General features: G+C 46.9%; 1 protein-coding gene across 1 annotated transcript; it reads left to right on the top strand.

Moving 5' to 3' along the window:
* Positions 1 to 5,889: 5,889 nt before the first annotated feature.
* LOC120877824 (protein cordon-bleu-like) lies at positions 5,890 to 39,536 on the top strand. The gene is made up of 6 exons (XM_040260218.1): positions 5,890 to 6,410; positions 21,830 to 21,927; positions 23,139 to 24,973; positions 25,985 to 26,104; positions 26,768 to 27,022; positions 38,271 to 39,536. The coding sequence occupies exons 1-6, from the start codon at positions 6,232 to 6,234 to the stop codon at positions 38,286 to 38,288; spliced, it is 2,505 nt and encodes an 834-aa protein (XP_040116152.1). The 5' UTR covers positions 5,890 to 6,231; the 3' UTR covers positions 38,289 to 39,536.
* Positions 39,537 to 71,894: the final 32,358 nt, after the last annotated feature.

The following is a 71,894-nucleotide window of genomic DNA, read 5'->3' on the forward strand; positions in this document are numbered from 1 at the left end:
GGGCCAGCCGGCCGCCGCTCCTCCTGCTGACATCTGCATGCGCGTGCTGACGCAGCTGCACAAGCCACGTAAGACACAGCGCACAGCCCAGCCACCCAGCACACACCGCCTCCCACTCCGCCTGTGTGTCTGACTCTGCTCATCCTCTAGTCTCACTGTCCTCCTCCGCCTGCCCCTACTCTGCTTGTCTCAAGACCCAGGGGCTGGCCCCTTTCCGTCTCCTCCGGGTAGAAGAATGCGCCCCGTCTGTCGTCCCGTGAGAGGTTCCATATGTTCCCCTCCTGCCCATAAACTGACTCACCTCTTCTGTGTGTGTTGGCGGATTTGACCTGGAAATGTGTTCTCCTGGGAGACCATAAGGCTTTCCAAGGGAATCTATATCCAGATGCTATGTGTCCACAGGCATTCTTTCCTAGAACTGAGGTATCTGAGAGCTCACAGCAGGCAGCCTCTGGGCAGAGGTCCTCCCAGCTCCGCTTTGCTGAATGCCCTTCTCCCCCACCACGAAAGACATGCCAGGCTGTCATCCACCAGGAATCCCACTTGCATGTGGCTCCCTGAGGAGGGCCGACCTTACCTGTTGCCCGGCCAAAGCACACACAGCCTTCCTGCTGGAGGGCCGAGCAGGTGGATGGTCCTGTTGAACGTCAGGTGGTTTCCCAGTTTTCTTTCCAACCAAATGGACAGAGGATCTGAGCAAACTGTCGATTAACATGTCATTGAACATCAAGCAATGTGTAAGAGAGTCAACGTTTTAAACACTGAGCAGAGGGATGTCACTATAGCAAAACTTAATTCGCCTCAACTTACTGGTGTGAACAAGGTTTTTCAGTTTTTTAAGTCATTATTGACCCGGGGCATTTTTGCAGAAACTAATACCTGAGGTCAGCAATTTGTTACATCAGTGATATTGACACATGTCTAGTTAATAACATTTGGATAACAAAATATCTAAAATACATCTCTGATTTATAACATGTTAATAGCGATAAGAATGAAAAATGTGAACTGCATCAATAGCAAACCCTGCCTGGCACCCCACTCCAGTACTCTTGCCTGGAAAATCCCATGGACGGAGGAGCCTGGTAGGCTGCAGACCATGGGGTCGCACAGAGTTGGACACGACTGAAGCGACTTAGCAGCTGCCTTGCTCTACTTTGCCTTTTTGTTTAAAAAATGTCAACATTTCTGAAATACTCAGGTAATTTTTATTGGCTCACTCCTGTTCATGATTGCAATGATCACTTCCTGGTACAGGAAAAAAATCACTACCTTCTGTTGAGAGAGGAAATAAAAGTTGCATTTTAATTTATATACATATTTTATTTAATCAGTAGGAAAGCTCTCAAGCACAAAGTACATTCATTGAGGATGAGGTGAGATTCTTGTGGTGCGGGAGAGGGGAGTAAATTTCAGAAAGAAGAGCTGTGCTCTAGAATGCTACCTCTTAAAGGGAGAACTGCTCATCCAATTTACATGCCAGGTTCTGGATATCAAGACACTATCATGTTCAGATGCCTTTTATTATATTTTGTAAAATAATGAAACAGATTTAAATAATAACTACAATGAAGTTACATCTGTTGTAACTAGTTGAACTCATGTTGTGTATTTTCAAATGTCGGTTAAAGTGTAGGTGGGAATACATGGTTCAAAATTAGTTTGGGGTGTATATGACCAAAATTACTGACACACACCACGTCAGTTTGACCCCAGTAGTTCTGAAGCCGGAGAAGGCAATGGCACCCCACTCCAGTACTCTTGCCTGGGAAATCCCATGGGTAGAGGAGCCTGGTAGGCTGCAGTCCATGGGGTCACTAAGATTCGGACATGACTGAGTGACTTCACTTTCACTTTTCACTTTCATGCATTGGAGAAGAAAATGGCAACCCACTCCAGTGTTCTTGCCTGGAGAATCCCAGGGACAGAGGAGCCTGGTGGGCTTCTGTCTATGGGGTCGCACAGAGTCGGACACGACTGACGCGACTTAGCAGCAGCAGCAGCAGCAGCAGTTCTGAAGCACCCACGTTGTAACTACTTTATTTTTCCCCTTTATTGCCAATGCATGGACCAAAGGGAACTAAATCAAGATGGGTTGAGACAGGAGATGGGAGCATGGCTTGTCGGCTTGTGAAAGGGAGTCATAGGTGTCATGCTGAGATGAGGAAGAGATTAGTCTTTTGTTGAGACTATTTTTTAGGCAGATAAAGCTGATGAAACAGACTCTTGACCAATTTCCTTTCATAATGACCAGGAAATAAGCAACATCATAAGACACAAGATATTTGATTTAATAAAGTAATAAAAATGAACCATAACAAAAATACCTGAAAGATATTTACATTTGGTGTTTGAAACTTTCTTGGGTGACTTTATGAAAGAAAAACTCAGTGGGACTCATGCCAGACTGAAATGATTGTGTTCAGCTTAAGGAATTAGTAGCTTTAAGTTGAGCTTCCCATGTGGCGCAGTGGTAACATGCCAGTGTGGGAGACACAGGAAACTCAGGTTTGATCCCTGAGTCAGAAGATCCTCTGGAAGGAAATGGCAGCCCATTCCAGCATTCTTGCCTGGGAAATCCCATGGACAGAGCAGCCTGATGGGCTACAGACCATGGGGTCACAAAGAGCTTGGATACAACTGAGTAGACACGCATGCAATCTTAAGTTAGCACCTTCTGCCTTACGCTCAAGCTTGAGAATTTCCCAAAGCTTGCATTTAGCTATAATGGCATTTGAGCTATGGGATTATATAATTCAGGTGGAGGACAATGGAAACATTAAATTTCCTGAACTGGGCTCTGTGGCTATTTATTTGGAAGATAATTTAATGATGAATGTGTATTTGGCATCGGCTAAAAATAAATTGTGCCGTTCCACATTTGCAAAAATTCTGCAGTAATAACTTTTTAGTTCAAAAAAAGGTTTATTTTTTTAGTTAAAAAAAAAGCTCCTCCAAAAGTAGTTCACAGGAGTCTTGAGCCTTTGCAAGAGCTGATCTCACTTTCTGACTGGAAGACCCACCCTGTGCTCTGAGCGTCCTCCCATCCTCGCTCTCCCCACCTTGCTGGTGCTTATGACACCTGCAGGCTGCAGGTGCTGCCACCCCTCTTCCTTCCCCCTCGGGCGTCTAGGCAGCTGCCCTTCCGACCCTATGTGACCGTCCCCACCACACACCACAGGCTCCCTGAGAGCAGGTCTCCTCGCCTGCCACCCAGCACGGGCTCCGCGTCCTGGAGCAGGCATACGCATGGGCCCGCACCGACACCTGTCCATCAGGTTCAAGGACAGAGAACCCTGGGCCCTGGGGAAGGTCATCCTCCAGAATTAGAGGACTCGCTTGGGAAGGGGCGTGCAGGCACTCATACCCTTCACAGTGAGTTTCAGTGGTTTAACACATCCGGCTGGGAAGAGGCTGCTCACCTCTTGCTGAGTAAGCATTTGCCACTGGCTGGATTGAGTTCAGGGATTCACAACTATTTTCACCTCAGAACTTCTGAGGGATATAAAATAAGCCCAGACAGGCATCCTCAATCTTATAACCAGATCAAAAGGGGCAGACAAAGTCCTCCCTTACCACAAACGCCTTCTGAGTTTCCAGGCCATGAGAGTGCCTGGAAGCCTGCTCGCAGCACGTCATTCTAGTGTTACCCCAAGGTGGGGGGCTGCCCCAGTGTTTCCTCAGGTCACAGGCTCTCGAGGTCCCTTTACACTTGAGTGGTGCCCGCTGGAGCACTGGGGGGCAGGGCTGGACTGCACACTTATCCAGGACCTGCTCTGTGCTGAGACCTCCCTCTGACCAGCCCAGCGCCTCCACCTGTGCAGACACTCCCAGTGTTGGTCTCAGCACGTGGCATTGCCAGTCTTGGTGTCCTTGTCTGTCCCCCATAAACTGCGAGTCACCAGAGAGCTGAGACTCTTGGACCTGTTTCCCCAAGTCCAATCAGGGGGCTTTCCGAACCTGGCGTGCATTCTGCTCTGGAGACATGCCAGGGGCACCAGGCAGTGGGCTGGCTTCACACCTGGTCCTCATCTCAGTCCATGCCCATGGGAGGATCACCGCATCCTCTCCTAGGAGAAACTGAGGCAGAGGGTCCAGGGACCTGCCCCCAGGCAACCAGTCAACCGCCCTCCTTGGGTTTGAATCCAGGTCTCTGTGGCCAGAAACCTGTATGCTCCATCACTGTGCTCTTTTTACACTGCAGAGAAAAAGTGTTAGTTTGATTGACCTACTTGTTCAGTGATGGTGACAAAGAGAAAGCAGGAAACCAGAGTCTGCGCAGCCGTCGGGGCTGCCATTGACGGCCGGGCAAGGGAGCAGCTTTGAGTGGGGTTGGCAGGAGGGTCCAGGAGTGACATGTCAGGTAGAGTTGCCAGCTGTGTGGACAAAGCAGCTGGTGTGCAGCATCTGAGGTGTGACCGCGTCTCAGCAGACCCCTGGCAGGAAAGGCTTGGTGGTATTAATCTGCAGGCAATGTTTCTTCTCTATATTTGCCCTCTAATTAAGAGCCTTGCAACAAAAGACAGGAAGAGGAGAGCTAAGAGAAAGAGGTTCTTGTTCAGAAGCGTTCACTGCGTTCAGATACACTGCCTTGCGCACTCGCTTCTCTAAACAATCCCTCCCTTATGTTTCTGATCTTTCTTTGTGAGCTCTTTTGTTAACTATCTGACAGTTTTTTATTCGCATTCTTTTGTTTATTTGCGGGATCTCAAAGAAAGCAACACCTCAAGGGATTTTCTCCTTGGTGTTCTTTTGGTTTTCTTCATTCTCTGTCTCTTGTCTGCTGTCTGGTTAAAAATATCCACTGTCTTGAGTGTGACGATTGTGTCACTTGTCTGTCGTTGTCCAAGTCTGTGGAGTTTACACTCAGCATGTGTGTGGTCTTGATCCATTTTAGGCTTCCAACAACTTAACTTACCAAAGGAACGATTTTCAAAAAAAAAAAGCACACTGAAACCACAGCACAACACAATCGCTATTTCCTGGATGATCATAAGCAGCATGTAGGTCATATGTCTTGAGGTTTAAAAGCTATGTCTGTATTCAGTGAAAACACACAGCTCTGGTCTGCAGTTGGGCCAGAGTTCTAGACACCTGTCCTCCCACCTCAATATTAGGGGTCTTCCTCTCCAAGTGTGGAGCTTTCAGGGAATAGTCTTAGACCACCACAACGCTCAGTATCAGAAAACTAGATCCCTCACTTTCGTTACGCCTACTGTCCCTCATAATGGCTGGACATATGTGCCTCCAGCATCTCAACTCGAATTGGGTGGAATGAATTCAGGCCTCCATAGTGAGTTACAACTCTGTGCATGGATTCCTTCTGCTCCCCTACGTTGTGCATATTCAGTGCTCTGTAGCCAGTCACTGCAACCAAGGATGCTTTTGTCTTGTTCTTTTAAATTTTACTTGAGGGTTCTCTTCAAAGAACATCTCTTATTTAAACGATATCTTACTGTCTCACGTATAAAAATAAAGGGAGAGCCAGACACTGATAGAAAAGGGTCATTAATACAGTAAGACAGATTGCACATGTTCCTGAGGAATATTTGTTAGAAGTTCCTGAACAAGATTATTTTGAACTTTGTTTCCATTCTGAAAACCTTAATTTAAAAGAAAACATATTCATGTTCAAACAACTTCTGTTAAACCAAGGATCAGACTAGAAACAATTACATTCATCATGTCATTCGTCTGAATTTTTTTAATGTGTTTACCCATAGTCAGGCTTCTCCGCTGGCTCAGACGATAAAGAATCTGCCTGCAACGCAGGAGACCTGGGTTCAATCCCTGGGTCGGGAAGATCCCCTAGAGAAGAAAATGGCAACCCACTCCAGTATTCTTGCCTGGAGAAATCCATGGACAGAGGAGCCTGAAGGGCTACAGTCCATGGGGTCCTAAAGAGTCAGACACAACTGAGCAACTAACACACACGCACTTATGTATAGTCATGTACAGGATAAAAATCTCAAAGGTTAATTAAAAATATGCTGATTTTTGAGGGAAAACATTGCTCCCATCACAGACGCAGTTTCAGGCGAGTCGGGCCGGGGGAGCTCACTGGCGTGGTGGCTGACCTCCCCTTGTGTGTCTCGTCCAGTGAGCCTGTCCGTGGGGCCCGGCGGCCCCTGCAGTGTGGACGGGGTCCCCCCAGTGCCATCGGAGGCCGAGGAGACCGTGTCTGTCGGCAGCTGCTTCGCCTCGGAGGACACCACCGAGGACTCAGGTGTGATGAGCTCCCCCTCGGACATCGTGTCCCTGGATTCCCAGCACGACAGCACGAAGTCCAAAGACAAGTGGGGCACAGACCAGGAGGACTGCAGTGACCAGGACGTGGCTGGGACGCCGGAGCCGGGCCCCCCGAGGAGCCCCTTGTGGGAGAGGAGCAGCTCCGAGGACCAGCGACTGAGGTAAGGCGTGGGCCAGCTGGGACGGGAGGTCCACTCCAGCCTCAAGGATGGAGGTCTCTGTCCCGGTGAGCCAGCCAGGGCTCAGTAGGGATCCCCTGTGTGCCAGGCGCCCTCAGAGGTCACCACACCCTGACTGGGGTTGTGTTGCACCTGGTGCTGTCTTCGTGCTATTTCTAGCTACTCAGGTATTTATAAATAATACTTAGTATCAGCTTTCACTTTTTCCTTTCATATAAACGGTACCATAATCTGTTTCCACTCAGTATCATGTGTTTAAGATTTATCCCTGGTGACGTGTGTGTCATTAGTTCACTCATTTATCCATTTCTTCATGAATGGACACTTGAGTCATTCTGGTTTTTCACCCCTGGAGTCAATGAGCAAGTTATACATATGTATAGATATAGTTTTTTAGAAGAGGAATGATTAGACCCTCAGAGAAAATTCAGCTTTTTGGAATGTTGGCAAATTGCTCTCGGAAATGATGAGCTGGTGGCCACACCCTCCAGCTGTCTGTAGAGCCCTGCCCGCCAACATTCACACCAGTGTGTGGACCGGCGGGCGTCTGAACCACTGCGCTCCTGTAGGCGCCAAGGGGCATCTCTGTGGCTTTAAGATACACGACTCTGATTGTAAGGATGAGCATCTTGTCATATGTATGCTAGAAAGTCAGTTTCCTCTTCTATGAATTGTCTTTTCACAGCCTTTTTTCGAACAAAATTTGGGGATGTTACTTTTTTCTTAATTATTAATGTCTCCTTAGTTATATATACACAAAGAGTCTCTAACACTGCGGCTTGAATTTAGCTTTGTTTTATTGTATTGTATAAAAATGCTTTTTGATTCGAATATTGTTGAATTTGTCCTCCTTCTCTGGAATGTATATGGTATTTGAATATTTGAGAGATCCTTCTCATACCGCGGAGGACTAAAGATTGTCAGAATTTCTTGTAAAAGCTGCAGTGTTGCTTTCTCGCCTTTGGGCTGCTCGTTCACCTGGAGTTTATTTTCAGGTGTGACGTGAAGAAGGAATCTATTTTCCCCACTGATTCCTAGTCCATGTCAGTCCTCTATCAAGCTTCCATATACACATAGGTCTGTTCCTTGTGCCCTTTCCATGGACTGGTTAATATGTCTCTGCATCAGCGCCCTGTTACAATTCCTTGCTTCATTCGTAATTAGAAAGGCAGGTTAATCCTCAGCATCATATCCTTCTTTTTCATTATTGAAGTACACCACATTAGCTTCAGGTATACAGTGATCCATTTACGTATATACACACATATATTTTATATATGTATACACACATATTTTATATATGTATACACACATATATTTTATATATATATACACACATATATAGTATATGTATATACACACATATTTTATATATGTATACATGCATACATAGTCTATATATATATACACACACATATATTTTATATATGTATACAGGCATACATAGTATATGTATATACACACATATATTTTATATATGTGAAGTGAAGTGAAGTGAAGTGGCTCAGTCATGTCCGACTCTTTGCGACCCCATGGACTGTAGCCCATCAAGCTCCTCCGTCCATGGGATTCTCCAGGCAAGAATACTGGAGTGGGTTGCCATTTCCTTCTCCAGGGGATCTTCCCAACCCAGGGATCAAACCCAGATCTCCCGCATTGCAGGCAGACGCTTTAACCTCTGAGCCACATTTATATATGTATACACACATATATATTATATGTATATACACGCATATATGTGTATGTCAGTTCAGTTCAGTTCAGTCGCTCAGTCATGTCCGACTCTTTGTGACCCCATGAACCGCAGCACGCCAGGCCTCCCTGTCCATCACCAACTCCCAGAGTCCACCCAAGCCCATGTCCATTGAGTAACTGATGCCATCAAGCCATCTCATCCTCTGTCGTCCCCTTCTCCTCCTGCCCCTAATCCCTCCCAGCATCAGGGTCTTTTCCAACGAATCAGTTCTTCACATCAGGTGGCCAAAGTATTGGAGTTTCAGCTTCAACATCAGTTCTTCCAATGAACACCCAGGACTGATCTCCTTTAGGATGGACTGGTTGGATCTCCTTGCAGTCCAAGGGACTCTCAATAGTCTTCTCCAACACCACAGTTCAAAAGCATCAGTTTTTCTGCACTCAGCTTTCTTTATAGTCCAACTCTCACATCCATACATGACCACTGGGAAAACGATCGCCTTGACTAGATGGACCTTTGTTGACAAAATCACATCTCTGCTTTTAATATGCTGTCTAGGTTGGTCATAACTTTCCTTCCAAGGAGTAAGTGTCTTTTAATTTCATGGCTGCACTCACCATCTGCAGTGATTTTGGAGCCCAAAAAATGCATGTGAAAGTGAAAGTGTTCATCACTCAGTCATGTCTGACTGTTTGTGACCCCATGGACTATAGCCCACCAGGCTCCTCTGTCCATGGAATTATCTACACAAGAATACTGGGGTGGGTTGCCATTCCCTTCTCCAAGGGATATTCCCAACCCAGGGATCAAACCCAGGTCTCCTGCATTCCGGGCAGATTCTTTACTGTGTGAGCCACCAGGGAAGCCCATATATGCACACACACACACACACACACACACACACACACATTCTTTTTCAGATTCTTTCCCCTTATAGGTTATTGTGAAATATTGAGTAGAATTCGCTGTACTATATACACAGTAGGTCCTTGCTGTTTATCTGTTTTATACATTGTAGTGTGTATGTGTTAATCCCAATATCCTAACTTATCCCCCACCCCCTTACCTCTTTCATAATCATAAGTTTGTTTTCTATGTCTGTAAGTCTCTTGCCATTTTGGAAATAAGTTTATTTGTATCATTTTTTTCTTCTTTTAGATTCTACATATAAGCGACAGCATATGATACCTGTCTTTCTCTGTCTGGCTTACTTCACTTAATATGATAATCTATTTTTTCACCTTTAAGATCATTTTTAGAACCAATCACACAAGGTTTTGAAACATTAATAGAAGTAAAATAGGATTTTTTAAGTGTAAGTTGATCACCAAAATGAGTGAGTGCCCTTATATTTTTTGTTTTGTTTCTGCTGTGTCCAAATGAATACTCAAGTCTCTGTGTGGTTAATCTAGCTGTATTGTCAATACTCTTTTATTTTGGTTTACTTTTAGCTATTGGTTTATCACAAGCATTCCCCTGGGTGGTTGTATACACACTCTCATAGTAAACCTTTCTAATCTTAAGGAAAATTCCAAGATCGTATTTTATTAGACAGGAAATGAGAAGGTGGCAATTGGTCCCTTTTGCCTCTGGCCCATATTGGATACCTTGAACTGAGATTGGGCTGTTTGCAGAGGGAAATTATTTCATTTCCTTCATCATCCACTTAAATGTAAAGGAGAATAGCTTTCTGCTGCTGCTGCTGCTGCTGCTGCTGCTGCTGCTAAGTCGCTTCAGTCGTGTCCAACTCTGTGCGACCCCATAGACAGCAGCCCACCAGGCTCCCCTGTCGCTGGGATTCTCCAGGCAAGAACACTGGAGTGGGTTGCCATTGCCTTCTCCAATGCATGAAAGTGGAAAGTGAAAGTGAAGTCGCTCAGTCGTGTCTGACTCTTAGCAACCCCATGGACTGCAGCCTACCAGGCTCCTCTAGTAATCTTCAAAAGTGTCTGGTTGTTTTGCATGGGGCTGGTACACCTTGAGCTCTATATCTGACACTAATCAGATATGTTACTTCAGTACTGAGGGATGCTCGTGCAAGAGTCCTGGTGGATTTCCTGGCATTAACCCAGAGGTAGAATCTTGCTGACTTCAAATATGATCATGTTGTCTGCTGCCACAGCCAGAATAATCACAGGGTCTTTGGAACCTGATGTTTTATTCAAACAGGGAGCAGGTCATGTTTATCTGTCCTCTTCTCTGGGGTGCTGCTGAATTTGAGAGTAATGTGGAGGGGAAGAAGGGGGTTCTGGACCCTCACATACCCACATGGAATCCCACCACCACGGACTAGTTGCCTGGCCTTTGTGGGTCCACTTAACTTTGCTGAGCCTCGATTTTGCTTATACCTGTGCAGATAACGCCTTCTACCTCTCACAGGTGAGGCAGCTGCTGGGTGCCTGTGCATATGTTCAGTGCCTGCTGAATGACCATTGAGGGAAATAGTCACTGTTGGTTTAGGAACCGGAGCGCCGTGAATTTTCATGGCACACCAACCTGCCGCTTTTAGGCTTCAGTGTCGAATGAAGATGACAGCGATCTCTGAGGCCCACTGCCCTGTCTGTGCTGCTCCCTTTGTTTGCTCAGAGCTGGGATCAACTCTCTGCCCATTATTTTCCATAGAATGTCTGTAGTTTTTCTTTTTAAAAACAAGAGTTATCTCCATTGACAAACTAGGTGTACTTCAGCAGGGTGTATCACATTTTTCTGTCCAAATGCATAACTTTATTTATTGATGTCAAGATTACTTAAAATCGGTGGCAACGATGTTAAGCAGGAGTTACAGACTCAGAGGTCACAGGGTGCAGGGAAAAGCACAAGTTTTCTCTAAAGAGTGCAAGCCCGTGGCTTCCTTCACTTATCACCTTGAGAGATTATAGAGCCGCTGTGGCTGGCTTTTGAAGAGAAGCCAGAAATCTAGATTTTTTTCTGTGAGGTCTCCCAAATTTTAAATCTTGGAAACCATTTCAAACATTCAGGGCCAAAAAAAAAACACACATCTGTGTGCTGGGCGGGCAGGTCCCAGATGTGGGCTTCACGGAGTGCTCAACACCTCAGCACGTCCTGCTCTGCTCACTCATCTACCAACTGCAGAGTCACTGTGATGGTCTGGGTGTCTCCTGGGATCTATCTCTTAAAAAATAATTCTTCAGAATAAATTTTAGAACTTCTGTATTCTCCCCTTGAAATACAAGAGTATCAAGTTTCTTACAAATTCTGCAGCAAAGCAACCTATCTGAATCCTACCTCTGCTCAGCCTCTAATGTCTTATAGAATGAGTTCCACTGAGCACTGTTTGAGAGATGCTGTCCTATGTCATACTTTACACTGTCATGCAGCATTTACACATATGCACCTCAGACAGAGAGGCTAGAGAAGGAATGCACTGCTCCTGATCAGTGGTGCCTCCAGGCATGTGCTGTTTGGTCCTGTCCACAGACTAGGGCATTGAGAGCCTGGCCAGCAAAAAGGCACCGAAGGCTGAAGGCAGAGGGGAGGGTTGGCCAGACTGTTGCAGGGGCTGACCAGTCCTGGGCCAGAGAGCATGTCAGGACAGCGTGTGTGATTCACAATGGAGCAGATGATTTCAGGTGTCCAGACTAGCCAGGGGTCCAGTTCAATGAGAAGAGAACCTATGCTCGGGGGTTGACAGCTCAGAATCAAGCTGAAATAGTCAGAGAGCAGAGCCCACTGCTGTTCACAGAGGTGTGCTCTTGACCTTGCCCACCTAGAAAGGGCCCTGTGTTGGAACTCTGCCCAGGAGCACACATGTTCAATGATTGGGAGATGCAGTAATAACAAAGAACATGATTTCCCACACTTGTGCTCCCAGAAGAAGATAGACAGGGCAACAGAGACAGACGTGTATTTGCTCAAGCTGCCAGCTCCTCCCTTCCTGTGCTGGATGCCCCTGGGCCGCCTGTAGAGAGAGTGGCCACTGGAAGGAGATGGTACTCTGATCTCAGTGCCTGCTGACGCTCCCTGAATCCGCCTCCTGGCTCCACCCTGCATGATTCTAACACCTGGCTACTACAGCTCATCCTAACATGCCATTTGTGTCTGGGGACATGTTCTTCCTGCGATGGTCTAAAGCCTGGCTGTGATAGTGAGGCCTCTCGATCCTTGGAGTGCCAGGCCTCAGAGGCTCAGGAAACAGAAGTTACCCTGTGCTGTGACAGGCACAGCTGGGCCTCTCCAGGTGGGCTGTGGGTTCTGATGGGTGGTGAAGCCATCCCCAACAGACTCAGGCCCCCCAGCTTATAGAACCTCTGGCATGGGACCTGTCCCTAAGGGGAAATAAGGAGTGTTTGTGGTTTTCAACTTTGCTAGGGTGCCCTTTAATACTGTCACCCCTCTGATACACAGGGATTCATTGAGTATTGGAAGGAATGGTGGAATATCCTTTGTGACCTGCAAGGACCCCAGTTTGTAAGGTCTATAAAGCTCTGGTTGCTGGGCTGTTTCTCCATCCTCTACTGTCTGCTTTCTGCAGATAGCCCAGTCATGCACTTTTTTGGCTGGGGGTCCCACTTTGACAAATTGGAGGCAAGGACTGTTTGCTGCAGAGCTGCCGCTGTCTGTCCAAGGAGAGCCTGTGGTGTTGGCCTCAACTGAGAGCATTTTTCTTGAGCTGTTCAGTCCAGTGACAAAGTACACGGCGCCTGCTCATGCACTTGAATTTGAAGTCTCCGCTCCTTGCAGTCATGGCTACCCCTCCCCCAAGGGTAGCATCAGCTGGCCTCCAATTAATGCTGTGGCAGCGAAGATTTTGAATTGGAAAGTCTTGAGAATAAACACCAGTCTTCTAAAGAGAGCAAACATGAAGACTTGGGAATGACTAGAGTACGCTTTGTGTACTGTGATCTGAAAATGATATGTTTTGCATCAAGTCCAATTATAATTTGCATTGCAAAATAAATCTATGCTCAGTTCAAATTTGACTCAGCAAGTGGGACGTCAGATTTCCAGAGTCTGCCTCTAAATGTATAACAGACACCAAATAACCTCCTTCAGGAAGAATTCAGCCCATGTGGTGATGGCCCATCATCCTGAGGGCACCTAGGAGTGACCTCTTCACAGTCCTGCCCTGAGTAGGAGGCGTGATGCCCATAGATGCTCTCCTTCCCAACGCATCTTTCCTTCATGTATGACACAGGCCAACTCTCCTCATACTTACAGAGCAACTCAACATGAAGACTAGAAAGTCCGTGGTCAGACTGCCTGGCATCATATCTGCCCTGAGTCAGTGCCTTGACCTCTCGCTTCTTGGAAGAAGAGCTATGACCAACCCAGAGAGTGTATTAAAAAGCAGAGACATCACTTTGCCAGCAAAGGTCTGTCTAATCAAAGCTATGGTTTTTCCAGTGGTCATGTGTGAATGTGAGAATTGGACTATAAAGAAAGCTGAGCACTGAAGAATTGATGCTTTTGAACTGTGGTGTTGGAGAAGACTCATGAGAGCCCCTTGGACAGCATGGAGATCAAACCAGTCAATCCTTAAGAAAATCAACCATGAATATTCACTGGAAGGACTGATGCTAAAGCTAAAGCTCCAATACTTTGGCCACCTGATGCGAAGACCTGACTCATCGGAAAAGACTGATGCTGGGAAAGATTGAGGGAAAGAAGAGAAGGGGGCAACAGAGGATGAGATGGTTGGATGGCATCACTGGCTCATTGGAAATGGGTTTGAGCAAACTCAAGGAGATGGTGAAAGACAGGGAAGCCCGACGTGCTGCAGTTCATGGGGTTGCAAAGAGTTGGACGTGACTCAGCGACTGAACAACATAGTTGGTTTACCGTGTTGTGTTAGTTTCCGGTGACAGCAAAGTGATTCAGCCATACATATAATCTATTCTTTTTCATACTCTTTCCCCTTGTTTTTTCCATATTTTTCCCTCATAGGTTATTACAAAACATTAAGGGTAGTTCCCTGTGCTATACAGTAGGCCCTTGTTGGTTATCTATTTTATATATAGTGGTGTGTGTATGTCAAGCCCAAGCTCCTAATGTATCCCTCCTCTTCTTTCCCCACTTGGTAACTACATGTTTGTTTTCTATGTCTGTGGGTCTTTTTCTGTTTTGTATATGAGTTCATTTATATCGCCTTTTATTTTTAGATTCCACACAGAAGTGATATCATGTGATAATTAAATTTGTCTAATTTTTGTCACTTAATATGATAATCTCTAGGTGCATCCATGTTGCTGCAAAAGGCATTATTTCATTCTTTCTTAGGTCTCTCTCTCTCTATATATATATATATATATATGTGTGTGTGTGTGTGTGTATATATATATATAGACACCAAATCTTCATTATCCATTCCTCTGTTGATGGACATCTAAGTTGTTTCCATATTGTGGTTATTGTAAATAGTGCTGTAATAGTACACGCATCTTCTTGAATTATTATTTTCTCTGGGTATATGCCCAGAAGGGGGATTACTGGGTCATATATTAACTCTGTTTCTCTATTTCAAAGAACCTCCATGTTGTTCTCCATAGTGGCTGCAACCAGTTTACATCCCCACCAACAGTGGAGGAGGGTTCCCTTTTCTCCACATCCTCTCCAGCATTTATTGTTTGTAGAGTTTTTGATGATGGCCCTTCTGGCCTGTGTGAGGTGATACCTAACTGTGGTTTGGGGACTTGACCTCTCACTTCAGTTTTCTTGTCAGTACAGTGGAGATCTGCAGTACCACCCACTTAGAATGGTGCCTGACATATTGCTAGCCTTCAGAAATTGATGGCTGGTTTTATCGTTATTATCGTTAATGTTGTTTATTTAAAACTGCCTGAGGAAGGACAGAAACTTGATTTGCTGAAAAATCCTTATAACTGTGTCTACCTCTGACCATCTGCCTGAGTGAACTATTTATAACATCTTTGTCTGAAAAGAAACCATGCGTACACACGTGTGCGTGCATACATTGGTGTGTAGCTAGATGGGGAGATGGAGGAGGCAATGGTAACCCACTCCCGTGTTCTTGCCTGCAGAATCCCATGGACAGAGCCTGGTAGGCTGCCGTCTGTGGGGTCACACAGAGTCAGACACGACTGACACGACTTAGCAGCAGCAGATGGGGAGATGGAGAAGGCAATGGCAACCTGCTCCCATGTTCTTGCCTGCAGAATCCCATGGACAGAGGAGCCTGGAGAGCTATACAGTCTATGGGGTCACAAAATGCCAGACACTACTGAGCTACTGAACAATAACAAGATGTTGAGAGACAGAGGGCTGTCACCTCCTACCTGCTTACAGGGATGCTAGTGGAACTAGCATTATCTCTAAACTCTCATGTCCTAAAGGCAGTCTTGCTGGAATCAGGCAGTTCATCTCTTGGTGTATCAATATTGTGAAACTCTCACTCCTGGGGTCTGTTTTGGGAACATTAGTTCCACAGGTATGCTATAAGGAGTAAATGAGAGAGATTGATTAAATGGGTATAGGCTCTGTTTTTCAACAGTAGACCACACTGAAATCATGTTCAGAGCCTCAAAAGACAGAAACTATAGCTTCTCTGGGGGAAGCATGTCTCCCTTAAATGTCCACTGACCGCCCACCCTCCACCTAGCAATCGCTAAGCTCCTTCTCAGCCCCCACCTCTTTGTGAGTGGTGGGCATGAGGGCTGTGGAAGAGAGAAACCATGCCAGTGTCTGCAGGGCTGATGGTTTCAAGACATTTATGGAACTGAGCCTGTGCAGGTTGTGGGTGGAGGGACTATAAAATGGCTCTGCTCCTGGCTTTGCAGCCCTAGAACTTTGTAACTACAGGAGCACTCTGACCCAGCAGCATTTAGAGATAATTTCTAGAACTCTGCAACTTCCTAGCTCTAGGAAGGAACTTTGTGACTCTAGCAGCATTTAGAAACATTCTATATATTCTAGATCCTAAAATGGAGCATTTAGAAACATTTTATCCATTCTAGACCGTGAAACTTCCTTAACTGTGAGAACTCTGTGACCACAGAAATATTTAGATATATTGTACACCTTCTAGAACACTGAAGTTTTGTAACTAAAGGATCTTTGTGCCAGCAAGAGCATTTAGAATCATTTAAGCATCTGGTCCCATCACTTCTTGGGAAATAGATGGGGAAACAGTGGAAACAGTGTCCGACGTTATTTTTGGGGGCTCCAAAATCACTGCAGATGGTGATTGCAGCCATGAAATTAAAAGGCGCTTACTTCTTGGAAGGAAAGTTATGACCAACCTAGATAGCATATTGAAAAGCAGAGGCATTACTTTGTCAACAAAGGTCCGTCTAGTCAAGGTTTTTCCAGTGGTCATGTATGGATGTGAGAGTTGGACTATGAAGAAAGCTGGGCACCGAAGAATTGATGCTTTTGAACTGTGGTGTTGGAGAAGACTCTTGAGAGTCCCATGGACTGTAAGGAGATCCAACCAATCCATTCTAAAGGAGATCAGCCCTGGGTGTTCTTTAAAAGGAGTGATGCTGAAGCTGAAACTCCAGTACTTTGGCCACGTCATGAGAAGAGTTGACTCACTGGAAAAGACTGATGCTGGGAGGAACTGGAGGCAGGAAGAGAAGGGGACGACCGAGGATGAGATGGCTGGATGGCATCACTGACTCGATGGATGCTAATCTGAGTGAACTCCAGGAGTTGGTGTTGGACAGGGAGGCCTGGCGCGCTGGAATTCATGGGGTCGCAAAGGGTCTGACAGGACTGAGCAACTGAATACCTTTCAGAATGCTAAAACTTTGTAACTATACTAACAAAGGAACATTTAAAAACATTTAAGATGAGGGCAGGGAAGGGACTATGCTGTGGGTACAGTGGCTACCATACTAATTAAAAAATTAATGTTAAAGTATTTAATGAAAAGTAATCTTGCTTATTATTTTTCACCTTTTTAATGTGATTACAAGAAGATTTCAAATTACACATGTAGCTCATATCACATTTCTACTGGACACCATTGTTTTAGAACTCTGAAGCTTTGTAAATAGAAGGCCATTTGTAAATGGAACGCGGAAGTTAAGCATATATGACTGTCATCAACTGTATATTTTCCCAGGCTTCTTGCCTTTAGTTTATCAAGTGATTGTTTTGAATTCCCATGGGTGTTTTGGTTGTCGTCAACAATTGAATTGCTAGCTGAAAAGGACATCTTTTTCCTCTCAGACCTTTTTTTTCTGTGACTGGATAAATTATTTAAAGAAACTTTCCTAGCCACATCAAAAAGAAAATGATTTAATGTGCTGGAGTGGGGAAGGTCTGCGCACACTCCGTTTTCTCTCTGATATAAACAGGGAAAGAAGGAAAGGCGCCTGTTCGCCTGGGCCCTGTTGGCTCTCCTGCGGGAGGGGGTGCCGAGCCCATCACTGGCCCCGCCCACCAAGGGGGGGCGGCTGCTGCCCCAGCCCCCGCCCCCGAGGCTGCTCCGCTTCCCGGGAGAGCTTCCGCTGGAAGCTGCGTCACCGTCCTCCGTCCCCTTATGTTCGGCGGCGGCTTGTCCGCGGCGGTGTTCTCTATGCAGTCACCTTCCGTGGGAGGAAAGGCTGCTGGTGATGTTCATTCAACACTCGCAGCTGGTATCAGAACGTCTGCACTGCGTGTTTGCCCTGACTTTCTTGGTCTCAAGCCAAAACAAACTGTCAATAAGAAACCTATATTAGAAACCGGAGTGTGTGCTGGGCATGAGGAACGATGCCCGGGAGAAAAACACCTGTGCAGCTGACTTTCAGCTAAAAAGAGGCCGTGGTGTTTCTGGCCAGCTGTGCCTCTTTGGGACACATCCTAGGGCTCTCCTGCTAAGCCCGCAGAATCTGCCCTCCAAGCCCAGGGACCCGGTGCTTCTAGCTTGTTGTTACAGGAAGAGAGGAAGGGTTATAATCAATTAGAAGTGGACGGGGTCGGGGAGGAAAGAAAATCACGTTCTGCTAAATCTCTCCTCGCTGAAGCTGTATGTTTGACAGCAAAATAGATACATCACCACTGGTATCTTTGGACCAGAAAATCCATTCATGCAGAAGCCCAAAATCCAGGGAGTGGTGGCCCCCCCCTGCCTTGCATTGGGAGTGGCACCAGGGGCAGAAGTGAAGTGGCCACAGGCCTCGCCTTGCCCACCCCAGAGCTGCTTGGCACCAGTCAAGGAGCTGGGTTCCCTCCCTCCTGAGCACTCCCAAGGCCAGCGGCTTATGTCGGTGTCCAGCTTCTCCTCCTGGACGAGCAGTGCCCCGGGGAATCAGGTCCACGCTGGGGTGTCAGGAGCCAGGGTGGGCCAGAGGTGGATGGCGGTGTCAGCACAGTGTAGAGGGGGGCGTCTGGGGAAGACCTCTGATTGTGCAAGAGGCAGATGGAAGAAAGGGGTGGGCAAGACCGCTGAGCTAAGTGGAGGGCAGAGGCCTGGATGTAGGGACCCCAGACTTCACAAGAGGGCCTGGATGGGAGGTGAGATGGGCAGGCAGAGCGTGGATCTGAAGTGCTGAGCCTGGGGCTTGGCCACTGATGGTTAGATGAGGCGGCTCAGGCCCGCGTCTGGGTGGGCGGAGCGTGGTGAAGGGCTGGCTCAGGCCCTGCTGTAGTGCCTCCTTTAGGGTTTACGGCTGTCACACAGCGGTTTAGGATCGTCACTGGGATTGCTAGGCTCTCAACAGCAAAATAAAATGATAAACACAACATACTATGTGTATTGGGTATGGTATAACAAAAATGTAAACTGCTTTTCATAAAATAATTAGTGATCATTAGAGGGCTTCCCCGGGGCGCTAGTGGTAAAGAACCCACCTGCCCAGAGCAGGAGCTGCAGGGCACCTGGGTTCGATCCCTGCGTCAGGAAGATCCCCTGGAGGAGGGCATGGCAACCCACTCCAGTATTCTTGCCTGGAGAATCCCATGGACAGAGGAGCCTGGTGGGCTACAGTCCATGGGGTTGCAGAGAGTCAGACACGAAGAGGACCAAAGAGTCATTTTAAATGTCTGTCTGAAAAAAATCACCTCACCACTCAAGCTGCCTTGTACCAAAATGAGCATACTTCAAGGACAGAGGATAAAATATTTGCCGTAATCCATCCGTTTCAACAAATCACCCTGGCTGGTAGTGGTGTCTAGATTTCTGAGTCACCCTTGTCTTCAGACACAGATTCCTTTTAGATCATCGTGACCCTCCTGGATGGAGCTGTATGTCTTGATTTCTTCACATAACACGTGGGCTTCATCTGTGACCTGTGTTTTCACCCCCACATCATAATCACATATCGACACAGCAGTGGAGGGAACTCCCTGCTGCCAGAAGCTGGAGATGTCGCCCCATGAATACGATGAACATGGTGGCTCATATTTTCCTTCCACGGGATTATTAAGGCAAATTATCAAAAGAGAGGCTAAAGAACCAAAGGTCCTACAAAGTTAAACCTATGTTTTTGTGTCTTGATGTACCTGTTTGCATTGCTTTCCAGTTTAAACTAGGAGCAACAAGTGTAAGAGTCTCCGATTTCTTGCATTTTCATCAGTTCAAGATGATTTTCATTCTCTAGTTTACCTTTTATAAAATAATATCATCAGTGGAACTTTTCTCTTAAATTATTTTTTTAATTCATCTTCTTCTAAGAGTACATTATTTTTATTGAAGTATAGCTGATTTTGTTTAGTCACTAAGTCTTGTCTGACTCTTTTCGACCCCATGGACTGCAGCACTCCAGGCTTCCCTGTCCTTCACTATCTCCTGGAGTTTGCTCAGACTCATGTCCATTGAGTCAGAGATTCTATCCAACCATCTCATCCTCTGTCACCCCCTTCTCCTCCTGCTCTCAGTCTTTCCCTACATCAGGGTCTTTTCCAGTGAGTTGGCTCTTTGCATCAGGTAGCCAAAGAATTGGAGCTTCAGCTTCAGCATCAGTCCTTCCAGTGAATATTCAGGGTTGATTTCCTTTAGGATTGACTGGTTTGATCTCTGTCATGACTTATTAGATGCAGATGTACAGTTAAGTAAATATGCATATACATTTACTTATATATGTATAATATGCATATGAATGTATACATGTATAGAACTTAAACTTAGTCACTCAGTCATGTCTGACTCTTTGCAACCCCATGGACTGTAGCTTGCCAGGCTCTTCTGTCCATGAGATTCTCCAGGCAAGAATAGTGCAGTGAGTTGCCATTCCCTTCTCCAAGGGATCTTCCTGACCCAGGGATTGAACAGTTGAGCCTGGGTCCTCCCGCATTGTAGGCAGATTCTTGACTGTCTGAACCACCAGGAAAGCCATCACACATACATACACATGTACATATACATTCTTTTTGAGATTCTTTTCCCTTGTAGGTTATTATAAAATATTGAGTGTAATTCCATATGCTATAGTTTTTAATTCTTATTGATATCATTCTATTCCCATAGAACAATGTGATTTTGCATACTTTGAAGGGAAGGCAAATACTCTGAAGGAAAAGTGTAGATATAATTTTGTCTGATTAGGCTTTAAGCATTCTAAACTGGGAACCAACCTTTGAAAAACACTGTTTTCCATTTCAAATACTACTTTAGAGAGCCCTTACCATTTTTTTCTGCCATATACTTGATTGAATATATAAATTAAATTTTTCTAAACCATCAAATTCTGTGGAAGAGAAAGACACAAGTTTAGTAAATGCATCCAATTAAGTCTTATGGCAAAAGCAACAGGAAAGACAAGTCTTGTGCCTCTGTGGTCGTTGTTAATTGGTCCATAGCCGCACACATCTCGGCCAGCGCCCTTTGTCTGCCGTGTCAGAGGACATTAGCTGAGTTGGATCTGGAAGCCACTTCCTGGCTCCCAAAGGGACACAGTCACCAAGTAAGAAAGACTCATTTACCAGAGCACAAACTCTGCTATGTAAGTGAGGATGGTACAAAGCACTTTTCATGCATCATTATCTCGGCCTGATTAGTAACAATGGAAACTGGTCCTTGATTCTAACGATCAGCGGGAAAGACCTTCCGCTTTTGCAGAAGAGGGACAATCACCCTGTACGTGTCTCTGTTCTTGGCACCACGAGACAAAAGAGACCAGAGCCTCTGCAAGGGCTGCTCTCAAATCGCTTTGGCAGCTGTTGTCTCACAGATGCTTCTGTCCAGAGCTAAAGAGAAGGAAAGCCCAGCTCTCCCCAGCAGGTAGGGACATCTCCCTGGACACCCGGGTGGCAGGGCTGTGAGGCACCTGTGGACACAGACGTGGCAGCCCTCCCAGGCTCAGGAGCCCCTGTGAGCAGGGACAGCTGCACTGTCAGCCTCTCAGCACACGGACACTTCTCTGGGAAGCGGCGATCATGACCTTGCCTGCCTCCTAACTGCTTGTGAGGCTTCCCATGGGATGATCGGGGCCAAAGAACCCACGTGGGAAGGCTCACAGCATGCAGGGGTTGCTTTCCTGGCCACCCTCCGTGCTCCAGTCACTGCCGTGTGGGCATGGGGAGGGGGCACGGCCGGAGGGGCAGGCACTGCTGCGCTGAAGTTGACTGTTGGGGTGGTCGTCGCTGTGCACCACACACACGTATGTCCATACACACAGCACATACACACACACACACACACACACACACACACTGCATCTGTGTCTCAGGCGTTCCAAGGACAGCAGTGCCTATGGAATGGCCTGACCTTAAGTTGTACCTGCCTCAGGTATTTCCAGAAAAGAGTCAGTTACATAAATAATGAGCTAAATGAATGCTCCCTTTTCTTCTTGGTTTTCCCTAGAAACGGAAAAGCTGCCCCAGCCTCACACGAGGAGGAGGAAATATTCATGACTGGACAGTTCCAGAAAAGCCTTGCAGAACTGGACGCGGACCTGGAAGGTAAGCACCACCCCTCCTGCCTGGACGTCTCCGCCGGGGCCAGGCACCCTGAGGGCTGTCAGGGTTGCTGACTGCACCGCGTGTGACCACCTGTGGAAGATGTGTGCAGAGGAGATGTGGCTCCGAGAGAGGAAGGCCCAGGCTGGGGGCCAAGCACACAGGGAGCTCAGCTCCCGGAGGGGCCGTGCAGCTGGGCGGCCAAACAGTGCCGAGGAAATGTCCGAGCAGGCGCTTACAGCCTGCTCTGAGTAATACTGATTCTGCACGTTAAAAGTCTGCACACATGAACCAAAGAAGAAGTTCTCAGCCCTCAGATGAGTTAGGGAAACACTGGGTGCCACTCTGGCGAACAGGCCTCTGTACTGAACCTCCCTCCCCCCAATGACCTGCTAACATGTAGTCTGACTTTCAATGAGGAACACAGCACACAGCATCTCACCAGGGACCCCTGTTCCCGGGGGCATCCCAGGGACTGCAATTCTGTGTGTGTATCGGACAGAATAGTGTAAGGTCTGAGCAGATACAAACCAGCTCAGTAAACAACCGGAAATCTTTCCAACAAAGGCACACAGTCTAGAAAGTAGATATAGGTCTTGCCTGACAACCAAATAAAACAAGAAGGAGGCAGATTCCAGAGCTGACCCAGCCTTTTGTCTGACTCACTTTTCCATTTTCTGTCCTCAAATGGGGTTGACAGAGCTAAGAAACCTTTATCAACCTTGGTCTGTCCCTCAGACTCTGTCTGCAGGCCCACTATGTCCTTTAGGGCTAATTATTGGGAGCTCAAGGCATTGTCACCTGCCTCTTAGGAAGCAGAACAGGAGCAACTTGACCCATAGATTCTGTGGTGCTCCTTGTGAACCAGATCAAAAGGAAAGTAAAAATCCCAAATCCACCTTCCCATCCTGCTCTGAGGTGGTGTTTACTAAGGGCTTGGGCTTCAACATCAATTTGTAAGTAAAGATACCGGCAAAATGTGGTACCTCAGTGCCTGCCCCCAAGGCATCATGAATCTGCAGACAGGTCTTTGATTGGGTCCTGTGCACTGAGACTGGCTCTGGGCATGTGTAGATAACAACCCAAATGACACTAAATAACTTACACCAAAGGACCTGCAGGAGATGGAAATCAGGGTGGGATTTCACTGGTTAAGGGGCATCAGAATCATCCACGTGGGCTCTGCCTGTGACCTGAGTTGTGCTTCTTTGCAGAAATGGAAGAAAGCTACGAAGCTGACACAGGCCCCCTCGCCAACTCCGTACATGGCATGTCCGCCCCCCATGGTGACGCTGAGGCAATCCCGGTGACGTTCATAGGCGAGGTTCTCGATGACCCCGTAGACTCAGGCGTGTTTTCCAATAGAAACAACAACGCCGGCTCCTTCGACTTGGGGAGCACGGCCGACAGTAAGGCTCAGCCACCACCATGCCAGGCCGAGTGCCCCGAGCAGCACAGGCAGAGGTGGGCAGCAGGGCCCAGCTCACCAGCTCCTTCCCAGGAGCCCGAGAGAGAGGTCAGGTCAGCTTTGACCAACACCTGGAAGGAGGTGGATCCCAGGAAGATCGAGCCCACGGCGAGTTCTGCTTCAGCACTTCACACTCACCACTTGAATGGGAAGGAGGAAGGCAGAGTGCCTGGCTCTGCTCACAGCGGGGGGACCCCAGCCCCCGGGAGGGTGATCCCGCAGCTGGGGAAGGGAAAGGCAAGCGATGGTAAAGGTGATGTCTCAACACTACCGCCATGGCATCAACGAGGCCAACACCCAGCGGGGAGTTATGGCCTTAAATATGGCCTCACAACTTATAAAATTGTCCCTCCGAAGTCAGAGATGAAATGCTACGACCGGGGGGCATCCCTCTCTGTGGGTGCCATTAAGATCGATGAGCTGGGGAACCTAGTGAGCCCTCACGCGCATGCCGGCAGGACCGTAGTCCCCTCATCGCCCACTCTGGAGGCAGAAACCCCACCCATTGGAAAAGTCAAAGAATTCTGGAGATCCAATTCTGTAGAGAAGCACTCTGGCCGGCCCACAGAGGGGCCCAAGAGGACCCCTGCCCCCACCACCCCCACGAATCCGCAGCCTCGGGAAAGCAGACTGAGAGGCGAGCCCACCTCACCAGACCCCCAGGGAGCACTGCCCAGGCCCCAGCACCCCCACTCAGAGAACGGAAGCACTCTGGGGCAGGGGAGAAGCTGGCCACCCCCAGCAGCCACTCGCCCCCTCCAGGTGCCAGCAGCTAACGCTGCGGAAGTCCTGTTTCTCAGACCTCAGAGGAGAACGTCCAGTCAGTACATGGCCTCTGCCATTGCCAAGCGGATAGGGACCCCGAAAGTCCACAGTGACGTGGGGAGGGGACAGGATGGCACCCAAAGGGCCTGTGAAGGCACAGCACCAGAGCCAGCGGTAGCGCCTCCTGCGGTGAAGGACAGTACCACCCCCAGCCCAAACCCAGGGACGGGCGTTCGTCGTGATGGGGAGGAATCGACGGCAGGACCCCATGCTGGATGGCAAGTCAGCTGCCCTTACGGGAAGCTGTCTGCTCAAGACTACCCATCTGGCATCCACAGAAATTCCCGTGGCTCACTAGTCACAGCTGCCCAAAGGGACCAGGCTTCTGTGGCACAGAGCTGTGGTCTCAGTGGGGAGCAAAGCACAAGGACACACAGGACCAACTCGGCATCCGACCCCGAGTGCACGTCTGACGGCTCGAGTCCCTCACGCCTTCGCTCAGGAGATGATCAGACTTCAGGCAGCACCCTGGTGAATGGCTCCCGGTGGGTCCCCATCCACAGCGAGCCTCCTTGTTCTCCAAGAGTGTCAGATACAAACGGCCAGGCTGGACAGGAGCCCCCACAATGGGAGGAAAAGCCCAGTTCGTTAAGCACAGGTGTACTTGACGCTGATGGTACACTGCCAGCCAGCATCTTTGGGCCAAAGAAGAAATTCAGGCCTGTGGTCCAGAGGCCGGCTCCGAAAGATACATCCCTGCACAGCGCCTTGATGGAGGCCATCCACTCAGCAGGAGGCAAGGACAGGCTCCGCAAGGTGAAGTTCTTGGTGGGCTTCTGCCTCAGGGACGGCCTCTCCCCAACACCCACTCACAGATCTGGGGTGACATCAGAGGAGGGGGACCAGGCGAGGGACACGGCGGACTGCACGGGCTTAATTTTACCTGGATTTCCGTCTCCCTGCCTGTGGAGTGGTTTAAATAGAACCACTAAGGAGACAAAGCTGATGACTTTGGTTTGCCCACACTGCCTTTAAGGCTCTTGACTGCCCTGGGGAAAGGTGTCAGCAATACATAGTCCTCGTGTGGTCATGGAGGAGCGGAGGCGTGGGGTGGGGTGCCAGCTTGGGGAGGAATCATCCGTATCTGGTCCTTGAGCCTGGACGGGGAGATGGAGAGTCCGGCTGAGGCCCTGCCGTCTATCACCCTGTGTTTTCAGCAGTGGTGGGCTGAAGCCTTGGGGAAAATTTTATGACACCTGCCCCCTGTGTAGGAATTTATCACCTTGCAAATGTTATTTAACAGCTACCCTGACACTGAGGATTAGCAACTGTTTCCTTCACTTTGCCACTGAGGAAAGAGGGAGATGACATTTGGGGAGGGTGCCCACCCTGTGCCTCCCCAGACACACAGCTTTCGATTTCTGCATTTTGTTGCTGTCGTTTAGTCGCTCAGTCATGTCTGATTCTTTGTGACCCCATGGACTCTAGCCCACCAGGCTCCTCTGTCCATGGGATTTCCCAGGCAAGAATACTGGAATGGGTATTCCCTTCTCCAGGGCATCTTCCCCACCCAGGGATCAAACCTGCATCTCCCGCATTGCCAGGCAGATTCTAGCTGAGCCACCAGGGAAGCCCCTTAATTTTTATATAGTGTGAGGTCAATCCAGAACTGCACCTTGATACTTCTACCTCCTAACAGACAGAGATGGTAAAACTGACCCTGCAGGCCTGACCTGATAACTATGGGCTTTCTTGTGTACTGCCTTATAGTCATCATTTCCCCATCACCTAAGTGACAGGAGTTGACATCATTAATAAATATTCTAGATTCCAGATCCCGGCTCAAAGGGAGGGTCAAAGAAACCGTCCTACACTGAGGCAGACTGCGAGCGCTCAGCCCTCCTGGCGGCCATACGCAGCCACAGCGGGACCTGCAGCCTGAGGAAGGTGAGAGGGGGCCACACACACACACACACACACCCCGCAGTGACCCCCGGAAAACCGCACAAGCCAGGGTGACCCTGCGATTCCCTAAGAGACGCTAAGTCATCACTGGAGTGGCCAGCCCGGCCACGGGAGAGGCCCTGAGGGCCAGCCTCTCCTGAAGGTGTGAGTGTTTCCTGTACACTCGTGCCTGCACCTCCCCACACTCCCAGGACACTGAGCAGGCTGCAGGGCTGGGTCACCCAGCAGCAGAGGCGCTGGCCACTCAGCTCCTGGGTGGAGCTGCTACCTGCTAGGGCTGGTCTGACACAGTCGCAGGACCCCCCGGACTTGAGCTCGGGGACAGAGGGTCATGCACCTTCTGCAGCCAGAATCTGAGGAAAAACCGGGTGGGCACCTTCTTCTCCGTGTTTGGAGGAGGGGTGCTTCCCACGGATTGACTGTTGCTGTGTGAATGTGGCCTCAGGGTCTGTCCAGGCAGGCCCAGGTGAGGTAGGAGGGCAGGGGTCTCAGGAGGGCAGCCCTGCTCCCTGCCAGCATCACTGACCTGACGGAGAGCCCCAGGATGGGGAGCAGACACAGCCCCGGGGTTTTTTCAGGGTCTGATAAGCACTGCCTCTTGGAAAGGATGTTTGGGACCCTGTCATTTCACCGTCTCATTGCTAGGTGACGTCCTCCGCCTCTGAGGAGCTCCAGAGCCTCCGCGATGCCGCCCTGTCTGCACATGGGCCGGACCCCTTGTGGGCAGAAGACCCTGGGGTCCAGTCCCAGCCACCCCCACCCGCTCCGGTTGCCCAGGCGCCCACCTCATCCCAGTCAGCGTCGAGGTCCAGCTCGGGCCCCCTCGGCAACCCGGTGGACGCCAGACAGGCCTTGATGGACGCCATCCGCTCCGGCACCGGAGCCGCGAGGCTGAGAAAGGTGAGGGTGTGAGATGCGGCGTGCGCGCTCCCTCGGGCTGCGGGGAGGTCCGGGTCACCCCAACCCCCTCCGCTCCCCCTCCGTCCATCTGGGATGCATCCTGCAGGGCCCAGGCGACAGCATTCGTTTGGAAAATTATTGTTTTTGCAGCCCCTTGGGCGGAGCACACGTTTCTGGCTTTTTTGCAGTTTCTGCTCTGTCCTGTCTTCTGTTTTCTGTACATATCGCCTACCTGGTCCCTGAAAGCAGTGGATTTTGTGGGATCCAAAGTAGGGTTCCCAAATTTTAAGGACTTTGATTAGGTAGGTTTTGAGATCTGCTTTAACTCCAAAACGATTCTGTGAATGGACTGGTATTCTTTCCCTGCCCATTTCTAGCAGGTGGGAAGTTACGCTAATCATAGGGAGGTGATGACAGATATTACTTTCTGAGAGATCATTTCCAGATCCTAAGCTTAAGTCCTCACATGTCCCTGAAGAGGTCAGTACTATGATTATTCTCATTTTGCATAAAAAGTGACTGAGGCTCAGAAAAGCTGAGTGACATGGCCTTGGTCACATAGGGCTGGACCCGGTGGGCACAGAAGGCCCTCAGAATGAAGGAGAGCAGCTGGCCCACGAGATGGGTGAGCCACTTCCACGGAGGGGGCCAGGCACTGTTGAAAACTTTCCCGCCAGGAGCCTAGGGCAGCAAGGAGGGCAGGGGAGGCTCCCACAGGCAGCACAGCGGAAGGCAGTCCCCACTGAGGCCAGGGATGCTGTGGCAGCCTCCACACTGGCTGGAGCCTCCCTGGGGCCACAGGCACAACTCTCGGGTAGGCCCCAGAGTGTGTCCCTGTGCTGGAGAGATGTCCCCAGCTGTGCTCCGTGGCCCTAACAGGGACCCAAGACATCAGGTAGGGAGAATGCTAAGGGCACTCCATTTACCAAAAGCTCAGCCCTGCCTCAGGATGCCGGGAGAAGAAACTGCACTTAACCCCGTGGCCTTGGATGCCAGACTGTCCTCCGGATGGCGGGGCCGGCCCCCCCCCCCCCCAGTTAAAATTGTTGAGGGCTTTCAGTTTGTTTTTACTTGTTTCCATTTCTCCATAATTTATATTTTGATGAGCTTAGTGCTTTATTACATGAAATAAGGGAAAGTGAAGACATCGGGGTGAATGGCTAAGTAAGCGTCCTAACAGTTAGACCTTGTGGAAGCTGATGAAGACAGCTCTGTAATTCAAACCTGAGACAACCTCTCTCCTCCATCCATGTCTCAACATCAAATTGAAAATAAGGGCCAGTCATGGGTCAGAATGGCCAACATCAAAATGTCTACAAAAAACAAATGCTGGCGAGGGCGTGGAGAAAAAGGAGCCCTCTTACGCTGTTGGTGAGAATGGAAATCAGTGTAGCCGCTGTGGAGAAGAGTATAGAGCTCCCTTAAAAAATGTTTTTTTAAGTTTTTTTCAAAAAAACAGAAATACCAGATGATTCAGCATTGCCACTCCTGAGTATATATCTGGAAAAGACAAAAACTCTAATTCAGAAAGAAATATGCACCCACATGTTTGCAGCAGTGCTATTTATAGTTACCAAGACATGGAAGCAACTTAAGTGTCCATCGACAGACTGAATGGATAAAGAAGATGTGGTACATATATGCACTGGAATGCTATTCAGCCACGAAAGAGAATGAAATAATGCCAATTGCACAACATGAATGGACCTTCACTTATCATGCTAACTAATTCAGATGGAGAAAGACAAATATTACATATGCATATCACATATGCAAAATCTAAAAAAAAAAAAGGACACGGACTTATTTACAAAACATAAGCAGATACACAGACATAGAAAACAAACTTACGGGTACAAAGGGAAAAGTGGGGGATGGGAGTTTGAGACTAACATATACACACTACTGTATATAAAATACGTAATCAGCAAGGACTTATTGTACAGCACAGGGAACTATATTCATTATCTTGTCAGAGCATATAGTCAAACATAATCTGAAAAAGTAGCCGTGGTGGGAGGCCCTGGTGACTCAGTGGTAAAGAACCCACCCACAATGCAGGAGATGTGGGTGTGATCCCTGGGTCAGGAAGATGCCCTGGAGGAGGAAATGGCCACACACTTCAGTATTCTTGCCTGGAGAATCCCATGGACAGAGGAGCCCGGTGGGCTACAGTCCATAGAGTCACAAAAGAGTTGGAAACGGCTGAAGTGACTGAGAATGCACACATTTATTTCTATATCTATCCATCTATATATTCCTGAGTCACTTTGCTGTACACCTGAAGCTAACATAATGTTGTTAATCAACTATGGTTCAAAGAAAGAAAGAAAAGTGCCAGTGATTCCCAGAGAATCCAAAGCAACACAGCCGGTTATCAACCCTGATGGTTCAGCTGGTCCCTGGGAACACTTTAGTTTCTGAAAACATTGTTTTCAAAGTGAAATCCACAAGACATCTGCATGCTGTGGTTGTAGATTTTTCAGAGGTTTGAGCCTACAAATCTGCAATTTTACCAAATCACTTTCCACTGAGGTTTGAGATCATGATCTGTGTCATTTGAGCTTTTGATACAGTCTGAATACCGCTGAATATGAAGGCTGTACTCATTTCTCCTGTACTCATATTCTCATTGACTGATTTTGGATGGTTTCAGATAGCTATTCCTCTCCCCGCATCTGGCAGGAGTGCTCAGGAATAGGGGTACCCACGCCACCTTGAACGTCAGGCTTTCTCTCTCTTAGAGTGTGCGCAAGGGCCTTCCAGAAAGGAAGGGAGGAAAATCAAGTTTGGGAGTTGTCTGAAAAAGCAGAGGAAGCTATTTGTGCTATAGGAAAGAAAGTGCGGGGAAATGCAAGGGCAGTGGTAGAAAGGGCTGTGACCAGGTGGGGCCTGCTGGGTGGTAGGTAGGGATGCAGGGAGGGTGTGTACCCACACAGCAAGCAACACAGCCTGGGGGGCTGGCAGAAAGAGTCATGGGAGGCCCAGGCCTGGCCGTTGCTCATCACCATCTCAGCTTCCTAGCAGCTGCTTAAGATGGCAGTCAGAAGCCCGCACTTTATTTGTTTCTTGGATTAATCTAAGTGTTGGGACCTGCCTTATCCATACTGGAAGGGTTGAGGCAGTGAGTCTGGTGCATCTGAGATTTTGATGCCCAGAGCAGTTTAAGAGATGCCCCTAGGCTGACAGCCAGGCCCCAGATGAGAGGGTGAAGATGACCTGGGAGACCCTGACCATTTGTCTGCCCAGTGCCCCACACCTTACCTGGAGGCCACATAGCTGAGTGATAGGACTGTGTAGGTCACTGCTCTACACAGTGACCCAGAGCTCTCACTGGCAGTCTGCATCTCCCGTTCCTGTAAGCCCTGAAGGACACATGACTTAGGAAGTCAGGACTGTCCATCCACCCCGCAGCCTTGGCTCAGCCTCCATCAGGGACCCCCGCAGCCTTGACTCAGCCTCCATCAGGGATGCACAGGGCAGCTAAGACAGTCTGGCCTCGCCTAGAGCCAGTGGTTGTCCTCCCAGAGGCACACACCTGACCTCCTTTTCCAGCAGCTTCCCCACACACACACACCGTTGGTGTGGCGCCGCAGACCCGTGACACCAGGGGACACGCATGCAGTTCAGCTGGCCAGGGCCAGCTGGGCCTCCGAGGAGCCTGGCGAGGTGGCGCTTCTCTGCGGGTGTGGGCCATGGAGGTCTTTGTGGCTTTGCATCAGATGCACTTTCGTATATGTTCTGACACTTGCTCCTCAAGTCATTTGAGCGTTGCCTCTTCAGCCTTCTTTCACCTTTTGGGCTTTTAAAGTTGCATTACCTTGAGGAAAAGATGCAAAGTGCCAGGCTCCGGGATTCATGCCATGTGGGCTGTGCTGTCCGTGGGTTCTCGGTATGAGCAGATGCTCCTTTGTCCTGGGTGTTCAGTGATGCTTCAGGATGCATGTAGCAAGGAGAGCATCCTGGACTGAGGATGCTCCCTACTCTGCTGGGTAGTGTGAGGGGCTGCAGTGCCTGAGGCCACCTCCTCCAGTACAAGCAGGGCATCTGACCCTGCTGGGAGGGTTCTCGGGGACCAGACTCACTGCTAAACACAGGCACAGTGACTCACCCTCCTGGAACACGCTTTGTGCTGGCAATGATGCTGCTTATGATAGAAGGCAAAAGGGTAGCTTTGATGTAGGAGGAAGTGAGTTGGCCAATTTTCAAGGCGAGTGGAAGTCCATTTGCCTCTGTCCAGTATGTAGTGAACACCTCTGCCTCTGTGTCTGTGAGTGTCAAAGCCACACCTGCTTTGTCTTTCCTCCAGCCCCAGGTGACAGCATGCTTGGCTTTGCTCAGGCTGCTGTCCCACCCGCAGGAGACATGGCTCTCCTATCTTGAGTGCAAGGCTCAGACCCTGGGCCACGCCCCACCCCCACCCCGCCCCGCTCCACTTCTGCCTTCTACTCCATCCTGAATTCATATTCATGGTGAAACTGTGCCCATCCGGTCGGACAGCCTTTGTCGGTCTGTTTTGAATGCATCCTTTCAGAGGTTCTGGGATGGACAGCAAGTGCCCTTTTAATCCGTGTTTATATTTAAAACATTCACACATCCAGCTATTCATCCACAAGCATTTCCTGAGAACCCACCAGAGTCCAGGATCGCAGTAGCTGCTCACGATAGAGACATGAATGAAGCATTGTCTGTGCCCTTGGGGGTTATCAACCAGGAGCAGAGAAAGACAGGAGTTGTCCTTGGCCTTAGCTTTAGGGACATCTCCTAAAGTGGGGACCTGGTGAGAGCCCCAAGGCCTTTCCTTTGTGTATCCCAGCAGTCCTCCACGGAGGGCCAAGAGTGAACATCTCCTCCATTACGCTCCTGGGTGGGAAGGCTGCAGCTTCCAGCCCACAGATGGGAAGGCGGGGCACAGGTGCCCTGTGCCCTTCTCCCCAGCCTTAACCAGGTCAGGGCCGCTGCTGGCCCAGACCCCAGGGCAGTCCAGCCCGGGCGGCCGGCCTCCAGGAATGCCTCACTAGGTCCCATGACATCCCCGCCCTGGCTGGGCCCTCCCAGGTGTGTGTTTCCCACTGCAGGAATTAACTGAGTCAGACCACACATGTGTGCCGGCGCTTGGTCTTGGCAGCACACCCCGTGAGAAGTGATTAGACAGCTGACATGACATCAGTGCCCCGGGACCTGGAGCCAGCACAGAAAAGCAGCAGCAGCAGCAAGCGTCTGTTCTCCTAAGCCAGAGCCCCTTCGCTTGTGGGGGAGAACCCAAGTTCTGTGACCGGGAGCCAGCACGAGAGAACCGTCAGCCGCCCACACCCCTGCCCACACTGGGCTCAGCAAGCGCAGTGTAGACCTTCGATGTGTTCCAGTTAGGTTGGGATAGTTCCGAGGTACAGACAGGCCAGCTCTGTCTTTGCTCCCTTGCAACCATCCTGCCTGTTGCAGCCCTTTCAGGTGACCTCTTTTTCCTACAGGTAGAACCCAGGGGTGTCTGTCAGCACAGGCTACCTGCTGAGTGACGCCCGAGGATGCTGCTCCCTCTTCCTGAAAGGAAAAGGTTTCACCTCCTAGTTTTGCCAACTAATTCCCAGTCATCCTGCATGTTCCTCAGTTAACCTCAGGCCCCCAGGAAGTCTTCCCCTGCCTCCTGGCTGGAGGAGGGGCCCATCAGAGCATTACCTCTTTTCCCCCTCCCCGCACAATCACATCACAGTCTAATCCCAGTAATGGTCTGTGTAACATCTGCATGGTGCCTGCTAGCCTGCCACACTGTGAGCTCCAGCAGGTCCCAGGGCTTTGCACAGCCCCTAACACAGAGTGGTCGCTCAGTAACTATCTTTTGGGAGAATGGAGAGGGAGCGGGCATCTCCTGTCCCCATATCACCTGACTCTCCAGACCAGTGGCAGAGTGCAGCTCAGGGTCCCTGCACTCAGAACTCATTGATTTCATAATCATTATAAACTTGCCAAGAATCCACGTCAAGCTAGAAGAAACCACCTTCTTCTCTGGAAAATAAGACGAGTTCTGGGCACCTCCAGGCTTCTGCCAGGGGTCCTGCTCCCCTTCTGCACAGCTGCTTGACTGACTCCCTCGGGCACCCATGAGTGCCCAGGAGCTGGCCTGTCCAGGCGGGAAGACGGTGGTCGGAGCAGAGATCCCTGCTGCTCCCTAACAACTTCTCCTCCACCCTCACTCTGAGCGTCAGCTCCGTCACCACTGTTCATTTTACCTTTTCCCATATAGACATCATTTTCCTTGGCAGGCATGGAAGCAAAACGATGCTTGGATATTTTTACAGCTTTCTGGCTCAGCCTCAAACTGCAAGCTTTGTCCTTCATTGTTTTTCTTCTTGTCCAAGCAAACTAAGAAGGAATCTTTTAGGAAGCATGAAACCTTAGGGATACCAGGGAACCTTCTAGAGCTTCTCTCTCTGCAGCATGCCCTTGTCCCCTTGCCAGGGAGGTGAGGGAGGGTGAGGGAATGACCTCCTGAATTAGGTCACTCCCATCCCCTGATTGTGTGAGCAGACACTGAGCAGCAGGCTACTCCCTTCCTTAGCAAAGTGGCTTACGCTTGGGTTGATCCTAATGGCCATCAGCATCATTTTGCTACCTTGTGGCCAATTCTGTTGCCAAGATCTCTCTCACTGAATTGTCCAAGCCAAAGCTTTTTAGTGCTGACCTGCAATTTCCTCTTTGACACCAAAGTTTAGGACTTTTTCTTCCCAAATATTTTTTTTAGTTTCCTGAGAACTGTGAAAATCTGGATTCGGCCATCAGGTTGCTATTAGTGGTGAAGAGAGCTCCTTCCAGGTCTTCAACCAGCCTGAGATTCAAATGCTCCCAGCCCAGGGCTCCTGCGCTGGCAACACTCGGCTTGCCAGGCTGGTCTAAAGCAGGGTCACTGCCAGGAGAGCAGGGGATGTGCTGTCCCCCCTTGCTTTACTCACCTGCCCCGTAACTGCCCTCACTGGGCCATGCTCCCACCTGCCCTTTTGTGTCCTGGGAGATTCATCTTCGCAGCTTGGAACTGCCTTCTGAAAGGTGCTTCTCCCAGTGGGGCCAGGCTGTAGGCGGCCACGGTGCCTGGGAGGCCTCCTAGTGCTTAGTGTTGAGATGCTCAGTGACGTGGCAAAGGGGTTGCTGACTGTGCTGTGAGGAGCAGCACAAGCCTCATGGGGGTGGGGGAAGTGTCCTGTAATACAGACACCGTCACCCCACTTACCAGAGAAGGAGGGGGCACTCCCTCCTTGAGACGTGCCCACCCCAGATGCAAAACCAGTATATGCTTACAGTGAATCACTTCTCAGTAGTAAAAAGAATGTGCAAGCAGCAACCCAGAGATAAATCACAAAACAGCTATGCTGAGTGAAAGAAGCCAGACAAGAAATAAAGTGCATAATAGATTGTTCCGTGTATGTAAAATTCTAGGAAATGCAAACTACTGTGTAGAGATAGAATATCAGTGGTTGTACTGGGACTGGGGAGAGGAGGGACTAAAAGGGGGCTGAGGGCTTGCACACCGTTGGTGGGGATATAAACTGACGCAGCCCCTGTAGCAGATGTTACGGGGAGCCCTTTAAAAGCTGAAAGTGGGACTGCCATATGCTCCAGCGGTTCTACTCCTGGACACAGACCTGAAGGAAATGCAAACGCTAATTTGAAAAGATTTGTGCACCCTAGTGCTGAAACGCCAATCCTTTGGCCACCTGATGTGAAGAGCCAACTCATTGGAAAAGACGCTGATGCTGGGAGAGATTGAAGGCAGTGGGAGAGGAGGGCAGCAGAGGACAAAATGGTTAGATAGTATCACTGACTCCGTGGACATGAATCTGAGCAAACTCTGGCAGAGAGAGGAGGACAGGGAAGCCTGGAGTGCTGCAGTCCTTGGGATCAAAGAGTCAGACGCAACTTAGCAACTGAACAACAACAGCAATGTCATAGTAGCATTCGTTTCAGTAGCCAAAATATGGGAGCAACCTAAGTGTCCATCAACAGACGATGGACAAAGAGAAATGTGGTGTATGTACAACAGAATACTGCTGAGCTGAGAGAGCGAAAGAAAGAGTGAAGCTGCCATTTGCAACAGCATGGATGGACTGGGAGTGTATTATGCCTGGTGAAGCATGAAGCATGGACTGAGCAGCCTTTCCCTTCTCCAGCAAATCTTCCCAACTCAGGGATCGCACCCAGGTCTCCCACATTGCAGGTAGATTCTTTACCAGCTGAGCCACAAGGGGAGACCAAGAATGCTGGAGTGAGTAGCCTATCCCTTCTCCACTGGATCGTCCCTACCCAGGAATCAGACCAGGGTCACCCGCCCTGCAGGTAGATTCTTTACCAACTGAGCTATCAGGGAAGCCCTGTAGTGAAATAAGTCAGCAAAGAAAGAAATACTCTGTGTTATCACTTGTATGTGAAATCTAAAAACTAAAACGAACGCACATAAGAAAACAGAAACAAACTCACAGAGAAAAAACTAGTGGTTGCCAGTGGGGAGAAGGAAGGCAGAGGGGCAAGATACAGGGAGAAGATTAAAAGCTAAAACTACTGTGTATAAAATAAACTGTAAGGACCTGTTATGCAGCACAGAGAGAAAACAGCTGATATTTCATGATAACTTTAAATGGAGTATAATCTATGAAAATACTGACTCACTATTTTATACATCTGAAACTAACATAAATTAACTATACTTCAACTTAAAAAAAAGAATTAAAAAATATAAAAGTGAATTAAAAAAAATAAAATAACCCCAATCCATCATCTTAACTCTGGTGATGTTTATACACATATATATCAAAACATATCAAAGTTTACACTTGAAATGCTTGCATTTTATATCAATTAATTTGTTAAAACAATAATAGTAAATATGCATTTAAAAAATCCCTCCCAAGGACCCAACGCCACCTCTGCCTAGCTCTTTCCTCTCACCCCCCTTCACTTTAGCTTCTAGATGTCCTGACTGTTCATACAACTGCACTTCCCCAACATCCACTCCCCTCCTCCACCCCCTGACACTCCCAGAACTGCCCCTGTCAAGGTCACAACGCTGCTGGCACCCTTGGATGCAAGAATACTGCCCTTTATTCTACAGGTTTTCAAAGGTCAGTAAACGGGATAAGCATACTATTAACAGGATGCTGGCTGCATTTTCCAATAACAGGCTCAATCTGTTTTTCTTCACACCAACACACATACTGTTTTCTCTGTTGCTTGGATGTTCTGGCAAACTCATTGTGCTGTTTCAGACTGACAGTTAAAACCTTTGTTTTGAAGTTAGAAGTGTCTCACCTCTAAAGTTGTCTAGAACTTGAAGAAAAACCTATCAGAAACAAAACTAACATACTCTTTAAAAATAAGTTTCTTAGCATTCCCTGCCCTCCGTTCCCTGGACCTCATGGTGCTGTTTGCAGTCACCATGCGCATCCTTGTCTGCACTCTCCCTGAGCAAGCACCCTGCACGTTCCCCCCACCCCTCTGAACCACGCTCTGAGTCTTTTTTCCAGTGCCTCTTCCTTTCCCCAAGGCTGCACTCATCCCTGGAGTCAGTCCTGTGACCTTTCCCTGACAGACTCTGCTCCGTCCAGACGCCACTGGCCCCCAATTCTGTCTCCATCCTAAGCTGGCCTGGGTGTCAGACTGCTTGACACCAACAGTGTGTGTTCCCTGGGCTCCATCCAAATCAGCAGGCCTGTCTCCTCCCTCCATGCCTGCAAATCCAGGTCTCATAGCGTCTCGCCTCTCAGATGGCATGGGGGTGCCTGCAGCAGAGGGGCTGTTGAAGGACCTGGGAGGCAGGGGCCAGAAACACCCATGCAGCCATGCAGGCAACTCAGATGAGCCTTCTGGGGATTGCTGCTGCTGCTGCTAAGCCGCTTCAGTCATGTCCAACTCTGTGCGACCCCATAGACGGCAGCCCACCAGGCTCCACCGTCCCTGGGATTCTCCAGGCAAGAACACTGGAGTGGGTTGCCATTTCCTTCTCCAATGCATGAAAGTGAAAAATGAAAGTGAAGTCACTCAGTCGTGTCCGACTCTTAACGACCCCATGGACTGCAGCCTACCAGGCTCCTCCGTCCATGGGATTTTCCAGGCAAGAGTACTGGAGTGGGGTGCCAGGGGTTGCTACTTGCTAGTATTTGGTCTGGGTCGAGACACGCTCTCTGCACCCCTGTTCTCTTGTCTTCGTATCGGAGGCAGTACCCATAGTGAAAGCAGTAGTGCGTTGTGATTTGGTTGAGCTGAAGCCTTATTGAGATGAGATTTGTGCAGGGCTGGAAATGGTGCCTAAAATGGTTGTTACCATCATGAGGTCTACTTGGGTCCTTATATGTTCGCTTTGATAACTCAGTGAAAAGTGGGGCCAGCACTGATCCTTTTAGAATGTACTGAATCCAGCAGAACCACGGTGAGAAATCCAGATCTCCTTTCACACCGTTACAGGTGAATCTGTCACTTTCCTTAAAAATGCTATTCACCTTAGCCTTCAGAGGTATGGAAATAGGTCCTTCAAGATCCTGCCATCACGTTTTCTGCAGCTGGGCATCCCAGGAGGGTGCAGACCCGGACCCAGAGCAGCAGGATGAACGGGTGGGTTTGCAGTCACTCACTGAGATCCCCTGCTCTTGCTGGTGCCCGGCCCGCCCTGCCTCCTGTGATGAGGTGGGGGTTGATGCCGTGATCCCTGCCTGGAGCCCCTGCTCCAGCTGAGAGACAGGGCACCTGGGGAACCGTGGTGGGCCACGTCACCCACAGCCCGGGGGCAGGGGGCGACTGGATCGGCTCCCCAGGACTTGGAGTGAGAGTGCTTTTTCCTTCCAGGTGGTCTGAACATTCTTAAAGAAGGAGTCCTCATTTTCCAGCAAAAAAAAAAGGAGGCATCTGCAACAGAGACATGCCCCAGGCAGAGAAAGACGACTGGGCGGGAGTTCCAGGAGGGCAGGGCTGGGGGCAGCGGATGATCCTAGGAGAAGCCCAGGGGCCTGCAGATCTGACCCTACGGTTGTTCCTGTTGTTCTTTCCTGAAGGCAGGAGCCAGTCACTGAAATCACTCAGGCACGTCTGTGTTTCTGAGAGCTTTCTCCCTGGGGTTGTAAGTAGGACGGGTACGGTATAAACACTGGGGGCTGTTAGGGCAGAGGACTATTTCCAGGAGGGACTGGTGCACAGCTCCTCGGAGCACCCGGGTGCTTGCCCCTGCGCTCCGCTACATCCCTGAGTAACAGTAGGTCTTTCTTCACCGCAGGTGCCCTTGCTCGTGTGAGTCAGTGACAAGATGCAGTTGTGGCAGAAAGACCCCCCAAGGGACGCCCGCAGCCACCACTGATGAGCGCCACGCCCAGGGGGCTTCAGGATTGGGCAGCTCCCCTGTCTCCAGGCCAAAATTTGCCTCTGACTTCCGCTCCTGCATTGTGGTTAAAACGGATGGGGGTACTGCTCTGCCACATGGCTTGTGCCAAGGAAATGTATTTGCCTCTGAATATTTAAAGTTGCCAATAAACTATTCTTGTTGGCAGGTTAATGGGACTGTAAACGCTGGGCCATCACGCTTAATTACATTGATGGACAGAGTGGAAAGAATCATGCCTTAGGCTGATTTTGAATCTTTGAGACTTTTACCACATGTAGATGGTTAAAACCATTTAGTTGTTGAAAATCTTTCTGAATTCAGGGAAAGTATGTAAATGAAATAACCTGAATGTCATCTGCTACTTGATGCAAGAAGAAAGAGTTGAGAGGCTTTTTCAAATGTGACTTCACTGAATAATGAAAGTATTATATTCTTATTCCTCCAACATTTGGGGTAAAAACCTCATGGAGGGCTGCAGACCATGATCTGACCAAGTAAGCTATTAAAAGTCGACCACAGTTACCCGGAGTACAATCAGGCAGGTCTGAGTTCTCCCAAGGTGGCGGTGACGCATTCAGAAGGACTTTGCAGTGGACGGCATGCCCACGTGGTGTGCTGTCCCCCCGCAGGCTGTGATGTGCAGGCTTCTCCCACGGAGGGCTGAGCACGGAGCCCAGAGGCTGCCCTGGGAGCCTCAGAAATCCTCCCCAGGGCAGGAAGGAGGAGACCAGGCATCTGAAGGTCACTCCCATCAGATCAGGATTGTGCTGGGAGTACACACTGTGGGCATGGTCTCCATGGTTTGCGCAGCAGAAGAGTGGCTTGCCCAGAATCACAGCACAGGGCACCAGTCTCTGATATTTATCACAGATGGTCGACTGTGGCTGTAGAGAAAGCTCTTTAAGAGGTTAATAGAAATCAAGAGGAATTCCTGAAATAAAATTTCTGTCTTAATGAAGCCACAAATACAGCGGGCGAGATGGTTCGTATGTTTCTCAGTGATTTCAGATCAGGCATCTGGTAGGAAGGAACTGCTGTGTGTTGTCTGATGAAGGCCCCTCACCTTCCCTGGGCAGCGAGGGCCTCAGGCAGTCACTCTTACATCACACTGTCTCCACTGTTGGTCTTCTAGTGCCACAAATAAAAGAAAGTGAAATTGTAGCCCTTGTGTGGATTTCATGACTCCCTTGGGTACCCTATCCCGGAGCAGAAAGGAGCTGTTGCTGTTGTTCATCTGCTCAGTTGTGTCCGACTCTTTGCAACCCCATAGACTGCAACACGCCAGTCTTTCCTGTCCTTCACCATCACCCAGGGCTTGCTCACACTCATGTCCATTGAGTTGGTGACATCCTCCAGAAAGGAGAGATTCATTTATTCAATGAGTCAGCCCTCTTCTAGACTCTGGGTTACAGCAGATGCAAAATGGACAAGAATCCCTGCCTCCATGGTGTTTGTATCAGAGTGGAGGAGGCAGACCATAAACGAAATACGTGAACAATATACCGAGTTCGCTTACATGCTGTTAAGTGATTAGGAGAAAACCATGGAAAGAGGTGAAGCATACGTAGAGTGATGAAGAAAGGCCTCTTGCTGCAGTGACATCTGAGTAAAAACCTGGAGGAAGAGAGAGAGCGAAGCATGGGTGGGCACCTCGCTGGCGGGAGAAAGGGCAGGTGCAGAGGCCCTAAGGCAGGGCTTGCTGCAGTGTTGGAGGAATGGGTGCAGAGGGGCACGATGAGGGGGCGGGTGGGAACGGGGAATGTCATACAGTTTCCCCAGCTTCTAGCCCCTGGTCTTCACAAATTACTCCGTGCCCCACTTCGCAGGGAAGCCTTGCTCCCTGGTAGACGGGGGGAGTAGCAGACATGAGGATGGCCTAAGCACACCCCAAGGACGGTGAAGGGGCCCCGAGGGCACCCCCAGTTCATCCGGCTCACCTGATGCTAACTTATCCTTTGTTGCATCAGCTTACATTCAGTACCCCATGAGGATGGCTGAAGCACACCCTAAGGATGGTAAAGGGGCCCCTAGGGTGCCCCCCAGTTCATCCTGCTCACCTGATACTAAACTTATCCTTTGTTGCATGAGCTTACATTCGGTACCCACGCTGGGTTTGGGCTGTGGAATGGAGAATGGGACAGACGCCTGTGCTGTGCTTTTGCCTTCTTGTCAGTTCAGTTCAGTCGCTCAGTCATGTCCGACTCTTTGCGACCCCATGAATCGCAGCACGCCAGGCCTGCCCGTCCATCACCAACTCCCGGAGTGCACTCAGACTCACGTCCATCGAGTCAGTGATGCCATCCAGCCATCTCATCCTCGGTCGTCCCCTTCTCCTCCTGCCCCCAATCCCTCCCAGCATCACAGTCTTTTCCAATGAGTCAACTCTTCGCATGAGGTAGCCAAAGTACTGGAGCTTCAGCTTTAGCATCATTCCCTCCAAAGAAATCCCAGGGCTGATCTCCTTTAGAATGGACTGGTTGGATCTCCTTGCAGTCCAAGGGACTCTCAAGAGTCTTCTCCAACACCACAGTTCAAAAGCATCAATTCTTCAGCACTCAGCCTTCTTCACAGTCCAACTCTCACATCCATACATGACTACTGGAAAAACCATAGCCTTGACTAGATGGACCTTAATTGGCAAAGTAATGTCTCTGCTTTTTAATATGCTATCTAGGTTGGTCATAACTTTCCTTCCAAGGAGTAAGCGTCTTTTAATTTTATGGCTGCAATCACCATCTACAGTGATTTTGGAGCCCCCAAAAATAAAGTCTGACACTGTTTCCACTGTTTCCCCATCTATTTCCCATGAAGTGATGGGACCAGATGCCATGATCTTCATTTTCTGAATGTTGAGCTTTAAGTCAACTTTTTCACTCTCCACTTTCACTTTCATCAAGAGGCTTTTTAGTTCCTCCTCACTTTCTGCCATAAGGATGGTGTCATCTGCATATCTGAGGTTATTGATATTTCTCCCAGCCATCTTGATTCCAGCTTGTGTTTCTTCCAGTCCAGCGTTTCTCATGATGTACTCTGCATATAAGTTAAATAAGCAGGGTGACAGTATACAGCCTTTACGTACTCCTTTTCCAATTTGGAACCAGTCTGTTGTTCCATGTCCAGTTCTAACTGGTGCTTCCTGACCTGCATACAGATTTCTCAAGAGGCAGGTTAGGTGGTCTGGTATTCCCATCTCTTTCAGAATTTTCCACAGTTTATTGTGATCCACACAGTCAAAGGCTTTGGCATAGTCAATAAAGCAGAAATAGATGTTTTTCTGGAACTCTCTTGCTTTTTCCATGATCCAGAGGATGTTGGCAATTTGATCTCTGGTTCCTCTGCCTTTTCTAAAACCAGCTTGAACATCAGGGAGTTCACGATTCACGTATTGCTGAAGCCTGGCTTGGAGAATTTTGAGCATTGCTGTACTAGCATGTGAGATGAGTAGACTTTCCCAATTGTGCTTGGTGGTTCTCACTGGGGGTGAGGGACCATTTTCCAGAAGAAGAAACTGAGTCCAGAAAGATTAAGCCTGATGGTAAAGAGGCTGCATCACATTATCCTCATTCTTAAATCAGCGAGTTTGTGCCCTCTGTGCTTACTTCTAAGCCTGTAAGCACCCCTCTGCATGCCCCCATCCCCACCTTCGAGGTCTCAACCTCGGCTCTCCTCCACATGGAACCTCCTCCAGGGCCCTGATGCACTCAAAGTGTGCATAGCCCACCTCTCTTTCCCTGCTGGAATGTACTCCACCCCCACCTCCAACCTCACCAACTGGGAAGCCCAGCCCCCCGACCCTTACAGCGCCGCTCCCCATGTGTGCCCCTTGGCCAGGCCTCCTTGCCAGCCCTGCAAGCTCCCTTCCGCCATTAACACTGCTCCTTCCCACACATCACTCTTCGTGCAGCCTCGCAGCCGCCTTTCCGCCCACAGCACATCGGCCTGAGTGCAGGAGGCAGGTCTGAATGAGCTTCCTGGGCCCAGTTTACCCCTGTGAGCCCAGCAAGTTACTAATAGTGTCTCATCTTTCTCTGCAAATGTCCCAGCTTAGACCATGAATGTGTCTCCCTCACTGTCAGCTGCAGACAGGCTCTCAGTGAGTGCTCGGTGAGAGAAAGAGCCTCAGGGGCAGTGAGACTGGAGCCTAGGTGGCCAGTGTTCAGTTCAGTCGCTCAGTCGTGTCCGACTCTTTGCGACCCCATGAATCGCAGCACGCCAGGCCTCCCTGTCCATCACCAACTCCTGGAGTTCACTCAGACTCACGTCCATCGAGTCAGTGATGCCATCCAGCCATCTCATCCTCGGTCGTCCCCTTCCCCTCGTGCCTCCAATCCCTCCCAGCATCAGAGTCTTTTCCAATAAGTCAACTCTTCGCATGAGGTTCTGTTGCAAGGAACTCAGAGGAAGGACCTGAGGGTCCACGATGGAAGGCCCAGGGCTCTAGGAGACCGAGAAGGTCTCAGAGGGGCCAACAGAAGGGCTCCAGGGAAGCCTTCCTGGCCTCGGCTCTGGCCACAGCCTCCGGGGGCCCTGGAGTCGCCTGACTGCGTCAGTGCTGAGAGTCCAGCTTTCCCCATCTTCCTGGATCCAATTATTTCCTTGTTCCCGCGGCAGGCCCTCGGGGCAGAGAAGAGACATTTCTGTTTCCAGGTGTTTTTGGAACAGCTTCCTACTTACTAAGAAGCCCATTCTTAAAGGGGATTCAGGGCAGGCTGGGTGATCTGATTCGTGCCCAGGCTCCAGGGGAACCCCAGGATGGACGGGGAGCCCAGGAGCATGGGCTCGATCTTGTGGCTGAATCTGGGTGGACCCTGCATTTCTGGACCTGGTCTCCTGCCCGCACCCTCCGTCTGCCCTGCTCAGCCTTTAGGCAATGAGACAGATCACCCCAGGGAGAAAATTCCAGAAGGACCTGCTCAGTCAGAGCCTGATGGGCAAATGCCCAGCCAAGTGGAGGACGGGAGCTTTCCAAGGAGGCAGCTCAGAGCAGCTGGGAAGAAGGGGTGGCCAGTGTGGGAGGGAGAAATTACTCTCAGGGGCAGGTCTGCGGGCAGAGGGGGTGGGTGGTCCAGCCCAGGCCTGAGGGCAGAAGACAGACAAGCTGGTAGCATCGGGGAAATCAGAGACTGGCTGAGAAGGGACGGGAGAGGAGGGTGATGTCACCCTCTTCGCTTCTTTGGAAACCTGGAGCGGTAAGTGGGACTCAGAATGGAACATGCAGTTATTTCCCTAGTGAGCAATGGCATGACTTCATCAAAATGCTTCCTTGCCTTGGGGATTAGCCCATGAGGGCACCCACAGACAGTGAGACCCAGAAAAGCTCAGAGAAGGCAGGGAGGGGACCCTGTCTCTAGAAGGTGACCTCTGGGAGTTCCTGGGTTCCACCAGTCTACTCTGAGACGGAGTTTCCGACGTGCGGGAATGCTGTCTCCACAGCCCTGGAGACTGTGGCTCTGAGTCATCTGTCGCCAGAATGCTCTCCCATGGGAGACTCTGCCTGGTGAAGATGAGAAGAGGGAGGGCCCTGGTGCGGGGTGAGAAAGGCGCCCAGGTGCCCAGCAAGTGCCCAGCAGAAGTCCAGCTGCAGTGAGACTGGGCACAGAGAAATCTTCAGACCCATGGGACAAATTTATTACACGCCCCCTCATCCAGAGGAGGAAACTGGAGCATAGAAGAAATGTCATCTGCGAGATGACACGGCAGGTGAGGGTCTGAGCAAGAGCCAAGGGTGTGTCCTGGGGACCAGGGCACTCCCCTGCTGCTCTCGGCGTCCCCAGGGGCCCATCAGCAACAGGACCAGTTGTGGCCCCAAAGGGGCACAGCAGTGGCCTTCCAGGTGGATTCCATCTGGAACATCTATCCAAGGACACAGACTTCCCAGACCATGGGCTCCTGGGGCCAACATGGCAGATGGTCCTGAGCTGGGAGGATTTATTTTGTCTTTTCCACTTCCTTGCTTTTATCAGATTTTCATTCTTAGGCAAGAACTCATCTGATCATTTCAAAATTAGGCATGGACAGTTGCTGTCTATGACCCTGAGGCTGCCCAGGGTGGGACACAGTTCTTGGCTGAGTCATATCCAAGTGCTCCTGACTTCCCTAGTCCCTAGTTCCCAAGATCCTATAGTTTTCCAGTTAGGACTCTGGACTCCAGTCTGGCTCCCAAACCTGTAGGCCACCCTCTGAGCATCTCCCAGCAACTTCCCGATAGCAGCTCAGCTGTCAGCCCACAGTGGGCTCCTGCCAGAGAAGGGCAACCTTTATAGAATGATTTATCCCGGCAGAACATTGTTGGGGCATCGGTGCCGAATAGCATTAGTGGTGGGAACTGCACACCTGCCTACAGAGTGAACTTGCTGCCCTCACAGCTGCTCTCTCGGGATTAAGCAGCTTTGGCATCCGGCCTGGCCTTTTAGACATTGCTCTGCTTTCAGATCCAACCCACAGAACAGGTTCTGGTAAGAAGCATGTGACAGGGTGGTTAGGATGTGACTTTGGAATCAGAAAGAAAGACTCAGATGTGAAAGCTCTGTCACACTACCCCAAGCCACATGATGGGGACAAGCAGTTTCATCTCTGAGCTTCCTCATCTATAGCATCAGCAAAAGCAGTCTTGAGAACTAATGAGGATACATGTGTACACTAAGCTCGGAGCTTGACATACAGGAAGCCCTCAGCAACAGCTAACTATTACAGTAGTGATGATTTTCCTTACTAATATGAAAGCTCATGTATGAGTTCTAACAGTTTTTTGATGGAGTCTTCAGGATTTTCTATGTATAGTACCATGTCATCTGCAAACAGTGCATTTTGCTTCTTTGCCAATTTGGATCCCTTTCATTTCTTTTTCTTCTCCGATTATTCTGCTAGAACTTTCAAAACTGTGTTGTATAAAACTGGTGAGAGTGGGCATCCTTGTCTTGTTCCTGATCTTAGAGGAAATGCTTTCAGCTTTTCATTGTTGAGTGTGATGTTGGCTGGCTATGGGTTTGTCATATATGACCGTTATTATGATGTATGTTCCCTCTATACTCACTTTGTTGAGAGTTTTTTTAATCAAAAATGAATGTTGAATTTTGTCAAAAGTATTTTCTGCATCTATTAACATAATCATAATATTTTTATTCTTGCTTTGCGATGCGTCACATTGACTGATTGGCAGATTTTGAACAGTCCTTGCATCCACAGGATAAGACCCAACTGATCATGGTATATATTAATTTTGTTAATATCTTATTGAGGGTTTTTGCATCTGTGTTCATCAGGGATGTTGGTCTATAATTTTTTTTTTTTTCTTGAAGAATTCCTGTCTGATCCTTGCCAAGGTCTGAAGGGAGTGTAGATCTGAAAAGAGAAGCGCCGTGCATTCCAGTCTCTGGCTGTGTCATGCACGGCTGTGTGGCATCAAGCAAGTCGCCCTTTCTCTGTGATCTGCAGTCTCTGTACAAGGAGGGACTTGGAGTAAGTGATTTACAGACAGCTGGTGTTCTGGAATTATGCTTCTCATGCAAAAAGATCTCTGTTGCTTTTGTCAGCCAGTGTCCCAAATGAATGATTTATGGAAATTTTAATGCAAGGATTATTAACAAAGTAAGGGCAGGGTTTAAGGAAGGTAATAAGCCCAGGGCCAGCAACGGGGTGAATCCTTCCCATTCCTCAGTTTCTGAGGACAGGGGAAGGAGCAGATACCACAAGCTAGCAAGAGTTCTAGATGTCACTGAAGGTGATGGACAGGAGATGTGACCTTGGAGAGAGAAACATAGCTCCTGCCAAACCATGCCTGGACTCTCTCTTCTGTACTTCTGTCTATCGAGTGTATCCCACAGTCCAGATCCAACCAGGACTCACAGGCAAGGGAACTTGCCGATGCAATCCATGCCTACTCAGCCTCCAGGAGTGGAGAATAAGGTGGGGGAGAAAAAGTTCTGGAAAGGCAAACAGAATATCCATCCCAATTCCTAATGAGGAAAAGGCAAAGAAAACAAAAGCTCAGTACATCATCAAAACAGTGATGTTTTAAAGAAGATGTGGCTTTGAATTAACAACACCAATGAATATCTGAATTCAGTTGGAATCTGTAGTTCTTCCAAGTGAAACAGGGTTTAATCTTTCTCTGTACCAATTGGAAGTTTGCCACCTCCTTTTTCCTCTTACGTTATTATTGAAGAGGAAATGTGTCTTCATTTCTCTCATTTACCAAAAGTTAAAGTAACCATTCATTCATTTCCCTTCCTAAATAATGCAGGTGGCCAAGAAGTCCAGAGCTGCTTCAAGTTTATCTTGCAATTAATAAGCTTGTGAAGATAAAAAGATAGAGTCCCCTGTGTTAATCATTGTTTCCGCAAGCTACTTTATTCCCATCTCTTAAGGGCTTGAAATGAGCCAACTCTGTGTAAAAAAGAACTGCTTAAGAAACTAGACAATATTGATGATTTTCAGATTTCTTACAAAGTATAGCGATTCACTGAGAATGTGAAATGTCCAGGGACCCAAGTGCGATTAGCTGGAAGGTGCCAGCAGCATGAGCTAGGCACTAACAATTTCCAATTAGTAATTGCATGGCCATGAGACAGATACACCAGCTTTAGAACTTCCAGGATGTTTAGAGACTGAGGAGGGAAGAGACCATGTCTTGAGCAGGATCAGACATGAATGAGCATGAACAGGCTGTGCCCTTCCTCCTCCTCAAGCTGAACAAGCACCGAAGGCCATTATATGCTGAGCACTGGGTTACAGGCTGGAGAACCAGTAATGTCAGGGCCATGGTTCCTCCCGAGAGGGGCTCTACCTTGTGGGGAGATGGAAGACAAGGGGAGGGATATATTTCAATGGGTGCAAGCAGAGCTGTGGATGCTTGGACTGTCAGTTCGAAACCACAGCCAGAATGCCAAGAAAACTTCCTGGAGGAGGTGACATCTGCGCTGCCAGCCAAAGAATTAGGAGTCATTGTAGACAGAGGAATTGTGCGGTCACACCAGAGCAAAGCAGGGCAACATAACGTTTCAGAAAACAAGGCTTCCGAGTTGAATGCTCTGGCACTTTCTAAGCCACAAGTGGGGACTTCATCCTAAAGACCAAGGGGAGTCACTGAAGGGTCTTTAAGGAGGGAGTGGCAAGACTGATTTACAAGCATCACTCTGACCACAGAACGGTTGATGAAGCCAGGGAGGAGGAAGTGAAACCAGTTAGGAAGTGAACACTCACAACCCAAGCCAGCAAGGAGACAGGGGGGCAGCTAAGGAGGGTCTCCTGGCTACCCAGAAGCCCACAGAGTTCCAGAAAGTGTCAGAAGCTGAAAATAGGCAAATGCTTGCCAAGACACCCCATACCTGACTCGGAAATTACTCATATCGGCACCACAGATGTGGTGAATAGCAGGTGATAAACTGAGGACTCACAAGACTTCCCATCATTCACAAGGAATCAACACAGCACAATGATAGGTTGCATTGTGCCTTCTATTATTGCAGGGGTTTTTAATTGTAATAATAATAAGAGAACTTTTTCTGCATTCCCAGTGTACCAAAGGTAACAGGAATGGGCACCAGGCAGTGTAACTCCTTGTGTTACCTTTTACCACCCGCCCGTCACATGAGCCAGAAACCCAAGGGGCAACCATCCTCTCCCGCATCCCCAGAGCCAATGCTTTGTTCTGCTTCTTTAAAACCAAGAGTAACTTTGTCCTGTCCGTTGTTTTCTCTTCCACTGCCAGCTCTCTAAACATCCATTTGCAATTGGCTATGTTTCTGAATTTTTTCTTCTGTTTTCTTGTCTGTCTACCCATGCATGAATAACACAGTTTATGACACAGTTTTCAGTCTTACTAATTATTATTATGCTTTAATACATGAAAGGGTTAGTCCTCCAAAATTGCTCTCTACTTAATATCATTTATTTAGATCTTCATGCTAGATCACTTAGTCTTCCAAATCAAATTTAAAAGCAACTTGCTTAACCTCAGAAAAAAACATGGTATTTTATTGAGATATCAATAAATTATAAATTAAATTTGAGAAAGTCAACACAATGCACATATGTTGATATTTATTTGTCCGACTTTGTTTTAGTTTTCCTCATGTGAGTTTTGACTTTTTGGGTAGGTTTCAGTTTAGTTCAGTCGCTTACTCGTGTCTGACTCTTTGAGACCCCATGGACTACAGCATGCCAGGCTTCCCTGTCCATCACCAACTCCCAGAGCTTACTCAAACTTATGTCCATAGAATCGGTGATGCCATCCAACCATCTCATCCTCTGTTGTCCCCTTCTCCTCCCGCCTTCAATGTTTCCCAGCATCAGGGTCTTTTCAAATGAGTCAGTTCTTTGCATCATGTGGCCAAAGTATTGGAGTTTCAGCCTCAGCGTCAGTCCTCCCAATGAATTTTCAGGACTGATTTCCTTTATGATGGATTGGTTGGATCTCCTTGTAGTTCAAGGGACTCTCAAGAGTCTTCTCCAACACCACAGTTCAAAAGCATCAGTTCTTTGGTGCTCAGCTTTCTTTATAGTCCAACTCTCACATCCATACATGACTACTGGAAAAACCATAGCTTTGACTAGACAAACCTTTGTCAGCAAAGTAATGTCTCTGTTTTTTAATAGGCTGTCTAGGCTGGTCATAGCTGTTCTTCCAAGGACCAAGTGTTTTTTAATTTCATGGCTGTAGTCACCATTGGGTAGGTTTATTCCTAGCTAGTGTATTACATTTCTGATGTTGTAACTGCATATATTTGCTCTTTCATCGTGTCTGCTAAAAGACTAGCTTGTATATGTGAGGATTATTGATCCTACAATATATATCTTTCTATTTTGTGTAGTAGCATTTACCATCAATTGTTTTGGTTTTGCAGACATACGTGTCACTCATAAGTCCCCTTCCAATTGTTGTGCTTCTAACTGAATTGCTTTAGTGCCTCCAGTTTAATGTTAAATAATAGTAGAGATAGTAGGCATCCTTGCCTTTCTTGGTGGAAATCCCTCTAAAGTTCCCCTGTGAAATAATAAACTGCCTTTTTAAAAAAGTTGAAGTACAGTGTTGTGCCAATCTCTGATGTATAACAACGTGACTCAGTTATATAATATATACATCCTTTTTTATATTCTTTTCCATTATAGTTTGTCCCAGGAGATTGGAGATGATTCCCTGTGCTATACAGTAGGATCTTGTTGTTTATCCATCCTACATATAGTAGTTTGTATCCACCAACCCCAAATTCCTAGTCCATCCTTTCCCCTCCACTCTCCTCCTTAGCAACCACATCGGTTCTCTACATCCGTGAGTCTCTTTCTGTTTTGTAGATAGGCCATTTTGTGTCATATATTAGATTCCACATATAAGTGATATACAGCATTTGTCTCTCTTTCTGACTTACTTCACTTGGTATGATCATCTCCAGGTCCATCCGTGTTGCTGCAAATAGCATTATTTCCTTCTTTCTGTGGCTGCGTAGTCTTCCACTGTATATAGGTAAGCACATCTTTACGCACCCATCTTTTGAAGGGCATTTAGGCTGCTCCCGTGTCTTTGCTGCTGTGAACACAGAGGTGCGCATATCTCTTTGAATCACAAGTCTGTCTGAGTGTACATCCGGGAGTGGGGTGGCAGGATCATATGGTAGCTCTAGTTTTCATATTCTGAGGAAACTCCGTACTGTTCTCCTAGTAGCAGCACCAATTTACATTCCCCTCAACACTGCAGGACAGTTCCCTGTTCTCTATACCCTCTCCACCATCTATTATCTGTAGACTTTTTAACTATTGCCACTGAGACCAGTGTGAGATGGTACCTTGCAGTTTTGATTTTCGTTTCTCTGATTATTATTTTGTTGAGCATCTTTTCACATGCCTACTTGCCATTTGTATGAAAGAAGCTGCCTTTTGATATGAGTTATTATTCTGTCTTAAGTCACAAATGGGTATTGAATTGTGTTAAATACCTTTTTGGCATCTATCAAGATAATAGGATTTTTCTCTTTAACAATATTAATATATTGAGTTATATTAATAGGGTCCCTGATATTGAATCACTTTTGCATTTCTGAAATATGTACCATTTGGTCACAGTGAATTCATATTTACCTGAGCTATTGGATTCTGTTCACCATTACTTTGATATTTTTGCATTGAAATCCACATGTGAGTCATTTCTTTTTCATATCATGTTTGTCCAGGTTTGGGATCCATATCATCATTGCTTCATGTCCTTCCTGCTTAACATTCTGGAATAATTTAGGTAGCACTGCAATTATCTGATTTTTAATGCTTTTGCAGAATTTTCCTAAGAATCCACTGGTCGTGGTACTTCAAGAAGAATTTTTTCTTCTTTAAGGAAAAATTTTCACTACTTTCTCTGTTTCTTCTATAGAAATTGGTCTGATTATCCTATATCAGCTTTGGTATATTATATTTCCTAAAAAGTTACCCATTTTATTTAAGTTGTCAAACTTACTTGCAGAAGATTCTGATTAAATGTGTGATTTCTATTTCCTCTCTTTTGATAACAATTTTCTTGTTGTCACCTTTTATTTTGTGTACTCGTGCTTTTTCTCCTTCTTCATTTATTTTATTAAGCTGACTGGGGCTTGTCAATTTTGTTGCTATTCTTTTCAAAGGGTAAGCTTTATATTTTTCTTATTCAATTCTGCTGTGGACCTTATTTCCAAATCTTTAATTTCTGCTTTACTGTCATTGATCACTTCTTTATTGCCAGTTACTTTGTTGTCCTTTCTAGTTTTTTCAAATTGGCCAACTATTTCTGCATTTTCTTTTTTATTTTCTTTGTAAAGAGTATTTGCTGCTATAAATTTTAGACTCTGATGTGTTTCTATTATTGTGATTTTCTAGAAATTCTGAAACTTAGTTTATTATTTCTCCTTTGAACCAAGAGCTGTTCGATAGCCAGTGACCCCTGGCAGGAAGAAAACAAGTACACGGGTCTTGCAGTTGCCCTGGCTTACTGCCTTAAGCTGGTTTCCAAATTGTGGGAGGACTTTTAAAACTGTGTTGTTTATTTTTATGTTATTGTATTATGGTCTTAAGTCCCATTCATATTACTTTATTTTGGGGAGCTACTGAAGATGTTTTTGCATGTCCTAAAATATGGTCAGTTTTTAAGTTCTACTCGTACTTGAAAAGAGGGTATATTCCCTGCGGTTTGATTTTATAGCCCTGTATGTCTCTCTAAGACTTAACCTCTGAGTTTGCTGCCTAGGCAGTTTATGTTCTTATTAACTGTTTGTCTGCTTAACCTTTCTTCAGCTGAGAAAAACTTTCCTGTTATGAATGCATTGTGGTCTCTTTCTCCTCTGGTTTCTGCTTCATAAAAGTTACTGCTCTGATGTCGAGTGTCTTCATAACTGTATCACCTTCTTTACAGATTTTAATTGTTGCATTAGTGATGTTAAATTGGTTGTGTTTTGGTTTGTTTGGGGAGCCTGGAGTCTCCCTTTTCTCTCTCTCTTTTTTAATGCTTTGATGAATGAGAGTATTTGTTTATTTATTTATGTTCGTCTACACCGTGCGGTATGTGGAATCTTGACTCTCCAATCAAGGATTGAACCCAAGCATTGGAAGCACAGAGTCTTAACCACTGGACTACCAGGGAAGCGCTAGTTCTGCCTTTTCTGATTACCTCTTCATTTGGGTTCCCTTGCAGTAAATTCTGAGATAAGGGTTCAGGTGTAAGTGGTCTATTTGAGTGAAGGAAACTCGTGGAGGTGGGAAGGGTGTCAGGGGTGGGTGGACAGCCCATGAGTCATGGTTAAAGCTTTTTACTGTCCTGCCTCCACAGCTTTATTCCCCTTGGCAACCCCAGTTGTCAGTGCCTCAGGGTTATCCCCTCCAAGTAAAGAGGGTGCTGGCAAATACATACACCAATTCCCATCATTGATCGATTGAGGACACATCCCAGAGGGTGTTAATTCTCTAGCACTCTGGACTGCCACAAGAGGAACGAGACTCTGAATCCACAGAAACCCACTGTGCAAAGAAATGCTGCACCAGCAGCTGAAATTGTGTCTGGTGAGCAGTGATGTGGAAAGACTGAGAGATGGGAAGAGGACCCACCATGGCTACTCCCACCATCAAGACCCTAAGTCCTGCTTTCTTGCTGTTTGTATTGACTTGGCATGTCTTTGTCTGTAACCTTGATTTTGAACTTTCTGAATCTCCTTATTCAACTTATGTCTAATAAACAGCAGAGAGTTGAATTTTGCTCTGTTAGGCCACCCAATAATCTTTTGCTGTTATTGTGTGAGTTAAACCAAGGTACCTTTACTAATTTAACCAAAATGCCTAGCCCATTATATCACTTACATTATATTTCAACATGTAAGTGTTTTACATGTAGTCAAAATGAAGCTATAGGAAATAGATCCCTAGCTCAGTAAGTAAAGAATCCACCTGCAATGCAGGAGACCTGGGTTCAGTTCTTGGGTTGGGAAGATCCTCTGGAGAAGGAAATGACAACCCACTCCAATATTTTTGCCTGGGAGGTTCTATGGGGAGAATAGCCTGGCAGGCTTGGGGTTGCAAGAGTCGGAAAGGACTGAGCAACTAAACCACCACCAAATAGACTTACCCTCATGCTAGGAACAACCAAAAAGCAGAACAGAACATCAGGTAATGAGGTGAGCCATCATGGAAAGAAAACAAAGAGGTAAGCCCTGCACCAGACGGGCTTCTGGCTTTAGGAGGGTTTCCAGGGCAGGGTACGTGGTGGGGCCCAGGCAGAGCCTGTGTCTCCTTGAGCAGAGCAGACTCAGCAGGAGTCAAGGAGAGCAGGGTGGCGGGAGCTCACAGAAAGGGGCTTGGGAGGGGGGGCTGCACAGAGGGCGTGCCAGATGCTGACGCGCGTCCCCCTTGAAGAGTTAACTGAGTGCTGATCAATGAGTGTACGCAGTGAGTTACCAGAGGCAGAAGCACAAACCATCCCGAAGGACTGGAGCGAGCCATAGCTGACACTCACACAAAGTTGGGGATGGCCCATTCCATCACGGACGAGGCCTCCTGTCTCACGAGACATTGGACTGCACACACAGAAGGGCCTTGGTTCATCACTGCTCAAACAAATGTCAAACAAATTCACTTGAAATGGATCAGCAAGCCAAAGTAAGATTCTGATGGTAACTTTTGCGTAGCAAACCATTTACATGCTGTTAAAAAACCACAATTCAACTGAGTAAATTTTAAAGATCCAACTGGCTTTATTCAGTGATTCATGAGTTGGGCCAATACTAGGAGTTCTGAGGCACTGTACAGAAAGAAAGCTGTTGACAGGCAGAAGGTGGCATGACACAGAAGTGACTAGCAGAGAGGAGGTCCTCTGTGGCAAGGTCACCTTCCCCTAGGGGACCTCCAGTGTCTAGTAGGCAGATCACCTCACCCCAGACCGAGGGATTCCAGATGGACTGCTTTAAGATTCCACTCCTGGGAGAAGCTGAATCTGTAATTAAGTTAGTTATTAAGTAGTTTGCTGATATTTGCTTAGCACAAGTGACTCCATTTGGAACCTGTTGTCTCTTTCTAAACAATTCCCCCCCTTTAGATGAGACTTTCAGTTTAACTGGGAAATGTGATAAAAAATTTTTTAATTTATTTATTTTAATTGGAGGCTAATTACTTTACAATATTGTAGTGGTTTCTGGCATACGTTGACATGAATCAGCCATGGGTGCACATGTGTTCCCCATCCTGAACCCCCTTCCCACCACCCTCCCCATCCCATCCCTCAGGGTCATCCCAGTGCACCAGCCCTGAGCACCCTGTCTTGTGCATCAAAGCTGGACTGACGATCTATTTCACATATTGTAATATACATGTTTCAATGCTATTTTCTCAAATAATCCCACCCTCGCCTTCTCCCACAGAGTCCAAGAGACTGTTCTATACATCTATGTCTCTTTTGCTGTCTCGCATATAGGGTCATCGTTACCATCTTTCTAAATTCCATATATATGCGTTAGTATACTGTATCGCTGTTTTTTGTTCTGACTTAATTCACTCTGTATAATAGGCTGCAGTTTTATCCACCTCATTAGAACTGATTCAAATGTATTCTTTTTAATGGCTGAGTAATACTCCATTGTGTATATGTACCACAGCTTTCTTATCCATTCGTCTGCTGATGGACATCTAGGTTGCTTCCATGTCCTGGCTATTGTAAACAGTGTTGTGATGAACATTGGGGTACACGTGTCTCTTTCAATTCTGCTTTCCTCGGTGTGTATGCCCAACAGTGGGATTGCTGGGTCATAAGGCAGTTCTATTTCCAGTTTTTTAAAGAACCTCCACACTGTTCTCCATAGTGGCTGTACTAGTTTGCATTCCCACCAACAGTGTAAGAGTGTTCCCCTTTCTCCACACCCTCTCCAGCATTTATTGCTTGTAGACTTTCAGATCACAGCCATTCTGACTGGTGTGAAATGGTACCTCATTGTGGTCTTGATTTGCATTTCTCTGATAATGAGTGATGTTGAGCATCTTTTCATGTGTTAGCCATCTGGATGTCTTCTTTGGAGAAATGTCTGTTTAGTTCTTTGGCCCATTTTTTGATTGGGTCATTTATTTTTCTGGAATTGAGCTGCAGGAGTTGCTTGTATATTTTTGAGATTAATTATTTGTCAGTTGCTTCATTTGCTATTACTTTCTCCCATTCTGAAGGCTGTCTTTTCATCTTGCCTACAGTTTCCTTCATTGTGCAAAAGCTTTTAAGTTTAATTAGGTCCCATTTGTTTATTTTTGCTTTTATTTCCATTACTCTGGGAGATGGGTCATAGAGGATCCTGCTGTGATTTATGTCAGAGAGTGTTTTGCCTATGTTTTCCTCTAGGAATTTTATAGTTTCTGTCTTACATTTAGATCTTTAATCCATTTTGAGTTTATTTTTGTGTATGGTGTTAGAAAGTGTTCTAGTTTCATTCTTTTACAAGTGGTTGACCAGTTTTCCCAGCATCACTTTTTAAAGAGATTGTCTTTACTCCATTGTATATTCTCGCCTCCTTTGTCAAAGATAAGGTGTCCATAGGTGCATGGATTTATCTCTGGACTTTCTATTTGGTTCCATTGATCTATATTTCTGCCTTTGTGCCAGTACCATACTGTCTTGATGACTGTGGCTTTGTAGTAGAGCCTGAAGTCAAGCAGGTTGATTCCTCCAGTTCCATTCTTCTTTAGATTGCTTTGGCTATTTGAGGTTTTTTGTATTTCCATACGAATTGTGAAATTATTTGTTCTAGCTCTGTGAAAAATACTGTTGGTAACTTCATAGGAATTGCACTGATATCAGTGTCACCTCCAGATTTTCTTCTAAAGTCTTTACAGGTTTTGCTGATCCTTGTGTGGGGGTCACAGGTTATGACTGATTTTTTGCTGAGTCACTGTGGTTTTCATAGGTCTCAAATTCATATTTACATTTTTTTTTTAAATTGGTCATTCTGTTCATTCATTTTCTGATGTTCCAGACTTAGGGAGGTTATTTATTTGGTGGTTTATAGCTACAACACAACATTTGAAGCGTTTGAGAGAATACAGTGCACCACAGAGACTCCTGTGATTATTATAAGCAAGATAATGTCCGCAGTGTAGTTTGGAGCCATGGCCCTAAGTCCAAAGCCAATCAAATCACGTAAGTCAAAGAAAGGCCCACCAAGGGATGCTCTTTCTTCAGCCAAGTAGCTTGTTCAGTGGTATTATGTAGCTGAGTCGCAACTTCCCCAGAAGGATCAATCCAAGTGCAGCAGGGGGTAACTGGCCACAGCACAGACACGTCCTTCTTCAGTTAAAAGATAACAGGGACTGTCCTACAACCAGAACAATCTTGGCAGCAAGTATAGAATCTTTGTTGGTAGATTCTGCAGTATCTTCAAGAGTTAAGGAGAGGTTCTTGATCTTACTCCCAGCACTGATCCTGAGCCAGGGAGGTGGGGACCTGCCAGAGGAAGCAAACTCTGAACCATGAAGACCCCTGAGTAGGTCCTGTCTGATCGAGCAATGTAAATCCAGGGGAGCTGACCAGTGAGGCATCTCACCTTGAGAGTGGACAGTTAGGGGTGCAGTCAGGGCCCGGTCAGGTAGCAACAACTAGGCACTCATAGGCCTAATGGCGAGTGAGAACCTCCACAGATGAAAACAAATCCTGTCTGGGCACAAACTGCTTGCGACCTTGCCTGATGATTGCAAGTGAAAGGGACAGTGATAATTCCAAGTGAAATTTGCAAGGAATTGGGTCAGGCTGGTATGATTTTCCCAGCAAAGTGGATGCTTCCATCACTGAAGATTGTGGAAGGTATACCCCAAGTGGAAAACACATTTTCTAACAATTTCTTTGCCACTCTGAGAGCCTCAGCCTTGCAGCAGGGGAAGACTGCAACTGGTCTGGAAGACGTACACACAACAAGAGTATACTGACAACCATTCCTGAGAGGCATTTGAATGAACCCAGCTGCACGTGCCATCAGGTCCAGAGGGAGAAGGTCTGAGGCCTCTGGGGACAAAAACAGATTTTCCAGGATTACGGGCTCGACAGGTCAGATATCAGTAGTGAATTACTTTTGCAGTGTTATAGAAGTCCCCTCACCAATGTTTATTCACAACTTGTCATCTTAATTGTACCAACCCCTTCGTGGATCACAGCCTTGTCAGAGCGAAGGGGCTTGCATAACCCAATTAAGCTATGAGCCATGCCATGCAGGGCCACCCAAAACAGACAGGTCATAGTGAAGAGTTCTGACAAAATGTGGTCCACTGGAGAAGGAGATGACAAACCACTCCAGTATCCTTGCCACCAGAACACCATAAACAATATGAAAAGGCAAAAAAAAGTGACACTGGAATAAGAGCCTCCAGGTCAGAAAGTGTCCAATATGCTACTGGGGAAAAGCAGAGGACAATTACTAATAGCTCCAGAAAGAATGAAGAGGCTGGGCCGAAGTGGAAAGGACACTTGGTTATGGCTGTCTGCTGGTGAAAGTAAAGCCTGAGGCTGTATGGAACAATATTGCACAGGGACCTGAAATGTTAGGTCCATGAATCAGGGTAAATTGGACGTGGTCAAGCAGGAGATGGCAAGAGTAAACATCGACATCTTAGAAATCAGTGAACTAAAATGGATGGGAATGGGCAGATTTAATTCCAATGACCATTATATCTACTACTGTGGGCAAGGAGCCCTTAGAAGAAATGGAGTAGCCCTCGTAGTCAACAAAAGAGTCCAAAATGCAATATTTGGGTGTTACCTCGAAGATGACAGAATGATCTCCATTCATTTCCAAGGCAAAACATCACAGTAGTCCAAGACTCTGCCTCAACTGCTAACGCCAAAGGAGCTGAAGTTGACCAGATATATGAAGAGCTACCAGACCTTCAGAATTAACACCAAAAAAGATGTTCTCTTCATCATAGGGGATTGAAATGCTTAAGTAGGAAGTCAAGAGATATCTGGAGTAACACATAAGTTTGGCCTTGGAGTACAAAGTGAAGTAGGGCAAAGGCTAACAGAGTTTTGTCAAGAGAACACACTGGTCATGGCAAACACTGTCTTCCAACAACACAAGAGATGACTGTACATATGGCCATCACCAGATGGTTAATACCAAAATCCAATTGAGTGTATTCTTTGTGGCTAAAGATGGAAAATCTCTATAGAGTCAGCAAAAACAAGACCTGGAGCTGACTATGGCTCCAATCATGAGCTCCTTATTGCAAAATTCAGGCTTAACTTGAAGGTGGTAGGGAAAATCACTAGACCATTTAGGTATGACCTAAATCAAATCCCTTATGATTATACAGTGGAGGTAACATGATGAATAGATTCAAGGGATTAGATCTAATAGACAGACAGAGTGCCTGAAGAACTATGGACAGAGGTTCATAACATTTTACAGGAGGCAGACCAAAACCATCCCAAAGAAAAAGAAATGCAAGGAGGCAAGTGACTGTCTGAGGAGGCTTTACAAATAGTTGAGAAAAGAAGTGAAGTAAAAGGCACAGGAGAAAGGGAAAGACATACAAAACTGAATGCAGAGTTCCAGAGAAGAGCAAGGAGAGATAAGAAGGGCTTCTTAAATGAACAATGCAAAGAAATAGAGGAAAACGATAGAATGAGAAGGACTAGAGATCTCTTCAAGAAAATTGGAGATATCGAGGGAAATTTTCATTCAAGGATGGATGCAATAAAGGACAGAAATGGTAAAGACCTAACGGAAGCAGAAAAGATTAAGAAGAGCAGGCAAGAACAGACAGAAGAACTATACAAAAAAGGTGTTAAAACCCAGGTAACCATGATGGTGTGATCACTCCCCTAGAGTCAGACATCCTGGAGTCTGAAGTCAAGTGGACCTTAGGAAGCCTTACTGTGAACAAAGCTAGAGGAGGTGATAGATCTCAAGCTGAGTATTTCAAATTCTAAAAGGTGATACTGGTAAAGGGTTGCACTCAATACACCAGTAAATTTGGAAAACTCAGCAGTGGCCACAGGACAGGAAAAGATCAGTCTTCATCCCAATTTCAAAGAAGGGCAATGTTAAAGCATGCTCAGCCTACTGGACAATTGTGCTCACTTCCCATCTTAGTGAGGTTATGCTCAAAATCCATCAAGCTAAGCTTCAGCAGTACTTGAGTTGAGAACTTCCTGATATATAAGCTGGGTTTAGAAAAGGCAGAGGAACCAAAGATCAAATTGCCAACATTCATTGGATCATAGAGAAAGCAAGAGAATTCCAGAAAAACATCTGCTTCATTGACTATGCTAAAAACCTTTGACTGTGTGGATCACAACAAACTGTTGAAAATTCTTAAAAAGATAGGAATACTGGAACATTTTACCCATCTCCTGAGAAACCTGTATGTCAGTTAAGAAGCAATAGAATCAGACATGGAACAACAGACTGGTTCAAAATTGGAATAGGAGTACGACAAGGCTGTGTATTGTCACCCTGTTTATTTAACTTCTATGCAGAGTACATCATGCAAAATGCTGGGCTGGATGAATCACCAACTGATATCAAGATTGCCAGGAGAAATATCAATAACCTCACATATGCTGGTGATACCACTCTAATGGCAGAATGTGAAGAGGAACTAAGGTGCCTCTTGATTAGGGTGAAAGGGGAGAGTGAAAAAGCTGGCTTGAAACTCAACATTCAAAAAAACTAAGATCATGGCATCCAGTCCCATCACTTCATGGCAAATAGAAGGGGAAAAGGAGGCAGTGACAAATTTTACCTTCCTGGGCTCCAAAATCACTGTGGCTGGTGACTGCAGCCATGAAGTAAAAGACGCTTGCTTCTTGGAAGGAAAGCTATGACAAACCTAGACAGCATATTAAAAAGCCAGAGACACCACTTTGCCAACAAAGGTCCATAGAATCAAAGCTAGGGTTTCTCCAGTAGCCGTGCATCAGTATGTGAGAGTTGGACCATAAAAAAAGGCTGAGAGCCAAAGAATTGATGCTTTCGAATTGTATTGCTTAGAGAAGATTCTGAGAGTCTCTTGGATAGCAAGGAGATCAAATCACAAATCCTAAAGGAAATCAACCCTGAATATTCATTGGAAGGAATGCTTATTCTGCTGCTGAAGCTGAAGCGCCAACACTTTGGCCAGCTGTTGCAAAGAGCCAACTCATTGGGAAAGACCCTGATGCTGGGGAAGTTTGAAGGCAAAAGGAGAAGAGGGTGGCAGAGGATGAGATAGTTAGATAACATCACTGACTTAATGGACGTGAAACTCCAGGAGACCATATATGACAGGGGAGCCTGGCATACTGCAGTCCATGGCATCACAAAGAGTCAGACATGACTTAGTGACTGAACAGCAGCAATTGCACCTTGGTGGGTGAAGGAAAGCTAAAACTGTTAACAGTGGGGTTTGCCAGGAAGCTAGTAGGAATCAAGTGGCTTAAGTTTCCCACAGCACTGACTGTTCATTGAACTGACAGCCATTGTTGGTCCATCTTAATTTCTCTGGTTCAGGCACAGACTATTGCCATGTTACAAGGATATAAGAAAAGCAAAAGTCTGGCAACAAGGGGTCCTCTTTTGCAGAGACAAAATGGACTTCATCCACCTGGGCCACCATATTTACAGATTCTGTTGCTGCTGCCTTTGTGTGAAGGTCAGTCAGAGTGATGCCCTCATAGTCAAGTTCAGTCTTTTTTAGTTGGAGCCTCTGTTTCAATAAAAGCAATTTCAGAAGATAAAAGAAGAGTAGTAACAAGGTCATTTGCCTGCTGCCTGTTTTTCACTGGGGTCTCAGAGGATGAAAGAAAAACTCTTTACTTTTGTAATGTCCTCAAATCATGAATGACCCTAAAGGCATACGGGCTGTCAGTGTAAACACTGTCCTGCAAACTGGCAGCTCAGAGAAGGGCATGCATCTCTGCTCCTTGGGCTGATTGAACTTGTGGGAGATTTCCCCTTTCAAGCAGTGCATGTTGGGTAATAACAGTTTAACCAACTTGGAAATTCCCTTTCCCATTTTTACCATCTGATTCATCAACAGACAAAATTAAATCAGGATTAGTCTCACAAATCAGGACCTGGGGTCTGAAAACGGGACATTATTATCTCGCAGTCCTGAAGCTCACCTTCATCTGGGAGAGATGGTGATACAGCAGGGCTAAGAATGTTGCAACAGTTCAGATGCAGATTAGGTAGTGAAAGCAGAAAGGTCTCATAGGAAGTTAACCTGCTGGCAGAGAAACGTTGAGTCACTTCATTATTCAGGAGGCTTTGGACAGCATGTGGAGTTTGTAAATCCATGTCATTTCTTAAGATCCAGTCCTTTGAGGCTTCTCCTAACTGTTACGGCACCTTAAGTCAGATCGACAGGCATGAGCGACCGAATCCAGTTATACGCTGTAATAGGCAAAGGGTTTGTGTTCGTTGCCTCTTTCCTGTGTGAATATCCCCAAGGGCTCAGTTATCTCTTTTATGACTTATTAAGGTGAACATCGGGCTTCGCTGGTGGCGCAGTGGTAAAGAATCTGCCTGCCAATGCAGGATGCGAGTTTGATCCCTGGGTCGGGAAGATCCCCTAGAGGAGGAAATGGCAACCCCCTCCAGTATTCTTGCTGAATCCCATGGACAGAGGAGCCTGGTGGGCTACAGTCCCTGGGGTGAACAGTTGTGAATAGCTGGGTAGCCCTAGAGCAGGTGGTTCTTATCCTACAGCTCAAGATTACCTTTCCAAGGTGAGTCCATAAGGAAAATTAGGAATCCACAGTCTCCAATAGCCAGGCAGGCTTAGGAAGCCATGAAGCTCTCACTGAGTTGTGGCATACAGCCTTCTTGGATTAGCTTCATTCTGTTTGGAGATGACTCGATTCCTTCAGCAGTTAGATGATGACCGAGCTAATGAAAACTGTCTAGAGATCATTGTAATTTTCCTTTTGAGATTTTATGTCCTTTTCCAGCTAACTGTCTCAGCAAATACATGGAATTCACAAATGGGCATCTCTGCACATAGCAGAGGTCATCCACGTGCTCTAGAGGGTTGATGTCCTGGGATCTGGAGGCTGCTTACGTCTCAGTGGGACACTTGGGAGAAATAAGCAGAGGCCTTGGTGAACCTTTGAAGCATAACTGTCTATGCACAATGTTGATTATTCCAAGTGGCAGCAAACAAATCTTTGCTGTCAGGACCTACAGGGATGCTCAGGAAGACTGAACAAAGATCCACAACAGGAAACCATTCTGATTCTGGTGGAACTGGTGACAAAAGTGTTTGATTCTGAACAACTGGGAAATGGGGAAGAACTATCTTGTTAATAGATTCTGCCTTGGTGGCTCAGACGGAGAATCTGTGTGCCATGCAGGAGACCCAGGTTCGATCCCTGGGTCAGGAAGATCCCTTGGAGAAGGGAATGGCAACCCACTCAGTATTCTTGCCTAGAGAACTCCATGGACAGAGGAGTCTGGCAGGCTACAGTCCACGGGTGGCAATGAATCGGACATGACTGAGCAACTAGCACTTTCTTTCTTTTTTTCCTTAATAGATTTCAAATCCTGGACAATTCACTGTCCTCTCCCATTAGGTGTGCAGATGGGCAAGGTCAGCATGTCACAGGAACTAATGCAAGGAAAGAGCAGCCCATGGGTGATTTGCTCTTCTACTCTTGGGGTGAGATCTTGTATGGCTTTGGGTTTTAGTAGCTGTTGAGGCAGTTGGAAAGAGGTTTAGTTGTATCTAATGGAATATTTATAGGTTCTACACTTTTTATTCACTCAATGTTAGTAGCCTGCAGAAGCCGTGGTTAAATTAGGGATCTTCTGGAATTCTTCCTCTTCTATATCAAGAACAGGTTGAAAGAAATATAGAAGATCAGGTTCAGGTTGGTCACGATATTCTAGTTTGGAAAGATTTCTGTTTCATGGACTCACTGGGGCTGTGTTACAGAGCAAAAGAGAACTCTTTTCATTGATAGGTCCCAGAGCCATTTGTACTGGTTGAGACAGAAACTCCCTCTGAATTTTCTTACCCCAGTATGGAAATTTCTTTTTCACTCTGAGGAGTTTGCTCTATGAGAGTGAGGTTTAAAGTAGAGAGTGTAGCTCCAGTATCTACTAAAATTTGGCAAGATTCTCTGTTGACTTTAATTTTAGTTTCCCCTTGACTGGTTAAGGGCATCTCTGGTAGCTGTTTACAGGACAAGCCATCAGAGTCTCAAGAGTTCTGAGATGGGCCCATATGGGGCCTCTTTCAGGGGCAGATATGGGGCATTTGAGTTGGTGTGGAAGGATCTGCATAAAAACTTTCAGGACAATCTTTTTTCCAGCATCCCAGTGGATTACAAATGAGACAGCCTGAACAAGTGCCTTGATGATGGACCCCAGGAGGGTATAACACACCCAGTGTTATTTTAGGTGCCGGGCCTTGGAGCTGTTGTAGCTGTGAAGTTAGCAGCTTGGCAGATTTTTGTTTGTGGTATTTCTCCAAAGTTCTTTCAAAGTGCTTAGCTCTGGTCACGAGTTCAGTCAGACTGGTGGCTTCCCATCCTATTTTCTGCCTTTGGAAAATCCACTAATCTCAGGAGATAATCCAGTTACAAATAAGGCTACTGGAGCAGGCTGGGTAACTTCATCTACTATATGAAACCCAGGATGCCTTAGGAAGAGCCCTTCCAGGTGGACTTTTAACACAGTAAGTCTAACACAGACTCATCTATATATATATATTGGCATGTCTGAGTCATAAACCAATCACGGCAGACAGGGAAAGCTAAGAAGGGCTTTGAAAAGTGGTTGCTATTTGTGGCGAGCTTTCCCAATCCATAAGGGGGGCATGCTGAACACAGCTGTTAATCCTCCAATGTTATCCTCAGGATTGTGCCATTCTGCTTCTTGCACCCATCTTGGGACTTCCTCAAGGCACACCAGCACAGGCATAAGCTGATAAAGGCAGTCCAAGGTCATAGACTCTGATAAGTGTTCTAAATTCTTCAGAAAATTTTCGTGGCTCCTCCTTGGGCTTAGAAATTTCCCATAGTTTTGTCTTTGACAGAGGAATGAAAGATATTTGAGGAGGATTTCCTACAGCCTCAGCTGGTTGTTTAATAGTCTCTTCAGAGTGGAAAGGCAGTCTAGATAGAGAAGGATACAATGTGAGTATTCAGGCACCTTTCCATTTCTCCTCCCTTTTTTTGTAAAAGGTACACCCTTTCTCAGTGTAGAGTTGCAGAGAAAAGCAGGTGAGACAAGAAGACCTTCTTCAGTGAACAGTGCAAAGAAATAGAGGAAAACAACAGAAAGGGAAAGACTAGAGATCTCTCCAAGCAAATAAGAGATATCAAAGGGACACTTCATCCAAAGATGGCCGCAATAAAGGACAGAAATGGTGAAGACCTAGCAGAAGCAGAAGAGATCAAGAAGAGATGGAAAAAATATACAGAAGAACTGTGCAAAAAAGATCTTAATGACCTGGACAACCATGATGGTATAGTCTCTCGCTCAGAGCCAGACATTCTGGAGTGTGAAGTCAAGTGGACCTTAGAAATCAGAGCTGCCAATAAAGCTAGTGGAGGTGATGGAATTCCAGCAGAGCTATTTAAAACCCTAAAAGATTAATCTATTAAAGTGCTGCAACTCAGTATGTCAGCAAATTTGGAAAACACAGCAGTGGCCACAGGACTGGAAAAGGTCGATCCTCATCCCAATTCCCAAGAAGGGCAGGGCTAAAGAATGTTCAAACCATTAGACAACTGCACTCATCCTTGCAATCCATCCATGCTAGTAAGGTCATGTTCAAAATCCTCCAAGCCAGGCTTCAGCATTAGGTGAACCAAGAACTTCCAGATGCTCAAGCTGAATTTAGAAAAGGCAGAGGAGCCAGAGATCAAATCACCAACATTCACTGGATCATTGACAAAGCAAGAGAATTCCAGAAAAAACATCTACCTCTGTTTCATGGACTACACTAAAGCCTTTGACTATGTGGATCAAAACAAACCGTGGAAAACTCTTAAAGAGGTGGGAATACCAGACCATCTTACCTGTCTCCTGAGAACCCGTATGTGTGTGAAGAAGCAACAGTTAGAACTCTGTATGGAACAACTGACTGGATCAGGATTGAGAAAGGAGTACGACAAGGCTATTTATTGTCATCCTGTTTATTTAACTTATATGAAAAGTACATCATATGAAATGCCGGGCTGGATGAGTTACAAGGTGGAATCAAGTTACAAGCTGTTGATATGGTATCATCCACATCAACAGAGGAACTAAAGAGCCTCTTGATGAGGGTGAAGGAAGAGAGTGAAAAAGCCAGCTTAAAACTCAGTATTAAAAAAATCTAAGATCATGGCATCCAATCCCATCACTTCATGGTAAATAGAAGGGGAAAAGGTGGAAGCAGTGACAGATTTCTTGGGCTCTAAAATCACTGCAGATGGTGACTGTAGCCATGAAATTAGAAGATCCTGCTTCTTGGCAGGAAAGCTATGAAAAACCTAGACAGTGTGTTAAAAAGCAAAGACATCACTTTACCAACAAAGGTCTGTATCATCAAGGCTATGGTCTTTCCGTTAGTCATGATGGATGCGAGAGCTGGAAAAAAGAAAAAAACAGAGCATAAGAATTGATGCTCTCAAACTGTGGTGCTGGAGAAGACTCTTGAGAGTCCTTTGGATTGCAAGGATCACAACAAACTGGAAAATTCTGAAAGAGATGGGACTACCAGACCACCTGACCTGCCTCTTAAGAAACCTGTATGCAGGTCAGGAAGCAACAGTTAGAATTGGACATGGAACAACAGACTAGTAAATTGGGAAAGGAGTACGTCAAGGCTGTATATTGTCACCCTGCTTATTTGACTTCTATGCAGAGTATATCATGAGAAATGCTGGGCTAGACGAAGCACAAGCTGGAATCAAGATTGCGGGGAGAAATATCAATAACCTCAGATATGCAAATGACACCACACTTATGGCAGAAAGTGAAGAAGAACTAAAGAGCCTCTTGATGAAAGTGAAAGAGGAGAGTGAAAAAGTTGGCTTAAAACTCAACATTCAGAAAACGAAGATCATGGCATCTGGTCTCATCACTTTATGGGAAATAGATGGGGAAACAGTGGAAACAATGTCAGACTTTATTTTTTTGGGCTCCAAAATCACTGTAGATGGTGATTGCAGCCATGAAATTAAAAGACATTTACTCCTTGGAAGGAAAGTTATGACCAACCTAGACAACATATTCAAAAGCAGAGACATTACTTTGCCAACAAATGTCCATCTAGTCAAGGCTATGGTTTTTCCAGTGGTCATGTATGGATGTGAGAGTTGGACTGTGAAGAAAGCTGAGTGCCCAAGCATTGATGCTTTTGAGCTGTGGTGCTGGAGAAGACTCTTAAGAGTCCCTTGGACTGCAAGGAGACTCAACAAGTCCATCCTAAAGGAGATCAGTCCTGGATGTTCATTGGAAGGACTGATGTTGAACCTGAAACTCCAATACTTTGGCCACTTGATGCGAAGAACTGACTCATTGGAAAAGACCCTGATGTTGGGAAAGATTGAGGGCAGGAGGAGAAGGGGACGATAGAGGATGAGATGGCTGCATAGCATCACCGACTCAATGGACATGAGTTTGGGTGGACTCTGGGAGATGGTGATGGACAGGGAGGCCTGGCGTGCTGCAGTCCATAGGATTGCAAAGAGTCGGACATGAGTGACTGAACAACAACTACTACTCAGGTAGAGGAGGATAGAGGGCATCTGGAGAAGCCGTGTCAGTCTTATTGCCTTTTGTTTCAGGTACCTTTGTGTTTTTAATTTTTCATTAACCTTTTCTAATGAATTTTTCAGTGAAGATATTTTGGAATCTTGAAGACTTTTGGATGCTTCTGCATACTAATGAAAACAGGTGTTTTAATTCTGTGTGTGTGCTTGGGGAACCCTTGCTTTCAAGTGTACTTCTTCAGTGAATGATCTTGTCTTGTTAAAACATTCCCCATAATGGTCATTATCATCTTAGGTTGATATTAGTAACACTTTGACATTTTCATAGATGTCTGCACGTTTGGAGAGTAGAGATCTTAGACCTAAAATTAGCTGGTGAGCTGGAATGTGATGTGCTTAGCTCTTTGGAACTGATGGATCCCATTTCTTTAGCTAAGCCTTAGGCCTCTTAGAGTCAAATTAATACCTAACAGGGATGTGCCCATTGGGTTGGGGATTGTGTGGTGTTTTCAGTGCACCTCATTGCACCAAAATTTTCTTAAAGTTGGCAAGTGACCTAGTGTTACTCTCACTCTTTCTGTGACCAACTTGTGGTAGCATGAGAATCTTAGGGGAGGAGTAGAAATATGGGAATAGCTTTAAGTGATCAAACTTTGTCTACCAACCTCGTGGCTTTGAGGCTTTCTAGAGTCCCATTAGTAATAGCCCTTGCCTCGTGTACATTCACAGAAACCAACAGCAGCCGGAGAAACAGAACTGTGGACACCAGCATAACCAAAGAGAAGCTTCTGCAGACCACCCCCCAGCCCAAAACAAAAGAAGTCGTCAGTGCACAGCGCCAGCCATTCCCGTCATGGAACCATGAGTGAGGTCAGCAGATACCAACAACTGCGGGCTGTGAATTAACCAAGGGCTAGGGACCGGGGTGCCAGGGGGAAGCGTCTACGGATTCAGGCTGACCTGCCCTGGACTGGAAAGCCAGTTAGGGCCAGAGCTATGTGCGAAAGACAATGGCGCTCAGAACCAAGAGGAAATTGCCCATGGCCCTTGTAAATAGAAAGAGAACTCAAAGTGGGTGCCAGCGCCGCATCTGTGCTTCTCATTGTCCCTGAAGCTGTCAGAGGTCTGCTTCAGAGCCCAGCGCCGCCACCAATAGTGATTAAAAAAAGTTAAACTGAGCACATTTCATAAATCTTATTGGTTCTAAGGGTTCATGAATAGGGCAGTTTCGCATCTAGCAAGTGGAAAGGATATGTACAAAATAAAGGAGGGCTTTTACTAGGCAGAAAGGGACAGGACAAGGAAGTTATACTAGTAAAAAATGAATTGTTTGTGATCTTACATTAGGGGATGATAGGCATTTCTAGTGCTGACCAGGTGATTCCAAATTGACTGATTTAAGACTCCACTTCTAGGAGAAGTTGAAATGCAATTAAGTTAGATATTAGATTTTGGTTTCAAAATGTAGGGGTTAGCGCAAGTGACTCCATTTTGAGCCTGTTGTCTCTTTTTTAACAATACTCATTTATGATACAACATGTATAAATAGCTTATTTTTTATTGCTTTTCCTCTCTCTCAGTCTCTAATTGAATATGCAAACTGTTTTCTCCCCATTTATCACCTTGTAGCAATGAGCAATCTTATTCTACTTTCCATTAATTCTCCCCCTTTTTGGTCTGTGTTTGTAAGCTATAATACACTCATTGAATCAAAACATGTGAAGGTATCTAAATACTATTCTGTCCTCTTTTTCACTATTATTTAATCTTAGTCTACAGTTGGGCTTCGGAGAAGGCAATGACACCCCACTCCAATACTCTTGCCTAGAAGATCCCATGGGCGGAGGAGCCTGGTGGGCTGCAGTCCATGAGGTCACTAAAAGTCGGACACGACTGAGCGACTTCACTTTCACTTTTCACTTTCATGCATTGGAGGAGGAAATGGCAACCCACTCCAGAGTTCTTGCCTGGAGAATCCCAGGGACGGGGAAGCCTGGTGGGCTGCCGTCTGTGGGGTGGCAAAGGGTCGGACACGACTGAAGTAACTTAGCAGCAGCAGCAGCAGCAGCACAGCTGGGCTCCCCTGGTGGCTCAGATGGTAAAGCATCTGCCAGCAATGCTGGAGACCCAGGTTCATCCCTGGGTCAGGAAGATCCCCTGGAGAAGAAGATGGCAACCCACTCGAGTACTCTTGCCTAAAAAATTCCATGGACAGAGGAGCCTGGTGGGCTACAGTCCATGGGGTCACAAAGAGTTGGACACGACTGAGTGACTCCACACTCACTCACTCACTGTAGTTGAATAAGTACTTGCCACTGGACCTTTTTGTGATGCCCCAGTGATTTCTTGATTATCTCGACCTTATTCTCAACTTAACTCCTCAGGATTTTGTGACACCAAGTGGATATCATCCAGGGTAACTTACTTATGACACTACCATGTCAGATCCCACAAGGACGCACAGCCCTCCTTCAGATGCCGGTTGCAAGGCCAGGTGGTCGTTTTTGTGCCTCTGACTATGAATTGGAAGTTCCCATAAAAGCCTCCTCAGGTTCAATTAATTTGCTAAAGTGGCTCACGGAACTCAGAGACACATGTTATTTACTCAAATTCTGGTTTATTACAAAAGGATGTGACTCAGGAACAGCCACATGGAAAAGATGAGTAGGTGAAGGTGTGGGGGAAGGGCGCAGAGCCGCTCTGCCCTCCAGATGTCCGTTCCCTGTACCCCCACGTGCTCACCGAACCCAGCAGCTGTCTGATCACCATCCTTTAGGGGTTTTTAATAAGGCTTCACTACACAGGCGTGCTGATTTACTTATGAGCCGTTGGTGATTAGACTCAGTCTCAGCCCCTCTCCTCTCCCTGGAGGAGGGGATGACACTGAAAAAGTTCCAACATTCTCAACACTTGGTTGGTTACCTGGCAACCAGTCCCCCACCCTTATGGCCTTTCCCAAAGGCACCTCATTAACTTAAACTAATATGCTTGCGTGCAGAGTCCTGTCCGACTCTTTGTGACCTCATGGCCTGCCAGGCTCGTCTGTCCATGGAATTTTCTAGACAAGAATTCTGGAGTGGGTTGCCATTTCTTCTACCAGGGGGGTTTCCTGACCCAGGGATTGAACCCTCATGTCCCACACTGTGGGCAGATTCTTTACCAGTGAGCCACCAGGGAAGTCCAACATAAACTAAAGTGTGACTGAAAGGGGCTGGTTATGTCAATAACAATAGATACCCATTTCACTTGTATTGCTCTGAAGCTATCTCAGGAACCAGGAACAAAGCTCAATATTTTAACAAAAGATTCTAGAAGAAATTACAAGGATTTTAGGAATTAAGTGCAGAAATAATGAAGACTAAAAATGTATTTCTTATTTTAAATTACAGCACCACATCTACAAACTGCAATTTGATTAGAAGGAGAAAATGAGAGCATATCTCTGAATTCTCATGGAAGAACGTTCAATATCATGTTCTTTACCAAAATGAAGTTTCTCCCTTTGCTCACAAGTGTCAGAAATGTTCATTTTACCCAAACTTTTCCCTCTGGATCTCATGTCAACAACTGTTATATTGTATAAAATATTTCATTTGAAACCTCTAATTACATCTGTGGGTTCCAAATTGAATAATACAAGAAAAATACCTATTTTTTTTAAATCGAGTTATGGATATCTTTGACTGAGCTAAAAATATTTCAACTAAAAGATTAGCACCGGCAGACAATTTTTCCTGGATGTAAAAATTAAGGTATTTGATACTTGATGGTAATGAATACAGTGGTTAGGTTTTTATGTTGTTACTCTGAGCTCATACAGCAGGCTATGTTTATCACCTGAATGTTGCCTGTATTTAAAATATCATCTCAGTTGACTGCCACCGAGAATCCACACATGGATGACATATTTTCGACCTGAGAAAATGCATCGAGAAGATAACTTAAATGGAAACATAATTGTTTATAAAGTAAGATCTGCTTCAAAGACTGCCATAGCATATTCCTCTTTTGCCCGTAGAGGGACTTGATTGGATTTTGTGTTTTTCTTGGCTAATTGTCTTCCTCTGTCATGCAGCATTTTAAAGAGTGTTAGTCACTCAGTTGTGTCCAACTTTATGTGATGCCATGGACTGCAGCCCACCAGGCTTCTCTATCCATGGAATTCTCTAGGCAAGAATACTGGAGTGAGTTGCCACATCCTCCTCCAGGGGATCTCCCCGACCCAGAAATCACACCCACGTCTCCTGCATTGCAGGCAGATTCTTTACCATCTGAGCCAACAGGGAAACCCAGAGTAAAGTGAAAACCATAGGATGTTGGCTGCAGAAAGCCAGGCTGAGAACTTTAAATAGATGAGACCAGGGCTCTAGGTTTAGAGATGAGATTATTTGCTGTGTGGTGCGGTTGTAGGAAAGCTCATCCCCTGCCCAACAGTAATGATGAAAACACACATCACTTAATATTCAGATTAAAAGGAATAAGTATGCAAAAAACCCCTATCACAAGCCTATGAAATGGTGATAAGTCCTAAAGGGCGGCCTAAACCCAACTATGGGTGCCTTCTCCAGCTCATCTTTTATGTGGTCCATTTACTCAACAGACAGATTGAGCACGTGCTTTGCTTCACTGGAGCGAAGAACTGAGACCAACCCTGGGCCTGGACTACAGACATTTGGCAAAACTCTGTTCCCCTCAGTGGGGTCCTTTCATTCTGATCTCCTCATACTGAGAGCAAGTCGCCCCGGAAGCCCCTGACAGTCTGAAGAATAAAGTTATCATCTTACACCGTCTGGATGTGGCTCACTTCCCACCCCCTGTTAAATACTGGCTACACAAATAAACAGTTGGAACCAAGGGGATGCCAGTGATTCTGGGGGGAAAGTGTCCTCTTCTCATAGAAAGAGAAGCTGGACACAGAAAGCATGTGAAGGGCAGTTAGGTGCCCCACTGCAGGGAGGGGAGGGGGCTGCAGAAGCCCAGCTGGAAGTGGGTCAGCCAGCAGAGGGTGAGTGGTCTTAGGACAGTGGATGCCAGGAAGCCTCCACAGGGAGCAACAGAGATGGACTGAGGTCTCTATTTTAGGATGGGCTCTTCCCCTCTTAGAACACAAACATTTCGTGGACAGGATTGCCTTTTCTGTGTCCCCGAGCACCCCAAAGAGGAGAGTGACAGGTGCATTATAAAGATGTGCTGATTTGGGTATCTGTATCTACTCCCCAAATATCTGTTTCTAAAGAGAATGAATTTGTAGAAATGGTTTATTGAGAGAAACCCCAGAATAGATAAAGTTTTCATTCACTCATTCAATGAACATGTAATGAGCACCTTCTGTCTGCCAAGCGTTGGGCTGCAGTGGGCTGGAT

This window comes from Oryx dammah, unplaced genomic scaffold (genome assembly GCF_014754425.2).
Source record: "Oryx dammah isolate SB20612 unplaced genomic scaffold, SCBI_Odam_1.1 HiC_scaffold_18, whole genome shotgun sequence".
NCBI lineage: Eukaryota > Metazoa > Chordata > Mammalia > Artiodactyla > Bovidae > Oryx > Oryx dammah.

Bases quoted from the DNA above. Each gene is read 5' to 3' on its own strand.
- LOC120877824 (XM_040260218.1), top strand. From the start codon at position 6,232: ATGAGCTCCCCCTCGGACATCGTGTCCCTGGATTCCCAGCACGACAGC. The intron at 21,928-23,138 runs GTAAGCACCACC...GCTTCTTTGCAG, and splicing joins ACTGGACGCGGACCTGGAAG to AAATGGAAGAAAGCTACGAA. The intron at 26,105-26,767 runs GTGAGAGGGGGC...TCTCATTGCTAG, and splicing joins GGACCTGCAGCCTGAGGAAG to GTGACGTCCTCCGCCTCTGA.